The 69,653-nt window shown below is 55.7% G+C and overlaps 1 protein-coding gene across 8 annotated transcripts; it reads right to left on the reverse strand.

Annotated features, from left to right (window-relative positions):
• Positions 1 to 725: 725 nt before the first annotated feature.
• Positions 726 to 37,658, reverse strand: FOXP4 (forkhead box P4). 8 transcript variants are annotated; one of them, XM_058819247.1, is made up of 17 exons: positions 37,455 to 37,658; positions 29,319 to 29,408; positions 22,114 to 22,236; positions 20,339 to 20,404; positions 18,328 to 18,407; positions 14,601 to 14,758; positions 13,534 to 13,738; positions 13,183 to 13,287; positions 10,426 to 10,513; positions 8,174 to 8,257; positions 7,186 to 7,387; positions 7,018 to 7,094; positions 6,789 to 6,890; positions 2,432 to 2,553; positions 2,255 to 2,321; positions 1,750 to 1,916; positions 726 to 1,150 (listed from the first exon to the last, which is right to left on the reverse strand). In XM_058819247.1, exons 1-17 carry the CDS (start codon positions 37,656 to 37,658, stop codon positions 1,006 to 1,008), a joined length of 2,085 nt encoding a protein of 694 aa, XP_058675230.1. In that variant the 3' UTR covers positions 726 to 1,005. The 8 variants fall into 8 exon arrangements, with proteins under 8 accessions (XP_058675230.1, XP_058675233.1, XP_058675231.1 ...); XM_058819250.1 differs by lacking the exon at positions 18,328 to 18,407 and having other exon boundaries at positions 7,186 to 7,370; positions 8,145 to 8,257; positions 14,601 to 14,748; positions 20,339 to 20,419; XM_058819248.1 differs by lacking the exon at positions 18,328 to 18,407 and having other exon boundaries at positions 14,601 to 14,748; positions 20,339 to 20,425.
• Positions 37,659 to 69,653: the final 31,995 nt, after the last annotated feature.

The following is a 69,653-nucleotide window of genomic DNA, read 5'->3' on the forward strand; positions in this document are numbered from 1 at the left end:
GCTGGGGATGGTCAGCACTGATGGTCAGCACTGACAGGGTGGTCAGCAGTGATGGGAATGGTCAGCACTGCTGGGGATGGTCAGCACTGCTGGTCAGTGCTCCTGGGGATGGTCAGCACTGCTGGAGTGGTCAGCACTGATGGTCAGTGCTCCTGGGGATGGTCAGCAGTGATGGGGATGGTCAGCACTGCTGGTCAGTGCTCCTGGGGATGGTCAGCACTGCTGGTCAGCACTGATGGGGGTAGCCAGTACTGATGGGAATGGTCAGCAGTGATGGGAATGGTCAGCACTGCTGGTCAGCACTATTGGGGTGGTCAGCATTGCTGTGGCCAGCAGCCCCCCTCCAGCTGGGGCTCAGGGAGGGTGGCCAAGCCTGGAGGCTGCTCTGCTTGCCCCGCAGAGGTGACAAGGGGACACGGTCCCAGCACCGCACTGCTTGGTGTCCATCCCAGCTCCGTGCCAAACCCCACACCCTGCACAGGACTCAGCCCCGTTTCTGCTGTTTCTTCCCCCAAAGCTGGGTGGAGGCAGCACGTGGGCAGGGTCCACGATCCCTCCGTAGTGCAAAGCCCACTGGGGGACACAGAGGTGACAGCAGGGCCCTGCCATGGCTCCCCAGGGCTCAGGGGACAGAGGTGCCTTCCCTGCAGGAAGGAAGGAAGGAGGGACCACTTTGGACAGGAACAACCAACCCACCATCCTCGTCCACCAGTCACTAGCCAAGGGAGGAGGGCAGGAAAAGTCCAGCTCTTGGGGTTTTGCTTCCATGTCGTGGTGGGGCCAGTCCGTCCCCAGGCAGTGGCAGCGTGAGGGACACGCCAGCAGCAACAGGTCGGTGCCATTGTCATTGTCATCGTCCCAAGGAAAACCCTTTTGCTTTGTGGAAGTGCCTCGAAAGAACCAGGATAGCGCCAAGGTCACCTTGGGGAGGTGGGAGCGTGGCGTGGTCTCCGTCCAGGAGGGTGGGAAGGGTCTGCCCCGGGCTGGGGGAGGAGGAAGGAGTCCTTAGGACAAGTCCTCCACCGGCAGCTCCTCCTCCAGGTCCCTGTCGTCGGCGATCGTCACATTCTGGTTGGTGGTGGCCATCAGTGACACGGGTCTGCTGTCCTCCTCGGCCTCAGCTGGCTCCTCCTTCACGTGCACGGGGTGGCTGCGGGGAGGGGGAGCCTTCAGCCTCGGCGAGTGGGTGCCACCACCCAAAACTCCCCAAATTTTCTGGTCCAGAACCCCCTCACCCTTGGAGAGGGAGCCAAAATCCCATTTGCTCTGAGAGGTGCCCACAAGCAGCCCCTGGTGGTTTTGGGGAAGGGGAGCCTTCAGCCTCAGGGAGCTGATCTCATAACCCAAAACTCCCCAAGGTTTTCGTTCCAGAACCCCTTCACCTGGGGATGAGAGCCCACCAGCAGCTCCTGGTGACTGTGGGGAGCCTTCAGCCTCAGGGATTGTGTCCTACCACTCCAAACTCCCCAAAGTTTTTGGTCCAGAACCTCCCTCACCCTGTGAGCAGAAGCCAAAACCCCCTTTGCTCTGAGAGCTGCCCACAAGCAGCTCCTGGTGGCTTTGGGAAGAGGGAACCTTCAGCCTCAGGGACTTGATCTCATAACCCAAAACTCCCTGAATTATTTGGTCCAGAACACCCTTGCCTTGGGGACGGGAGCCCAAACCCCCTCACCCTGCTGCCGGGGGCTGCCTGTGCCCCACGTGCCAGCCTCCCTGGGCACCCCCGTGCCCGGGCAGGGCCAGGCTGACCTGTACTGCTGCGGGGACAGGCGGGGGCTGTTGCTGCCGTTGCTGTTGACCTGCTCCACGGTGCTGCTGACGTCGTCGTGGCCCACGTGCAGCATGGCACTGGCCGAGCTGGTGTTGATCATGGTGGGGCTGTTGAGCAGGGGGAAGCTGCTCTCTGCCAGTGCAGCCTGTGACAGGGAGCATGGAGGGATGTGGAATTTGGGTTGGAAGGGCCTTAAATCACATCTCATCCCACCCCCTGTTGTGGGCAGGGACACCTTCCACTGTCCCAGGTTGTTCCAGCCTGGCCTTGCAGACTCCCAGGGATGGAGTCGGTGCCAGGGCCTGCCCACCCTCACAGGGAATGATCTCTTCCATATATCAAACCTAAATTTCCCTCTTTCAACTTGAACCCAATCCCTTGCCCCTCATTTCCTGATGAGATGCAAAGCCCCAGTGGAGAACAGGACTGTGGAGGGCTGAGAGTGTCCCCATGTCCCTGTCAGGGCCAGGGCTGGGTCCTTACCTGGTAACTTGCATTAAGTGCTCCATAACCGAGTCCTGAAATCATATTTTTGACTAAGGTGGGACTCCTGCAGGAAACAGAGAGAAAACAGAGGGATGCAGGGCTGAGCATTCCCAGCCTGGGCACGGGGCTGGTGGCAGCTCTGGGGCTGTGTCCCACGGGGGAAGGAGCACCCACCCTGTCATCTTTGGTGGCCTTCTCTTTTGGTACTCGTGCTCGTCCACGGTCCACACGGCGCCCTTGACGTTCTCCACGCGCACGAAGCACTTGTGCAGGCTCAGGTTGTGGCGCACGGCGTTCTGCGGGCACACGGGCATGGCCTCGGTGCCACAGCCTTGCCAGCCTCCCCCCTGCCCAGCCCCACACCTCCTGGGGGTGTCCTGCCCCCCAAAACCCCGCTGGGTGCTCCCTGACCCCACTGGCACCGAGTGGTCACGACCTGGCTTGGAGGATGCTGAGGAAGGTGGGGACAGGGTGGGACAAGGGACAGCAGCTCCACTGCAGCTCTGGCGATGCTCAGCAAAGCCAGCTCCTCTTTCCTTTCCTTTTTCTTTCCCCCCCACCAAACCCCTCCCCTGTCGTTTTGGTCCTTTCCCTCCCTTTCTTCTTTACATTGACCATCTTTACATTTCTAAATGTAAAATAAAGAGACACACACGTAGGCAGACAGCGCAGCCCCGAGAGATACCAGCTCCCTTTTCCCCTTCCAACTCCCTGCCATTTGCTACTGCCCCTATTTCATTACCAATTTTAATTTGCCTCTAATTAAATCCTGTGTATTTTTCCGACTCACTTGCTAATCCATGAGGGAGGCAGGAGGCTGGAGTGGAATCTCTCCGAGCTATAATTACAAAGGGCCTAATCACGCCGGGGCTCTGCCTTTGAATAAATTTCCTTGCATTAAGGTTCTCAGATTCTCTGCCTTGCAAATGAGAATGACCCCAATTTCAGGAAGTTGGCCTCGGAGGGTTTTTTTTTTCTCTCCTTTTTTTTTTATTTCGAGTCCTGATTCGTGATGAGAGACTAATTCGTTACGCTAAAACATTAACAGCAATTTAAAAGGTCGAACGGGGGCTGTATAAACAAAGGAGCCTGGCCAGCACAACAAGGCAAAAGGAGACACAAGGACTGAGCACCCCCCGTGCCTTGGAGTGCCAGAGTGCCCAGAACTCAGCAATGGCACCAGCATCGCCCCTTTGGATTGGAATTTGAGGAGAAAACAAAGCTGGGATCGTCCCTTGTCATCCATTTGTCCGTCCATCCCTTCATGGATCCATCCACAGATCCATCCATCCATTGTCCACCAATCCATCATCCTCCATCCATCTATCCATCCATGGATCCATCCATCCATCCCTCCATCCGTGGTGCCAGGGTGACACGGTGACAAGCAGCAGGACAGGCTCCTCTGACCCTTTGGGGACACTTTGTGAGCATCTCCCAGGGTCCCTGGGGAGGGAGCTCCAGGCCCAGCCAGGGCTGCCTGATGGGATTTTGGGGGAACCCCTGGGTCACCCCTGATTCAGCTCCTCAGGGGACACTTGGCGTGGCTGAAGCCTGGCCCTGTGTCCCAGCCTTGTGTCACTGTCACCAGAGGGACATGCTCCATTTGAGCCATGCCCTGGCACAGGGCTTTGGCACCCCTCGGCCCCAAACTCTGCACTGCCATCGCCCACAGGGGCATCCCTGGAAATCCAAGAGGGACCTCAGGGCGCAGGACAAGCCCTCGTCCCCCGCTCTGTCCTCACCCCAGGACTGTCCTGTCACTGTCACTGTCCCTGTGAGCACACACAGGATGTCCCTCCCTGCCAGGCTGGGTCCTGCCCACACTCCCTCCTTCCTTTTGTCCAAACAAATCCCTGGATTTGCCAAACTCCAGCAAACTGCAGTCAGGAGTGTGGCAAAGCCAGAACCCCCCCTGCCCAGTGTCCCCTTTTTGCCCTGGTGACATCCCCTGCTCTCTGAGGCACGGTGAGGATGGGCCTGGGAAGGCTCTGGGGGGGGATAAAATAAAATAAAATATAAAATGAAATGAAATGAAATGAAATGAAATGAAATGAAATGAAATGAAATAAAATAAAATAAAATAATAAATTAAAGAAAATTAATACAATAAAATAAAGTAAAATAAAATATAAAATAAATTAAATAAATGAAATACAATAAAATAACTAAAATAAAATAAAAAATGAAATAAAGTAAAACAAAGTAAATAAAATATAAAATAAATAGAATAAAATATAAAATTAAAAAAATAAAATAAAATAAAATAAAATAAAATAAAATAAAATAAAATAAAATAATAAAATAAAATAAAATAAAATAAAATAAAATAAAATAAAATAAAATGTGATCCTGCATCCCTGGTGCCTGGCATGCCCCATCCCTGTGCTGCTCCCCGGTCACAGAGGAGGTCCCAGGCCAGCCCCTGGTTTGGGGACAGAGGGGACGTGTCCCCTGCCTCAGCCTGAGGTGGTTTTGTGTTTCCAGGCAGTGTTTGCTCAGAGCCAGCCCAGCTGCTCTGTTTGCTTCTCATCTCTCTCCTCTAATGATGTTTGCTCTGCACCCTCCACCCACTCCCTGGGCCCTGCTGGGGTCTCCCCGTGGCTTCCCCACCTTGGTTCCAGCACTCCTGTCCCATCCCAGGGGGGAGCTGCAGGAAAGGAGGGAAAAACCCCAGAAAAGTGGTTTTCAAGAAGAGGAAATATGTTATTTTTTCCTGTGTATTTCCCTCCAGAAGAAGCCTGGCCCTGGGCACTGCAAGTTGTGAAGGGAATTGTCCTTCCCCCACCTCAAGCTCTTTTTAATCCCTTTTTGGGGGTAGAACAGGAAAAAATAAAGAATAAAAAAAAAGTGAAGCAGAAAACTGAGGGATGCCCTTCTCCACCTCTGCCCTTGTTAACACGGGTTATGTGGAAAATGCAAAAAACCCCCAAAATATTTATTCCTTTCAGCAACAAAATGACAGGAAAAAGGCAATTTCACCTCATTGCAGAGGGGGAAACTGAGGCTCTGGGGACAGTGATGCCACAGAGGGCTCTGCCCCATTGCTGCCACCCTGTCCCCATTCCAGGGCTTTGCCCAAATGCCTGATTTCCACCCAAAAGCTTCCCATGGAAGCAAAGCCTGGCTCTGCAGCAGCGACACACGGGGGCCCTGAGCTCCTGGAGAATGGATTCCTCCTCCTCAAGCCTCTCCAAAAGCTCCATCTCACTTGCACCTTGCTGATTTTAATTATTTTTATTTAAACTAGCAGGTTTCCCTCTGCCACTTCACTCCTTGCTGCCCTGAGCAGGAGGGAGCTGAAGCTGCCTCTCAGTAAATATGGGCAGCAGGAAACAATAAATAAATAAATCTCTCCTCTTGGTTGAGGCAAGAAGTGAATCACAGAATCACAGAACTGCTCCTTCCACACCCCCCTGCTCCCCTCAGATGGCTTTTCTCAGCTTTAATTTCTACAAAAACCAAAGAGGGAGCAGCCCCAGCACTCGTGTGCTGCGCCAAAATTCACTCCAGCAGTGAATTCATCCCAAAATTCACTCCAATTTTGGGGAGAATTCACTCCCCAAACCAGCAGTGTCACCTGCCCCCAGGTTATCATTAACCTCATTTGCTATTTCCAGTCTCTACTCCTCTCCTGCCTCTGCCCTTGTTCTCCACAGAAAATCCCTGGATTTCACCACACAGCCTTTTGCTGTATCCCACTGCAGGGATGATGCATCCCCACAGCCCAGCGAGGCGTTTTGGGGGGCAAAAAAAGTGGGATTTGGTCCTAAAATAATTTCTTACAGCCTTTTAGAGCTGGGCAATGAAGTGGTCCTTTAGCACAGGAGCACTTCCTGCAGCAGCCAGGCCTGGGTGGGACGGGGTGAGGCACGGGGGGAATGGGGTGAGGCTTAGGGGAGAATGGGGTGAGCCCAGGGTGGGTTGGGATGAGCCTGGGGTGGGATGAGGTGAGCCCAGGGTGGGTTGAGGTGAGGTTTGGGTGGGTTGGGGTGAGCCAGGATAGGATGGAGTGAGCCTGAGCTGGGATGGGGTGAGCTCAGAATGGGTTGGGGTGAGCCTGGGGGAAATGGGGTGAGCCCAGGCTGGGGTGGGGAGAGCCTGGGGTGGGTTGAAATGAGCCCAGGGTGGGTTGAGGTGAGGTCTAGGTGAGCTGGGGTGAGCCCAAGGTGGGATTGGGTGAGCCAGGATAGGATGGAGTGAGCCTGAGCTGGGCTGGGGTGAGCCTGGGGGAAATGGGGTGAGCCCAGAGAGGGTTGGGGTGAGCCTGGGGTTAATGGGGTGAGCCTGGGGTTAATGGGGTGAGCCCAGGGTGGGCTAGGGTGAGCCCAGGGTGAGCTGGGGTGAGCCCAGGGTGGGATGGGGTGAGCCAGGATAGGATGGAGTGAGCCTGGGCTCAGCCCAGAGAGGGTTGGGGTGAGCCTGGGGGAAATGGGGTGAGCCTGGGGTTAATGGGGTGAGCGTGGGGTTAATGGGGTGAGCCCAAGCTGGGTCAGGGAGAGCCCAGGGTGCCAGGCAGAGCTGCTCTCACCTTCCAGGTAGCCGTGTTCCTCCGGAAGTAGGCGAACATCCGTGTGAACCAGTTATAGATTTCATTCAACGTTAGCTGCCTGTCGGGGGTCTCCAGGATGGCCTGGGCAGCCAGAGAGGGGACAAGGCTGTCACTTGTGGGGTTGGACACCCACCCCAAGGGGTTCAGCAGGTGGGGAGGGGGCTGAGGGAGGGTTTTGGGGTGCAGAGCTGGTCCCTGGGGCTCTCACCTGCCGGATGAGCGAGGCGTACGTGAAGGGCGGCCGGACGTCGGCGTTTTTGTAGAACTCGTGGTTCTGTGCAAGCTCTGCAAAGACACAACAAACAGAGGGGAGGGCTGCAGTGAAGGAACCCTCTGAGCCCCTCAGGAGGGCGCTGAGCCCCAGCCCAGAGCTCACCTGAAGAGATTGGGGTGCAGAACTTGTCCGAGTTCCTCCTGCGGATGGGCCCCACGTTGTGTAAAGTGGAAGAGCTGATGACGGAGGGGCCCTGCCGCAGGGGGGTGATGGGCGCCGTGGCCGAGGTGGGGGGATGAGGTAAACCGTCAGGAAACGTGTCAGAAGTGCTCTTGGAGAGGCTGGCGCTGGAGACCAGGTTCAGCTGCACGGACAGGCAGGGAGGGAAGGGGTTGGGAAGGCTGGGAGAGCATCGGGAACGGCGGCGGCGGTGCCAGAGGAGGTGGGGAGGGGATGGCAGGGGGGGCTTGGTGGGCTTGGAAAGGGTGGGATGCAGCCAGGGGGTGGGGATGGACCCAGGGGATGGGGATGGACCCATGGGATGGGAATGAACCCATGAGATTGGGGATTAACCCATGGGATGGGGATGCACCCATGGGATGGGGGTGAATTCATGGGATTGGAATTAACCCATGGGACTGGGATCAATCTGTGGGATTGGGGTGAATTCGTGGGATGGGGATGGACCCCATGAGATGGGGATGGATCCATGGGATGGGAATTGACTCATGGGATGGGGATGAGTCTGTGGGATGGGAACTAACCCATGGGATGGGGATGAATTTTTCGGATGGGGGTGAATTCATAGGATGGGAATTGACTCACAGGATAGGGGTGAATTTGTGGGATGGGGGTGCAAGAGTGGGATGGGATAAACCGGTGGAATGGGGGTGACTCCCTGGGATGGGAATTAACCCATGGGATGGGGATGAACCCATGGAATGAGGATGAACCCACGGAATGAGGATGAACCCATGGGATGGGGATGCACCCACTCCATGCCAGAGCTGGTGGAGCAGCTGCATCTCCCAGAGGGTGGCCAGGGCACATCCACCCCCCAGAGGCCACCCAAGAGAGTGTGCACAGGGCAAGGAGGGGACAGCAGCCATCGGGGAGGGGACAAAGAGGGCAGGAGGGGACTCACGCTTACAGGCTGGCTGAAAGGCTTTGGCTCTGAAGGTCTCATGTGGAGATGGGCCATCATTGCTTGGAGACGTTCGCTCTCCTTGGCCAGCTGGGGGAGGCAGGAAGCAGGACAGGGATGGTCACACAGTGCCAAAGTCACCATGGAGGAGCTGCCATGAGCCCCCAAACCTGATCTGGACATGCAGCAACCCCCAGGTGTCCCCCAGGTGCCACCTCCCGAGAGCCCCAGTGGGGCTGTGGGGGCTGCTGCAGCCACCATGGAGGGCACAGGGGCCACTCCAGCTCCGTGTGTGCACTGGGGGAAAGATCCACAGAGCCATTCCCAGAGCCCCCAAGCTGCCACCCACCAGCCAGGCCACCCACAGCAGCCCTGGGTGCTCTCGTCCCTGTGCTTGCTGTCACTGTCCTGTCCCCTCTGCCTCCCCAGCAGCTCCCTGTCCATCGGTCCATCCATCCCCCAGCCTTCCCACATCGCTGTAATTGCTCTCCCTGCCTGTTTACTCCCTGCACTGAGCAGAGGCTGAAATATTCACTGTGGCACCAGGAGAGATTTTGAGCCCGGCGCAGCCGATGGGATCTGACACCCCACTCCCCTCCCGTCACCTTCCCTTTCCACGGGGACCCCTCAAGCTCAGGGGGAGTCCCCACGCTCCAGCCAAGCCCCCTGGCAGAGCTGGGCGAGGAAGGGGTTAAAAGCAGGAGTTTGCAGCAAGTTTGGAGCAGCTCGGTGCTTTCTGTGCCTCGGCGCTCATTAGAGCTGACAGCTCTCCCCTCGTGATGCAGCGGCACAGCGGGAGCTCCGCGCTCCAAACTTTCTAATTGGTGGCTCCGTGGCAGGTTCCTCTCTGCACACACAGCTCTGCTCTCGCCCTTCAGCTTCTTTTTTTTTATATTATTATTATTTTTTTCCCTCCTCCCCTTTTCCTTTCCCTCCCCTCTTTAAGCCCCAGTAATTGCTTTCAAGCTTTGGCGAGGCATGGGGAGCGGGATGGATGGCAGGGATGGTCTGAGAGGACACAGCCTCCAGAGCCACCCAGGTCTGGCTGTGTCCCCCCATCCCACAGACCCTGTAAGGACCCTAATTCTGGGCAGGGGGGTCCCAAGGGTGCTGCAGATCTTGTCGTGATGTGACCCCTGTGGTGTCACACACACCACGCTGAGCCCCTGCCACCCCAAGCATTGTCCCACCATGGGGGTGACCCCCACGACCCATCCCACAACCCCTAATTCTGGGTGGGGGGGGTCCCAAGGGTGTTGCAGGTCTTGTCCTGATGTGTCCTAGGACAGTGTGTCCCCTGTGTTGTCACACACACCATGCTGAGCCTCTGCCACCTCAAGCATTGTCACACCATGGGGGTGACCCCCCTGCCCCATCCCATTTTCCAACCTCCCCCATTTTCTCCCCCCCTTTTCCTGGTCAGGTCCCTAATTCTGGATGGGGTGGTCCTAAGGGTGCTGCACTTGTCCTGCTGTGTCCTGTCACCAGTGTGACCCCTGTGTTGTCACCCACAGCCACCCCTGCCACCCCAAGCATTGTCCAACCATGGGGGTGCCCCCCCTGCCCCATCCCATTTTCCAACCTCCCCATTTCCTCCCCCTTTTTCCCCCCCTCCCTTCTCCATTAACAGAATTATTTCAGAGCACGCTGGGGGCTCAGAGAGGCTGGCAAAGGCACTATTTAAAGAATTGCCTGGCCAAAAATAGCAGCCCAATGTTGGGCTCCAAAGACCACAAAAAATAAGTGGCCTGGTTTTCATGCAGCCCCGTGGCTCCCAGGGAGGTGGCACAGCCCATGAGGGGACAAACCCTCCCATTTTCCACATGTGTGGCATCTCCCTTTACCCACAGGACACTTTGGGATGAGACAGGAATGAGTTTGAGGGCTTGATTTCCACCTGGATGCAGGGAAAGTGTTTGGGAAGGGAGTTTAAAACAAGTCCCCACTTGGGTGGTTACAGTCCTCAACCCTGTCACCCTCACCTGAGGGGAGCACAGGGTGACAAAGAGGTGGCACAGCCCACGTGGGGACAAACCCTCCCATTTTCCAGATCTGTGGCATCTCCTTTTACCCACAGGGACACTTTGGGATGAGAGGGAAACGAGTTTGAGGGCTTGATTTCCACCTGGATGCAGAATTCCTCTTTGGGAAGGGCGTTTAAAACAAGTTACAGTCCCCAGCCCTGTCACCCTCTCCTGAGGGGAGCACAGGGTGACAAGGAGGTGGCTTTTTGTCCCCGTTTCCATGGGGACACCCACCTGTATCTCCAGCTGCTGTACCACTTGCATCTGGACTCGACACTGGGCCGTACTCCGGTCATCAAGTGCATGTTCTGTGTTGAGGTGTCTGTGAGGAGAACACGGAGGTTTGCTTAGGCCTGGGCATGCCCAAAGCTCGGCCCCCTCTGCTGGGGCCACACATGGGAGCAGCCCTGACCTGCAAATCGCTCAGGGATGCTCCAAAGCGGGGTGAGCACCAGGGAAACGGAGGCACGGAGGTGACTGAGCAAAGCAGGCTGTGGCAGCACCCCAAACAAACCCGGGCTGGAGGATGCCCAGCCCCACCCCAGGCAGCCCCAGGGGGCTCAGGAGCAGCCTCTGGCACAGGGGAAGCCCCGTGGAGGTTCCTGGAGCAGGCAGGAGGTGCCAGCAGGACCTGAGGAGCAGGTTCCCATGGCAGGGTGCCTTCCACGCTCTGAGGAAAGCCCTGAGGGCACAAGGTGCCATTTCCAGGCTGCTCCCCTTCCTGCCTCGTGTTTATGAGGTGCTTTGTTGAAGGAAGCACCAGCACCTTTGGTCCTCGCTGCCCTCCCTCCTCCTCCTCAGGGAGAGGAAGGCTCCTGGTGACAGAGTGACAGAGCCAGGGACAGCCTGGCATCACCTCACCCCCAAACCCACCAAAGCAGCAGCCTGGGCACACAGCCAGCCCTGGGGATGTCACAAGGCCAGGTCCTGTCCTTGCCGGGGAGCCTCACTAGAGGAGCAGGCTGGTTTGGAGAGGGATTCTGGGGAAATGCCACCCTGGGAACACCCCAAAAGGTGATGCTGGGGTGTCCCAGGGGCCGTGTGCCAGATGTTCCCCAGGATTAAAGCTGAGACACCCCAGAGAAGGCGCCTCAGCCTCCCAGGCTGGCTCTGGAGCACAGAGGAGTCTCACCCTGCTGCCTGCGGGAGCCTCCCAGCCCCAGCGTGCACAGACACGTCAGGGAGCCAGGCCCTGCTGCCAAACCCATCCCTGAGCAAAGCCCCCAGAGCCCCAGCCCTGCCCCTCTGCCTGCCTGGCACTGCCAGGGCACGGCTGCCTTCTGCAGGGGAACAAAGCCAGGAGGGAATGGAGCCAATCCCCACTGACCCCAACCCCAACCCAGCACAGCTGCAAGGCCACGCTGCCCCTCCAGCCCAGCACAGCTGCCCATGGAGGGGATGCCCAGGGGATGCCCAGGGGATACCCAGGAGATGTCCAGGGGATGCCCAGGAGATGTCCAAACTCAAGGCAGGTTCCAGCTCCAGTTGGGCTTGGCTTTTGGGAGGTGCAAATTTTCTGTCTATCTGTCCCACACCTCAACACATACCCATGTTGGCAAGGAGGGGACAGAACCCCTTCCCCAGTGCTGCTGGGGGGCTGCCCTGGTGCCCATGGTGGCAAAGAGGGACAGAACCCCTTCCCTCGTGCCCATGTTGGCAAGGAGGGGACCCTGCCTGGCACAGCACAGCTCTGCCAGCCCCCTGACCCAGCTCTGGGCATTCCCTGCCAGCTCCAGCTCCACCTCCCAACCCAGAGCTTGCTCATCTGGCCCGTGCCACTGGAACATGCCCTGCCAGGCAGGAGGAGATGCCTTATCTGGGTTCACCCCATGACTCAGAGGAAGGAGGACACAGGAGGCTGAATCATCCTTCACTCATCCCCCGGCTGCCTTCACACCTTCTCATCCTCCTGGGCAAGGCCTCTGCTGGCTTGGCACAGTCCAAGGGATGTTCCCACCCAGAGCCAGCCCTCAGAGGGTGGCAGAGGACAGAGGGTGAGTGTGGAAAGCCCCAAATCTTGCCCGCTGCAGAGCGCGGTGCTCGGCGAGCAGACAGCCGGGGAGGCGGGGGAAGGAGTCCCGTCAGCTCCTTCTGATGTCTTTGCTAAAAATCCCGGCTACAAAGAGATCTAATTGCAAATGAACTAATTAAGTAAACCTCTGACGAAGCGTGAAAACAATTTGTTTGACCCTGACGCTAGCAGAGGGCTCTCAGACAGCAGAGTTAATCAGTCAGCGCCGGAGCCCACAAGCGGTGTCAGCGGTGCCATCTGCCATCTGCTGCCTCCCCCCCGTGTCCCCAGCAGGGCTGCCAGCCCCCCTCGCCTGCTGCCGGGCTCTGGCCTCCTCCACACCATTCACTCATCCCATGGCTTGGCTTGGAAGTGCTCATAAAGCTCATCCCATTGCACCTTTGCCCCGTGCAGGGTCACCTTCCACTCCCAGCCAGCCCAGACTTGGATATTTCCAAGGATGGGACAACACCAGCAGCAATTCCTGCTGGGTTTTCTCCTTCTCCATGAGGTCACTCAGCTCAGGGTACACACTTTGGGATGCCTGGATCAATTCCCAAGATCTTCCCCTCCCATGGAATGGAGGAATGCAGGGACAGAATCATCCTCTTTGGGATGCCTGTTTCTCCTGTTTTCTCCTCCTCCATGTGGTCACCTAGCTCAGGGTGCACATTTTAGGATGCCTGGTCTCCTGTTTTCTCCTCCTCCACGAGGTCACCCAGCTCAGGGCACACACTTTGGGACGCCTGGATCAATTCCCAAGATCTTCCCCTCCATCAATTCTGTCCCTGATGGAATGCAGGGACAGAATCATCCTCTTTGGGATGCTTGGTCTCCTGTTTTCTCCTCCTCCAGGAGGTCACCCAGCTCAGGGTACACACTTTGGGACGCCTGGATCAATTCCCAAGATCTTCCCCTCCACCAGGTGCATTTTATCCCAGCTGGGACAGAAAAACCTGCCCGAATGAGGTGACACTTACTTGACAAACTGCCCCAAGTCCTCACAGAGGGTTTCGCAGCCAGGCCACTTGCACTCTCCGTGGCCGTAGAGCGGGTGGGAGCCGGGGGTCTCTTCGTGGGAAGAGCTGCACAAGAAGGAAAGGGGCCTTCAGGTGGGGCAGCTGGGATGCTCCAGCATTCCCAGGGCACCCATGGGACATCCCACAGTGACAGCTCCCTGTCCTCTGTGGGTGCAGCAAAACAGTGCCAGGCCTCTTTTATGGGGTGGGCAGAACGCCCCATCCCTCCCAGCCCTGTGGGTGATGGATCCCAGCCCCTTCCACCTGCCCAGGAATAAAACCACAAAGTGCCAGGGCCCGACCCGGCTCTACCTGTCCCTTCTGGGCGTGTGCATGGTGCTCTGTCCATTGGGCAGAGGGTGGTGGGAAATGGGAGGCGAGACCTTGGCGGCCGAAAACGAGGTAGAGTTGGAGGTGTTGGTGGTGAGGTCAAGACCTTCCTGCTTAATGCTGTCCTCCACGGGCTGGGTGGCCGTGACCTCCTTCCAGAGCTGCTGGAGGTCTGAGGGACAAACAGCTGAGGCACAGGAGAGCAATGTCAGCAGGGACATGAGACAGCACCCAGGGCTTCTTTCCTGCTCCCTGACTCCCCAAATCTCACCCAGCACTGGGAGAGCATCACCTGGAGCTGGGCACAGCAAGCAGAGGCTGCAGGGCCCCACTGGGAAACACAGATCAAGGCACCTGCAGCACTCACAGAGCTGCTCTCAGAAGGGAGAAGAGCCTGATTTCCCAAATCCTGGCACCCCTCTGCAAGAGGAAGAGGTGCCCCAAATCCTGACACTCTCCTGTCAGAGGAAGAGAGGTGTCCCAAATCCTGTCCCAAAACCCGACACTCCTCTACCAGAGGAAGGGAGGTACCCCAAATCCTGACAATCCTCTGCCAGAGGAAAAGGTGTCCCAAATCCTGGTACCCCCTTGCCAGGGTACCCCAAATCCTGACACTTCCCTGCCAGAGGAAGAGGTACCCCAAATCCTGGCACCCTTCTGCCAGAGGAAGAGATACCCCAAATCCTGACACTCCTCTGCTAGAGGAAGAGGTGCCCCAAATCCTGACACTCCTCAAGAGAGCTACCCCAAATCCCAGCACCCTTCTGCCAGAGGAAGAGATACCCAAATCCTGTCGCAAATCCTGACACTTCCCTGCCAGAGGAAAAGGCACCCCAAATCTTGACATTCCTCTGCTAGAGAAGAGGTGCCCCAACCCTGCACCCCTCTGGAACCCACACCCCAACCCCACACATCTCCAACTACTGACACCACCACCCCCCAAACTTTGGGGGCACCACAAAACCCAACACCAGCGCCCCTCCCCAGCCCCCCTCACCCAGATCTGGGCAAGCTCCACGCCAGGGACCCCCCCAGGCTGTGATCCTTACCTTGGGGCAGGCTCTGCAGGGGCACCGTGCCCTGCCCCGGCGGGAGGCTCACCAGGCCCTGGCGCTGCAGGTTTAACAGGTGCTGCTGCTGGAGCTGCTGCATCTGCAGGAGCTGCTGCTGGAAGGCCAGCTGCTTGTTCCCCAACGGCTGCTGAGACAAAAGGAGGGACAAATCCGAGCTTTATTTGCGGCCTGGCAGGGCAGGAGGGGGTTGGAGGTGGCGGTGAGGGGCGCTGGCAGCGAGGGGTGGCAGCGCTGGGGACGCCGAGCCCGGCCGTGCCTCCATCCTGCTGCGGGGCCTGCTCGGCTCAGAGGCTTTGATCTATCGGAAGAGGAGGGGAAGGAAAGGGAAAAGGGGAAGGGAAAAATAAAGCGCTGGAAGGAAAGGGAGAGAGAGGAGCTGGGGGTTTGCTCGGAGGAACGCAAAAAGCTCGGCTGGGGGGTCCCCAAGGGGGAGGCTCAGCTGTGGGGTTGGTGTAAAAAAAGGGGGGGATCACAGCAGGCAACAGGCACAGAACCCTCCTGTAAGGCAGAAATTTAGCCCTGTTTGTCAAAAATTACTGTTATGAGCTCTTTCTCAGTGAGGGGCTGCAACTGGTGCAGGGAAGGGGGTGCCCAGTGGCAGTACTGCTGTCCCCACCCCAGCCACAGCCACCCCCTAAGGAGGTGACCCTCCATCACCCCCCAGAGCTGGCCAGGCTCTGACCAGCAGCGCTGGCCCTAAACTAGTTAGGCAGGATGGGTCCCGGGGGAGGCGCTGAGAAATCCATGAGAATTAAGTGAAGGGGAGAGAATTCAATTAGGGCTGGGGACAGGCAGCTGCTAATCCGAGCTGGCCGGGAGAGGGGAGCTGCCCCGGGGCTGCCCGGCCTCATTAGTGGGGCAGGCGGCTCCGTGACCCCGTGAACCCCCCAAACCCCCCTGCTTGGGCAGACGGTGCCGGCGGGGAGCCAGGCTGGGGCACGTCCCCCCCTCGCTGCACTCTGCACCCCCCAAAGCAGCATTTCCATGTTCGTGCTCTGACTGAGCAGCACAGAGAGCTCTGCAGGCAGGATTGGCCTTGTTTTGTGAGCACCAGGGGATTCAGGCCCCCCAGGCACTGGGAATTCCAGGGAACTGGTGATCCCTGAGGCTGCATCAGCAGGGAGCAACAGCCAGACTCTCTGTGGCAATCCCTGACTGAGTTTGGGGCCATCCCAGTCCCTGAGTGAGTTTGGGGCTATCCCAGTCCCTGAATTTGGGGCCATCCCAGTCCCTGAGTGAGTTTGGGGTCACACCCAGGGTCTCACTGCATGCAGGTGGATCCCTGTGGATGTTGTTGGTGCTCAGCCTTGGATTTGTGAATCCAAGGCTGAGCCAAACCCCTCTCTGCAACATCAGGCACCACCACCAGTCCTGTCTAGGGCACAGGCTGAGTTTAATTCCAGTTTCTCAGCCTCAGGGAGATGTGTGGGCTCTCCCTGTCCTCTCCACCTCTTGGCCACGGTAGAATTGCCTCCCCAGAGTCACACCTGGATCCTCCCTGGCTCTGTCTCAGCCCTGCACCTCTGAGGCTTAAAGATCAAGGCACAAATCAAAGCAATTCCTGCTCAGCGAAGAGAAATCCCCGACTGCTGAGCCACGAGGGCTGCAGGCCATGGGATCAGCAGGATGGAGGGAGAAGGGCAGGGCCAGGCTGCAGCCTGAGAGCTTTAACAGCTTCTCTGTCCCCCCAGGGTGTCCCCTCCTGGCGAGGGGGAGCTCTGCCACAGTGTGGGATGGACACACTGTGCTTGTCTTGCTTAGGAACAGCAGCTGGGATGGAAAGGGATGGGATGGGACGGGACAGGATTCTCCTCCTCTTCCCGGCTCCACCACCGCCCTCCCCGAGGGCCCCGGGGCAAGCCCGAGCTCTGCTCCAGCACAGCCTCATCCACGTCACTTCCAGGCTGAGCTGCTGCGAGGGGATGAGGTCAGGAGGATCCCTGGGCACGCTGCCTGCATCCCACAGCCCAGCCAGGCTTCTCTGACCTGGCCTGGCTGGATTCAGACCCCTGAGCCCCCTGAGCCACTCCTGGCTCTGGCAGGGATGCTGTTGAGCCTGGTGATGTGAAGGTTGAACCTTCATGTGCCTCAAATCCACATCCCTCCAGCTTCCACAGACCAGGAACAGGAGGAGCAGCCCCAGGAACACAAATCCAAGCCAAAGCAAGGGCTGATCCAAGGGGAAGCCAATCTGCCACCCCTAGGGAACACCACAGACCCCTAAAGCCCTGAGTGATGGGTGAAGGGATGCAGAGCCATCCACCAGCACATGGACTCCAAGCCAAGCTTTCCCTGGAGAAACCAGGCTGGGGAGAGCCTGGGTGACAGCGCCAGCACTCCCAAAAGCTCACACTCTGCTGATCCTCATAACTCTCATTTCCCATTGGAAAAAAACACTCCTAGAGGAGCTGGGGCCTAATCCTGGGCTTGGCTCCTCCAGCTCATTCCCAGCCCTTTCCCAGCCCATTTCCAACACATTCCTGGGTGGGGCTGGGGGTCTGCAGCATCCCTGAGGTTTGGTTCCCCCATCTCATTCCCAGCTCATTCCCAGCCCATTCCCGGCTTAGGGCTGGGGGTCTGCAGCATCATTGAGGTTTGGCTCCCCCAGCTCATTCCCAGCCCATTTCCAACACATTCCTGGGTGGGGCTGGGGGGTCTGCAGCATCCCTGAGGTTTGGTTCCCCCATCTCATTCCCAGCTCATCCCCAGCACATTCCCAGTCCATTCAAATCCAAGTCTTGGCTCTCCCAGCCCATTCCTGGTGTGGGGCTGGGGGTCTGCAGCATCACTGAGGCCTGGCTCTCCCAGCTCATTCCCAGTTCATTCCCAGCACATTCCCAGCACATTCCCAGCCCATTCCCACCTTAGGGCTGGGGGTCTGCAGCATCCCTGAGGCTTGGCTCCCCCAGCTCATTCCCAGCCCATTCAAATCCAAGGCCTGGCTCTCCCAGCTCATTCCAGCCCATTCCCAGCCCATTCCCGGCGTGGGGTGGGGGTCTGCAGCATCCCCGTGCATTAGCCGCAGCTGAGCGGGTGCAGCCAGCGGGGCAGGAGGCGCCGTCACTTTGATTTATGAGCACATCAGGAGGAGTTTGCGCCGTGACACGCGGGACTGACAGCAGCACTTCATTAAGCTGACACCGGGGTTAGGAGGCAGCAGCTCCCCCTCCCCGCCCTGCCTGCCTCAGCACAGGGACAACCCCTGCCCTCGGCAGCTCTGGGGACACACTGGGACCTTCCCAGGGGATTTTGGGGGTCTCTGCACCCCGTGGCTCCTCCAAGCATCCTGGCAGGAGTAGGATGGGAGACATGAGCACAGCTCCTTGTTTATCCCACACTCCAGGATGCTGCTGGAGCATGGGGGGTGGCCCTCACACCCCAGCACAGGAAAATGCTGTAGGAAGGGCTGGGATGTGCCAGAGCTCAGCCCCATCCTGGTGGGATGCATGGATTCACGGATCAGCTGCTCTGGCCCTTCCTCATGGCCCCAGTGTGGCACAGCACCCATGGACACGGAGCATCCTTAGGGACAGGATGCTGCTGACAGGCTCTTCCCACACATTTCCATCCTCTTGTCTGTCCTTTTCTTCTCTGGGGCACTCCCCAGGGAATATCAGAGCTGCTCCCCCTGGACATGCTGCCCCTGTTCCCAGGAACATCAGAGTTGTTCCTCCTGGAAATTCTGCCCCTGCCCCCGGGGATATCAGAGCTGCTCCTCCCGAGATGCTGCCCCTGCTCCTGGGGAGAACAGAGCTGCTCTCCCTGGAGATTCTGCCCCTGCTCCTGGGGATATCAGAGCTGCTCCCCCTGGACATGCTGCCCCTGCTCCCTGGGACATCAGAGCTGTTCCTCCTGGAAATTCTGCCCCTGCTCCTGGGGATATCAGAGCTGCTCTCCCTGGAGATGCTGCCCCTGCTCCCAGCTCCTTCCTGGTGTCCTTCCCACCTGCAGATCCCACTCTGAGCTGCTGACTAATGGAGAGGAGCCCTTGGAATCAGGCAGAGGGGAAGCAGAAGGTGTTTGGTTTACAAATCCTGCAGCAGGACCGGAATTAAATCCAGCCATGGGTTTCCAGGAAAGATCCAAGGGTGGCTCTGTGGAGGCATCCCAGGCACTCCAGCCCTTCTCTGAGTGTCAGGGAAGCCACAGCATCACCATTTCCAGCAGGCAAACATCAAACTTTAGGAACACCACCCACACAAATTTTTGGGGTGAAACCAAAGCTTATCCAAGGATTTTGAGGAAGGGAAACACTGACATCCCCTTGCTGAGATCCCCTCAGTGCTTTTCCCAGCAGGAGAGCTGGACACACACCCCTCCAGCAGCATCCAACACCCCTTCCCCCCCCTGCTACACCCTTTCTTGTTGGATAAATTTCCCATCTCCTCTGTACCATTTAATTAAAAGTTAACATGAGCTTTTTAAAGCAGAGCCCGCTAAGCAAGCGCTTTGTTAGAGCTTAATTATATCCCTGCTCGGTGCTGCAAGAGAACATCACCAGGGCCAGCAGGAAAGTCCTTGAGGAAGCTCACATTTACACCTCCCCCATTTCCCCGAGCACCAGCAGCTCCTGGAGATGGTTCTGATAACCCTGACCTGGAAATTCACCCACAGCCCACGGTGAGAGCCTGGAGCAGGTGACCCTGAGCCACTGCAGCCACCCTGGTCCCTTGATGGCAGCGTGGCTTTGCCAGTTGTGCCACCCCAACACACAGCCTGGGCTTAAAATCCTCCCTCCTTGCCAAAAAATTGAGTTTCAAGCGCTGGGTGTGCACCAGGGTGCTGGATTTTGGGAGGAGTGATGGCCATAAAGAGCCCCAGAGTTGCAGGGACGTGGAGGGAGTGGCTCAGGAACAGGTCCCTTGTCACTTGGAGCCCATGGAAGGACACTCAGGGGAGGGGCAGCAACGCCAGACGTGAATTCTGCAAAATTGCACAGCAAAAAACCCCATGAGAAGCATTTTGGCAAGAGAGAGGGGCAAAACCACCCAAGGGAAAGGAAGTGAGCAGAGCTGTCTGCTGGCCCAGCCTCTGTGTGACCCCAAAACACAGCCACAACCCCTTGGGGAGCATCACTGTGCCCTTGGGGCAAAACCTGCTGTGTAAAGGGGGTTCTGCAAGATTGCTGCAACCACAGGGGAACAAAATGAGTCTCCAGCAGGCACTGCCAGTGTGATTCTGGGGGGCTGAGTGCCCTGCCCATCTCAGAGTCTCCTGCTGGAAAAGCCCTTTCCTGGGATCCCTGCTGTTTGCCACATTCCCTGGGCTTTGGAGAGCCACCCTTTTCCTTCCTGGTGGGACTAGCCCAGCTCTGTTGCCACCTGCCCAGCCCTGCCCACTCACCAGGGCACCGCTGTGCCAGGACTGGGCTGCCCAAGCTGAGCCTGGCAGGGCAGGGCAGGGCTGGGCTGAGCTGGGCCTTCTCTGATCCCACCACGGGGGGATTTGGGGAGCCCTCGCTCTGTGCTGGGGGGATGGCACCTGTCCCTGTCACCAGGGAGGGTCCAGCGCCCTTCCAGTGCTGCCCCACACTCCCCACATCCACACCAGATCACAGACAGGAGGAAGAGGAGGAGGAAAAAGAGGAAGAACAACAACTCCCAGTGACTGGACTGGGAGACATCAGAGCAGCATGTCCCATGTCCCACTGCCATGGGCTCCCTGGGGGCTGTCCCACATCTTGTTGTGTGCTGGTGCCCTCCAGGTGAGCTCACCTCTTTGGGTTGCTGCTTTCCGGCTTGCTGCTGGGTCAGCAGCTGCAGGTGAAGCTGCTCCTGCTGCTTCTTGTAGTATTCCTGCAGCTGGGGAGAGAGCAACGGGATCAGCAGGGGAACCACCCTGTGCCCACCTCATCATCCTGTGCCCACCTCACCACCCTGTGCCCACATCACCACCCCTGTGCCACCTCACCACCCCTGTGCCCACATCACCACCCCGTGCCCACCTCACCACCCCAGTGCCAAGACTTTGCCACAGCCACTCCAGCTCCTGGCACTGTCACCAGGGCTCCCTGTGTCACCCAGTGCAGGGCAGGAGGGAAAGCAGCAGAGGAACTCTGGGCATACATTGCCAAGGGGTCTGGATGCCCATGGCCCCTGAACCCCCTCCCAATGCCCACCCTCATGTTTATTTTAATGCCAACCTCAACAGAAAAGCAGGCTGGGGTGCTCTGGCACATCACAGAGCACTTCAGGGTGGGGAAACCTCAGTTTTGGTGTGATGGGACCCCAAAACCCCCCTGACAAGTGCTGTGAGAGTCCCAGCTGGGGAGGACCAGGAGCATCCACCACCCCTGGCTTGTGAGAGCTGGGGGCAGCCAAAACAGCCCCTCAAATCAAAGCAGAGCTGTTTAAACCCCCCTGGGTCCCCAGGGAGCCTCCAGAGAGGGTCCCAGTGCCCACAGGCAGCGCTGGGACCTGCCAGCATCGCCACCAGCTCCCACCCTGGCCCCTGAATAAACTGTGGGTGACGGATTTGCTGCGTGCAGGGAGGGGGAGGAAGGCACGGGGAGGTCAGTGAGACCCCCCCAGCCCTTTCAGGGGCTCAGGAATGTCCCTGGGGATGCTGGGATGCCTTTATCAGCCCCAGGGCTGGCAGCAGCCAGCGGCTGTTTGTGTCTGAGAACAGGTTTGGAGGGGCTGGGTGTTTACCCCCGAGCCAGCCCGAGCCAGGGAGCTGCAGAGTGGCCGGGCTGGGAGCAGGAACATTGGGTCAGGGGTGAGAGGTGTGATGTTTGGTTTGCTGCCGGTGGAGAATGTGAGCTATTCCGGCCTGGGTTGTTTAATTTGCAGTCAAACGTGTTTCTTTATCCGGCTCCAAAGAGGCTTGTGGAAGGACCCACCCAGGGTAGTGTTTACCCTTTGTTCTTTCCCCGGGGCCAACCTTGAATCCTTATCGGGCTGTTTGGAGTAAACAGGTACTGGAGGCAGGAGGAAGGGTGTGGAGGATGCTTGTGGGGTTTCTCCCTCTCTCCCTCCTTCCCGCTGCTGGGAGCTGTTTACCCAAGCAGACAGATTTTGTTTCAGAGTGGAAATCTGCCTTTTTTTTTTTTCTTTTTTTTTTTTTTTTCCTTCTCCTCCTTTTTCTTCCCTCCCCATCTGACTAAAATCTCTGGAAAGGCCGAGCAGGGCCATGAGAAACAAAGCTCAGCTCTGGAGCTGGACACGGGGCACCTGCCCAAAGCCCAGCAGTGGCCACGGGGGCTCTGCTTGGGGCACACTGAATCAAGGGCATCCACCCTGACCCCAGCTTCTCCCCGGAGCTGGGCAGCCCCAAATCAGCCTTGAGCAGGGATTTTGCAGGTTTTGAGACCCTGGCTCAGGGTGGCAGCGCTGTCAGCACCTGCAGCTCTTTCCATCCCTGGACGTGCTGGGAATCCCAAAGGAAAGATGTGGAAAGCAGAAGGAGGAAAGGACCCATTTTTGTGCCTCCAACCAACCCCAGCATTCCCAGAGCCCGGTGGCAATTGCCTGGCTGGATTCAGTGTTACCTGTTGCAGCATTATTGCCTGCTGCTGCTGCAGGAGGGCCTGGAGCTGGGGTGGGGACAGGATCTGCTGCATCTGCTGCGGCGTGATCATCTGTGGGGACATCATGGCCACGGACACGGGGACCTGTGACAGCAAGGACACGTCACCACTCCCAACCCCGACCTCCCCAAACACCAGCAGTGCCTCTCCCAGAGAATCCTCCATGTCCCCCATGTCTCTGTCACCTCTGCATGTCCCATGGTGCTGCTGGCACCAAATGAAGCTTCCTGAACCACGAGAGCTCTGAACAAGCTGAGAGCTCTTTTTCAATTGCAATTTAGCTGGAGGATCAAACCACAGCTCCCTCCCCTGCTGGGAGCATGGGAAGGGTGGAGGGAAATGCCAGGGAAGTGGGAAGATACTGATCACCCAAATAACTCAGCAGTGCAGAGCACTGAGGAAGAGGTTACGGGGTTCTCCAGGCACATCAAAGCTTTACCTCCAGCTGACACCAGTAACTCCTGTAATTCCTGTGCCAAGAGGAGGGAGGGCCGAGGGAACCTGCCAGCCCCTGCCTTTGGTTATCAAAACACGGCTCCACACCCCTGGCAAAGCTGCTGGGAAGGTGTCAGTGATGGATCCCAGCCCTGCTGGGTCCTGCCCAGGTGGAGCAATGCCCGGATGGAGCCATCAGGAGCTGCCTTGTCCTGGCCTCCCACCAATCCCACCAGCCCAAAGCCCTTCCCGAGGCTCTGGGCAGGGTTAGGGCTTCATTGTAATTGAATGACCCCCCGGATGCCTCATATTCCTGGGAAAGCAAATAAGAATTGCTGGTCAGGAGCCACCAGCAGCCACGAGCTCTTCCAGGGGATCCCAGGAAGAAGCAGCAGCTCCTTGGCATGTGGGATGGGGCAGAGCACGAGCCAGGATCCAGCTGCATGCCAAGGAGCCAGTTCTGACCCAAACTAAACAGCTCCTCAGGATCTCAGGACCTCAAAGAGCAGAGAAACCCAGCAAAATCCCATGGAGAGCCTGGTTCCTGCCAGCCCTCCCAGTGATGCCAGCCTGGAGCCCTTGCAGCCACTCCAGCAGGGATGGCACCACAGTGTGGCCCCGTGCAGTCCCTCCCATCTGTGATGGGTGTCCAGGTGACCTTCAAGGGAGATTGCAAAGCCTTATCTATTTACTCAGGCATTCTGCTGCAGGGAGGCGTCGGGCATGGGGCGAGCTCTGTTTGTCACCAGCGTTTCCCCCTCCAGCCGAGCTATCGATTAAACTCTTCTGACTTCCCGCCCAAGGGCTGGAACTCAGCACCCTGCAAGGCTCCAGCACCCACCAGAGAGCCCTGAGCACCAGCACCCAGTGCAGAGCTGCTGTTTGGGCACCCAGGTGCTCGCAGCCAGCTGTGCCAAGCCCTGAGTGAACATCTGGGCAGGAGGAAAGCTGGCAAGCAGTGTGCGCCCAGTAGCATTGCTAATTTCCCTCTGCCAATTCATCAACTCCAGCACCCACCAGAGAGCCCCAAGCACCAGCACCCAGTGCAGAGCTGCTGTTTGGGCACCCAGGTGCTCACAGCCAGCTGTGCCAAGCCCCGGGTGAACATCTGGGAAGCTGGCAAGGAGAGCGAGGTGCGCGCCCAGGAGCGCCGCTAATTTCCCTCTGCCAATTCATCAGCCAGCAACGTGCTCGGAATGAGAGCCCCTAATTAATTGCTCCTCCACATCCCCCCCAAGCCCGGGCGAGCTCCCCGCCCCCTCCCGCGGCCCCTCGAACACGTTTGCTGGCATTTTCAAATCGGAGGCATCCTAATTACCGGAGAGTTATAACACCTTCCATTTCTCGCCCAGCGGACTGACACCCTGTCAAGAGCAAAGAGAATTGCCAGAGGTTTTGACAACACTAATTGCCCCTATAATCTAAAAACACAAAGGAGAGGCGATTAGTCGAGAGGGCCCCAGCTCTCGATCCGACATGAGGTTTTCACAATGTTACAAGAAAACAAAAGTGACGCTTTTTAGAGTTTGATGGCTGCTAACAAAAGCAGAATTATATTTTCATACAACCTTTGTCTGCATTAAATGGCTTTTTTTTTTCCTTCCCCCCGCTCGGATGCGGAGCTGACACGGAGAAATGGTGGCGGATCCGTGTGGGGGTGAGGTGGGGATGGGGTGAACTTGAGAGGGGCATCTGAGCTCTGCTGCTTCCTTGGCTGCTGTGAAGAATTTCCCCACAGTGTGGAAAACGTTCCTCTCCCAGTTAAGGTTTCCAGGGAAAGCAGCAACTTTTAGTGAAAGAGGAAATTCCCACTTACAGGCGGTTTTGCTCCCATTCATCCCACGCCTCAGTGCTGGGAATGTTCCAGCACTGCCTTGACCCTAGTGTGGGCCAGCAAACCCCAGTGCTGGGGGGTTTCTGTCGTCCCAAGCTCTGGTGACACTGCCAGCTGCCTCTGGTGGGGACAGGGAAAGCTGCTGCTCTGGCAAAACGAGATGGGAATGGAAATGGGGATGGAAATGTCCATCCCAACCTGGCCAAAAGCCCCATAGGGATGGGACACCCCCTCACCTGCACCCATGGCCCTCAGTGACAAGATTCCCTGCAGCAGGATATGAGGCCAGCCTGGCATCCCTGGATATAACAGTGAGATCTGGGCAGCAACTGCCTCAAAAACTGGAATATACGAGAGCTGAAGGGCGCCAGGCAGAGCAGCACAGGGGCTGTGAGGGGTGAGTGTCACCCAGCTGCCACCAGCCCAGGACACCAAAGCAGCACAGGGGCTGTGAGGAGTGAGTGTCACCCAGCTGAGGGGTGAGTGCCACCCAGCTGCCCCCACCCCCAGGCACAGGAGCAGCCAGGAAATGTCCCTGCAGCCAGCACATCCCTGGGGAAGCAGGTCCCGGCAGCAGCAGCAGCAGTGGCTGGGGACCAGCCCGACGCGTCACGAGCTGGCATCTGCCAGACACCGAGTCAGGAAGGGTTTGACTCACGCCTTGGCCGGCTGCCACCCCGCAGAAAGTGCTTACTAACAGCTCTGGCTGCTCCCAGAAACAGCCGGCGCTGCTCGGGCCGGCCAGCAGCATCTCCAGGGGCTGCTTTTCCAGGCGGGCCCGGCTGGAATCCCCGTGCCAGAGGCAGTGGGTGGAAAAGCAGGCAGGTATTCCAGGGAATATTCCCTCCCTGAGCCAAAGCCAGCTGAGGGAAGCAGGACTTGGCCGTGTGGAACGAGGCAGGATGGGGAGCGAGGCTGTTGAGAAATTTTTCCTGGATTTTTTTGGGTTGTTTTTACGGGAAGCGGGTTGAACTCCCAGGCACAAGGCAGAGCGGGGGAAGCCACAGCCCGGCAGCCTTGGCTTGCAGTGCCACGGTGCCGTCATCAGAGGGACAGTGCCCTCCTGACCCTGGGGACAGCTGGCTTGGCACGGCCTGGGGACATCCTCCATCAGCATCCAAACATCCCTGCTCTGCTGTCACCCGGGCTGGGAGGTCACTGCAGGAGCCACCGTGTCCCCAAGGGCCACGTGTCACTGCCACTATGGGAAGGGGCAGCTCCTGCTCCACGCCTCAACCACACAGCCCAGACCTCATCCCCCCATCCCTGCTGGCTCTGGGATCACGGGGATGAGCACCCCTCTCTCTCTCTCCTGGTTTTCCACGGAGCTCAGGGATGCACATCCCTGCTCTGATCCAATCCTGGGGTTTAACTCCCAGTTAGAAACAGCAGGGAACATGTTTGTGCTGTTTTTTCTAATTTTAACCACTCTTTTCAAATCCAAACCAAACAGAAACAAATTGAGGAGACTGGGAACAGAAGGGAGGGAACAACCACCAAAAGCAGCTTCAAGTCGTGCTGTTGTAAGGGCAGGTGATGAGCAAATCCCACCTCAGAGCACCCAATTCTCACAGGGCCAGAGCAACCCCAACCTTCCTGGCACATCCTGCACTCCCTTCCTGCACTCAGCATCCCTGGATGAGCTCCAAGATCCAGCTGGCTCAGACAGTCTGGGAGTGCTCCCAGTGCCAGGCAGTGATGCCACTGACACCGAGGTGACCCCAGCCATGGCTTATAAACCCTGAGGGGTGGCACAGGGCCACCCAAACGCTGCTGTGCCACCTCTAGACCTCGCCAGGCTGGCATGAGACAATGCACTGAAATCTGCCCAGGGTCAGAGGAGAAATAAAGCTCAGCCCCACGTGCCAGGCTGGGTTTTGAGGCCGTGGGTGGTTTTAGGAGCAATTTTAGGAACACTCTGAACCAAGTGAGTGCCCTGGGTGGGGTGGCAGCAGGGTGAGCAGGTGGGGGGACACCAGCGTGGAGGACACCAGGCCCTGATGTTCAGCTTCCTGTGAAGAAAAGGAGGAATCAATGCCCGGCATGTTCAGCCCAATGTGTATCCTCGTTAGAGCATCCTCATTAGCACATCCTCGTTAGCGCAGCCTTCCTGCTGGGGAAGCCCCAATCACACCTGGCTGGGCTCCAGTCCCCGCTTGGGGACAGTGGCAGCACTGAGGTGACAGCACTGAGCCCCCTCCTCAGCCAGCCCTGTCCCCCAGCACCACCTGGGCAGGATCCCTATATCCCCTCCATGAGCACGGGGGGCTGGCACAGCTCTGTCACCAAGATTCTGCAGGGATTAAAGTGACTTTGCTCTTCTGTGAACCCAAAACACCAATCCCAGGGTGGGATGGTGGCAGTGGCACCGGGCTGGCAGAGCTGGGGGCTTTGGGATGGAGCAGGGACAGACAGGGATGCTCCAAGCTCAAATGGAAAAACCTCGGTGTGAGCCCAGACAGACGGACAGGCTGCTGCTGCTGCTGGATTTCTTTTTCCCGGAGAGGGAACGCAGAAGGGCTGGTATTGATCTGTCTTCATTACCCATTTCACTCAAGTTTCAAATCAACAAAATACACTTTTCCGCTCTGCTGCCCTCCCCGCTGCAGCAGACAAAAGAAAAGCAATTTCCCGCAGTTTGCTCCAAACTCCTCTTTCCTCCCTTCCCCGGGTGCCCTCCAGCCCCTCTCCCTTCCCAGCCACTTGATCCCAGCAGAGGCAGCTCTGAGAGCACCCAAAGAGGGCACCCCATCATTCCCAGGTGCCTCCAAGCCAGCACTGGGGTGCTGCTTTTCCAGCACCTTCTGGGTTTTCCTGGATCCCAGGGGGATCTGCTGCTCCCACCATCCCAGGATGACAATGCCCTGCAACACCAAAAGCCCCCAAAAGCAACATTTTGTCAGTGCCCACCAAGTTTTCAAGAGTTTTAAAGTTGTAAAGAAATAAATTTGTTTCTAAATGTTTTAGAACACCCAGAGATGGGGTTTTGGGTTTTTTTCCCCTTTCCTGCAGCTGTAAGTGGAGTGACAACATGAGACTGTCCACACACACCTCATGGCATGTGGGAAGAGGGTCCCTACTCCAAAACAAACCCCAATCCAAGATGCTGCTGAGTCCAGCAGCTCCCTGCTTGTTTTTAAGCTCAGGCTGTCGGGAATGTCATTAATCCTGCTGGCTTGGTGCCCCAAAACTGTCCCATCCCCATCAGTGGGGTGACAAGGAGAGTGCATAGTGTGGGCAAGCACGGGGGTCTCCCTGCCAGCACTGGGACCCTCCTGCTCATTCCTCCAGGACTGGGGGTCAGGAACCATCTGGCACAGAGCTGAGGCGAGACAAAATTCCCCATGCATGTGGAAATCCCTTCCCAAAGTTGTGGGGCTGCACATCCACAGGCAGCAACCCTAAGGACACCCCAATTCTCAAACATCCCCACCCTGCTTCGCTTCCTGCTGCCTCCAAGCCAAGGAGGGCTGTGCTGGGACCCAGCCTTCCTCCTCCTCCTCTTGCAGCCGTCCTGGCCAGTCTCATCCACACCACGGTGCCTTAGATAAACTTCCTTTCAAAGGAGTCTGCTTAATCCCCTATCTCCCCTCGGTCAGATCCCGCTCCAGCTGCCGGCGGGGCTGCGGGGGGAGGCACTGCCGGGCGCTGCTGAGTTATGAGCTATTTCTGACTCATGTCTACAACTTTCACAAGTCCTTTTTGCAACACGGAGAGAGAGAGAGAAAAAAGGGAGGAGGGGAGGGAGGGAGAAGAAGGAGATCCAGTTCACTCCGGCGAAAGCCGCTGGCCAGATGGGCAGCAGGGAGGGGAGGCTGGGGAGCAGCGCGGGATGTTCGGCTGCATCCAGCCGGGGAGAGCAAGGAGGGATAAGGAGCAGCAGGAGGAGGAGGAGTGCAGGGACACACACCCACGGAGGGGAGCGAGGCGCCGGTTACCGGAATCTGACTTCACCCTCGCCGCCTTTGTCCTCTGCAGACATTTTCCATGCAGTGACTGCATTTCCTTCCTGCCGGCACCGCTGGAAAAAGCCGCCTGTTTGTGCCGTAGGAGCCCTGACTAATTCCCACTGCTCCCACCCAGCTGCTGTTTCCCAGCCCGGGGGGTTCTGGGCTCTCCTGACCCCTTGGCAGCTCTGGGATTTGCTGCTGGATGGCTCAGCCATGCCCTGGCACAGAGGATCCAGGGATTGCCCATCCCAGCCTGGCTCCTGCTGCCACCCGGCTCAGCCTGGCACAGGCAGGACCTCCAGCTCCGAGAGCGCTTGTGCTAATTACTTTCCTTTGTTAATTAAACCCACGTGGCTCTAATAAGGTAACCTGCTGTTCTCCGATAAATTTAATTAGCCTGAAGGGAGAGCCCCTCCGCACAGCTATTTAAATTGTCACTTCCCATCGCTTGGGCTTTGCTTCTCCCTGCCTCTCCCTCTCTCCAGATTTCACCCCTCTCCTGCCCATTTTCTGCCCTTTTCCTCTGGCAGAGAAGGGGAGCAAAGGGAGGTGCCCCATCCCTACAGGAGCAGGATGTGCCAACCCAAAGCCCATTTTCCTGCCAGTGCCACAAATCCCCATCCCAGCTGGGCCTCTGTCCCATCCTGGAGGACCTGCCCTGGCTCCAGCCAAAGGATTGTTCCCTTTTCCAGCCCTGTGCCACCTCACAGCACCCAGCATCAATCCTGGGATGCTCCAGCCCTGGGAAACTCTGTCTCCAAAACACTGTCCCAAAAAGTGGTGACACACAGTGACCTCCCCTCCCCAACCATTCCCACACACAGATAAACCTCCCAAGAAACTTCTGGAGGTTCCCAGAGGATTTAACTCCTGGAGTGCTCCAGCCATGAGGTGACAAGGGTTTGTGCTGTCCCCAGGAGGGGGTGACAGGGGACATTGGGGCTCACCTGCACCGCTGGCTGCTTGCCCTCGTTGCTGCTGGGGGAGCTGAGCCCCGTGGCCTGCTGCAGCAGGAACTGCCGAGCCACCTGCAGAGCCTGCAAGAGAGACACAGGGGTGGGCATGAGCAAGGCTCCCTCCTCCTCCTCCTCCAGCTCTGGCTCCTTCTCCATGGATTTCCCTCACGGGATGGGTTTGATACACAGAGAGGGCAGCACTCCCCAGTGCTCCCTCCTGCCACACCAGTATATCCCATTAGAGACCAGCACCTTCCCAGTTCCCATGGGGACAAACAATCCTGTCCTCTCCCAAAAATCCCCACCAGCTCCAGCATTCCCATCTCACAAGGGTCATCCTCAAACCCCAGCTCTGGCACAGCCACTCAGAGATCTGTCCCCTGGTTGATTGATTTATTTCACAGCCACCAGCACCACAGCTGTCCCTTGTGCCCAAAGCCACCGTGGGTATTTAATTTTATTAACTGGATTGTGGCAGAAAGTTCCAGCCAGGTTTAGGTGAAGCCAAGTGTAGGACTCCAGCCTGAATCAATCCAGGAATTCGTCTGAGTGCATTTGATGGTGATCCAAGAGGTGCTCAGCAACCCACACAAGTGACCACCATGAAACCTGATTGTTTTTAGGGGGGTTTGCCTAGAAAAAGTGAAGAGTTCTTCAAGTTTTTACAGGGAATCCCACAAAAAAAAAAATCCCCCTGGGAATCCCACAAAAATAGGCAGAAAACAACAGAAATTGATAAAATGCACTTGTGAAAAACACAGGTACAAGAGAGTCATGCCCAGCACTATAGGCAGCTGGAGAAAATGGGAAATTAAGGAAAATCCTGTGAAGAGATGAGGAGAGGAGCAAGCGTGAGCTGAGAAAAAGAGCTTGGGAGCCAGGAAAAGAAGTAAAGCTCTGAGAAAACAAGCCAGTGCTCCCAGACCTGTTTGCTCCTTATTTCTGCTTTACAAGGATTCTTTTCCTCCCTTCTGGGTTTTTTTTTGGGGCACGTTTTTGAAAAATCTCCACCCTCCTTCCCTCCCCAAATCCACTCACAGCTCAGCACACACCTCACCTGTTGATCCAAACCAAGGAGCACCCACAAAACCCTAACCCAGAGCCCCTCCTCAAATGGAACACCCATGAAAAGTAATTCCCTGCATTTTAGGTCGCATTTCAGGTCCTCCCTGTGCTCCTGTGCGCAAGGGAACTCTTGGGATGAGCACAGGATGCCCCAGCTGTGCCACATCTTTGGGTGGAAAATTCACCTGACCCACTCTGTGCAGCTGGACAGGCACTACAAGGGCACGTGGAAAATGAGAGGGAATTTCCAGTTGGAGGCTGAGAGCAGAGGGTTTAACACACCCAGCCTTACTTTATAAAAAAATTGTAATTTCATAGCAGGAGGCTCAAACCAAACACCCCAGACACAACACTGGGCACCCTTGGCTGTGTTTGTCACCGTCCCACGAACCAGAGAGCCCCAAGAAAATCAAAACCTGAGGGATTTTATAAGTAAATGGATCCTAATTTCCTATTCCTGTGGTGAATTTACCAGAGTTGTGTCCCAGGATTGTGCACCCAGAGCTGACCTATGGCCACTGAGCAATAACTCCCAAACTTCCTTTATCCAAACAACTCAAAACTCAGATCCTGGAGGACAAACACCACAATTCACCGCTGGGAATCACTGATGGAAAAATCCCATGGTCCTGATCCCGAAGCTGCCTCAGCCCCAATGTTTTCTTTTTTCTCCAGGGCATTTTATTTTCCCTGTTATTACCAGGGATAGATGTGCATCGGTAATGCGAGCACAAAAACCCTGTGACAGTTATGACAGCTCAAGGTCTGATATTTTAATTACTTTTAGAAATGAAAACAGTAATTCCAGTTAAAAGCCAAGGTGGAGGAATCCACTTGATGGCAGCTTAGGCCCGAGGCTCCCACCAGGATGGGTGCTGGAGCTGCATCCCACATCCCCACAGCAAATCCCTGAGCTTTAGCTGCTTTTCCAAGTGTCTTTTAGCAGAGTTTTCCATGAATTTGGATTCTCCATGTGCAATTCCTGCCATTTTTGCAAGCACCACCTCACAGAGGACACCCAGTGAGGGCAGGGCCCTGCCCCGGCCTAGCAAAAATCAGCGCAGCAAGGACGAAAAATAAAGGGAGAAAAGCCTCAGGAAAAGAACTCCAGCACACAAAAAGTGCTGCACAAAACTTCTCCAGCACACAAAAAGTGCTGCACAGGATTTCTCCTGAAATTTCTCTTCCCAAAGTTCAAATTTCTCTTCCCAAGGCCTGGCTGGCCCGGGGTGGCGGCTCGGCCCCACCGCGCCGCCTCTCAGGGGGGAATTTAATTCACTCCCCGCTGGCTCCCTCACTTTGGTGTGCTCTGAAGCACGAAATTACAAAGATTTACAGGGAAAAAAAACCCGACATGGCCTCACAATTGCACACAGGGGCCTCTCTGGCAAGGGCCCGGAGCTGCCCCCTCCCTCCATTGCCTCTGTCCCCTCTCCATCCTGAGCTGGGCTCAGCTGCAGACAGGGATGGAACCTGCTGCAATATCCCTCAAACAGAGATGGAACCTGCTGCAGGTCCTTTAAACAGGGATGGAACCTGCTGCAATATCCCTCAAACAGAGATGGAACCTGCTGCAGGTCCTTTAAACAGGGATGGAACCTGCTGCAGGTCCTTTAAACAGGGATGGAACCTGCTGCAAGGTCCCTCAGACTGGGATGGAACATGAAACCTGCTGCAAGGTCCCTCAGACAGGGATAAAACCTGCTGCAGGTCCCTCAGACAGGGATGGAAACCTGGACAGAGCATGTGGAGGACCCAGGATGGAATTTCAGGAGGCAGAGCCACCTGTCAGCTGCATTTGTTGCCCAAACAAGGCAGGAGGAGCAGCCCATGGTGGGGGGATGAAGATTTCCATCAGTCAGAGCCTCTCCTTGGGGCTGAGGAGGTGGGAAGCAGAAGGAAGACTTTCCCTGTGGGAGTAGATGGGATTTTACCTCTGTGAACCAGAGGGAAAATGATTTATAAATAAAAATCAACACATATCCAGGGTGTTATCCTGGTGTTATCCATCAGCACATCAGCCAGAATTGGGAATGAATTCCTTGTGTCAAACTCCCTCTGATCACCAAATGATCCCAGAAAAAATTTGTAAATGCTTCTAGAAAAAGTTTGCAGATGATCCCAGAAAAAGTTTGTCTCAGACACAGATAGGGCTGGTTTGGCTCTGCCCTCCCCAAACGCAGCACACTCCAGGATGAGGAAGAGGATGGGGACCTGGACATTGCTGGGGGAGGCCCAGAACTTCCTTGGGGTGTGGAACACACCTGGGATTGCGGGGAGAGGTGGGAGATGCTGGAGGGTGTGTGCTGGCATGGGGAAGGGGTCCATGAACAGCCAAAATTTCCATCCCAGCCATGCTGGGACCAATCCCACCCTGCCAGGACCTGCTCCCACAGCACTGGAGATTTTCCTGCTCCCAGGATCCCCCCAGGGATGCTCATCCCTCCCCTCAGACCCCAAATCCCCAAATTCTCTGAACCATCCCAAAATCCAGACATCCTCCAGCAGGGGAGCAGCCTCATTGTCCAACTCCCACCCAGCCTACCTGAGGATTATCCTGATTTTTCCCTCTCCACCCCGGATGTGCTGGATGTTTCTCCAGACCCCCAGCAAGGGCAGATTTTGGCTGATTTTTGCCTTTTCCATGGTAAACAACACAAACTCCCCTTTGTGCCATGGGGAAATACCAGAAAACAAAACAAAAAACAAACAAACAAAAACAAACAACCCCCCCCCAAAAACAAACAAAAAAACCACCAAAAACAAAACAAAACAAAAAACCAAAAAAAACCAAAAACAAAACAAAAAACCCCAGGAAACCCAAACCTGGCTCCAGCCCTGGAATAGCCCAGGGAGAGCTGCCTCACACCATACCTTGGATTAATGTGGGATTAATCCTCATCCTTGCCTTTTCCTCCTCAAAACCTGCCCCAGCAGAGCCTCTCTGAGGCCTAATTGGGAATAAATGGGTCAAGAGCTCAAAAAAAAAGTTTGGACAGCATGGAGACATCCATGGTCATTAGAAAAGGAGGAGCCACAGCCTCCCCCCAAAAAATCGACACAAAATAATCCCAGGACAAAGGAGAATCTTGCTTGGGGGATTTGGAAGTGCCTCAATTACCAGATATTTCACTTCATGAGGATGGAGTTTTTAATTCCAGCTGGGAAGAGCTGCCCAAAATCATCTGAGGGATTTTCCACCTGGATCACAGCTTTCTATGGTGTTTTACCTTCCAAAAAGAATAAAAACACCTGAAAATTTCCATTAAAGCAAGAACTTTGCATGGAATGAAGGAGGAAGGGGATTTTTATCTTCCCTTTTCCCTCTGATCCTTTTGGAGGGTGGAGAAAGGTTGGGAAGGGATGAAAAAAATGGTAAAAAAAAAAAAAAAGGAAGATTTTTTACACTAACCTCATAAAAATGACATCGTCACATTCCAGAATTAGAGCCATTAAAACAACACACAGGGATATTTTTAGCTGGATATTAACAGTAAATGATGCCATATTGAGGAGCACTTCCACCAGCCCAGCCCTGGCCTCGCTTAACCAGAACCAAATGGCTCCAAAGAGATCCAAATGAACAAAAAATGACACAATTCCTCACAGGAAAATGAAAAAAAAAAAAATTCCCTTTTTACACCCAGCTCTGTGTCTGTGGCCCAGCCCCAGCTGTTCTGCCCTGTTCCAATGCTCCTGGATTTTATTCCTCTGCTCCTGACTGCTCAGTCCTCACAGGAAAGGGGTTAAACCCAGCCCCAGTAATTAACAGGACAAGGAACAGCCTCCTGACAATCCCATTCCGTGGAAAAAAAGGGGAAAAAAGGGAGGAAAATGAGGGAAAAGGGGGGAAAGGGGAAAAAGGCAGAAAAATTGGAGAAAAAGGAGGGGAAAAAGGGGAGAAAAAGGGGGAAAATGGGAAAAAAATAGGGGAAAAGGAGGAAAAAAGGAGGGAGAAGGAGGAAAAAAAAAAGGGGGAAAAAGGAAAAACTGCTCCTGCATTTGTCCTCAGTGAAATATTAAATATGAATCAGGGAAGTGAAGAGAGAGATGAGTTTCACTTAAGTGCTCCGGCCTCGTTTTTATCTTAAATACCCTAATAATAGAGGATTACACAATATATTTGAGATGTGATCACATGTTTTATGGAATGGTATCTCTCCCAGGGCAGCAAAGTGCCTCTCCTCCCCCTCCACACCCTTCCCCAACTCCCAAAAAAGTCCCGTTTGCTCCTTCTCCAAAACAAGTCTTATTTTTGTTTATTCCTCCCCGTTTCTTTGACGCCTGTCTGCAGCAAGCTGCAATTTTTTGGGTATTTTTTGCACCATAAAACAACACCAGAGCAGCTGGATTTTCCAGCTGGCTCCTTTTCCATGGATTTAGAGCTGCAAGGAGCTCCTGTGGGGTGCCAGACTCAGGGATTGTCCCCTTGCTTGTCCCAGGACATCCCTGCTCCATGAGGTTTGCACGGATTTGGGTTCTCCATGCGGAAATCTGCTGTGTCTGCAAGGACCTTCTTCCATCCTTTCCCTCCATTCCCTGCACCCCAAACCTGCAGAGACCCCATCTCTCTGCACCCCGTGGATTCAAAGAATTCCAAAAGCTGGAATTCTTTGCAGCAATTCAGCAAAAAAACACCCAGGAAAACCCCAAATGGTGGCTGAGCAGTGGTTTATTCCCACTCCTAAAATTCCAGAGGATCCTCCACCACAGGGATGTGCCACCCCCATCACCCCATGCCCCCTTTCCTTTCCCCTTTCCTTTTTCCTTTCCCCTTTCCAGTTTCCTTTCCCCTTTCCTTTCCTTTTTCCTTCTCCCTTTTTCCTTCTCCTTTCCCAGGAAAAAGGGAAGGGAAGGAAAAAGGGAAAGGAAGGAAAGCTGGCAGATCCCTTTGGGAGGTCCCTCCCCGTTCCCACAGCAACAGCGGGGACAGGGGAGGGGTCCCGGGCCGGGGGCTGCCCCCGGTGCCCCCGGGCGACCTCTCCCCTCCGCCAGCCCCCGCACAAAGCTGCCGGGAGCTATTGAGGCTTTTCAGCCCCACCCGAGCATTGAAATGCAGGGATTTAACCCCCCCGGGCTGGGGAGAGGAGGGAGAGGAGGAGGAGCAGGAGGGAGGAAGGGGAGGAAGGAGAGGGGATGCCCTTTCCACCCTGCTCTCCCCTTCCAGGCTCTCTGGGAAGTGGCATGGATTGGGAGGGATGAGGATGGACGGATGGACGGATGGATGGATGGATGGATGTTGAGACCTGGGTGACCCCGTCTCAGCAATCCTTGCTCCAGGGACACCCCACAACAAGGTCTCTGAGCACCCCACAAACACCCCCATGGCCTCAACATCTCACCCACCTCGAGGCAGCACCCTTGGAGAGCAGCTTTAACCCAAAAATTCCCTGCCAAGACCTGTCTGGCCTCACGCTTGTAAAAACAGCGAGGTGACAGGCACTGGAAAAGGTCAAAAATGGAATCTGGGCACAGAAATCCCCACAGACACAGAGCTTTGGGGTCACCAGGATCAAACTCCCACCCCTGCAGGCTTCCCAAGGTTTCTTGGAGGGATTTCATAAAGCTCAAAGAGAATCAGGATGGAGAGCTGCCATTCCAGGATGAGGGAGAGAGCACACGGAGCAGCCCAGCCATCCAAAAACCCGGGCAGAACGCTGGGTGCTCCCGGGGATGGAGCAAAGCCTCCATCAAGCACCTAATTGTCCAAAACTCCGCTGTGGGGACATTTATTCCTGACCCCAGCTGGTGCTCAGCCTGCTCCCTGAAGCAGGAAGATGGATAATCCTCGGGATGGGTTCTCCCCCTTCCTTCCCCAGGTGCTGTCGCTGGAGGTGTCACTTGGTATTTTTGGGAAAAATAAAAAAATCCAAGTGACACCAAACCCTCTGCTTTAACAATCCCACATGCCAGCCAGCTTCCCACCAGGAGAAACAACAGAGGGGTGAAATGAAACATCAGCATGAACCAGGAGAATCCACAAGGACGAAAATCCTGATTTTCTGGAGGAGATCCCCCATTTCAGAGCCACGATTTGCATCTTTTTGGCTGAGGGGACACACGGATCTCCCGTTATCTGCTGGAATTCCAGGAGGGAGAGCAGGGAGCTCCTCAGAGGGGCACTGGCAGCAGCATTACACGCATGATTACCCTTTGGATGCGGGGAACAGGGGCTTAGCGGCGTGCGGAACGCCTGTTATCCAGGTAATGGATTTACAGCACTCCCTACTAAAGTATCAGACACAGCAATTTTTTACAGCTTTCACGCTGGAATTTATGGCTCAGGGAGGCGATCTCCGTACGAGGAGAGGGATCATTGCCTTATTTAGTAGCTGAGCAGGGAAATTGATGTTTTTTCGCCAAAGTTTGTTTGGAAAGGTAAGCTGCAGGCACGTCCTCAGGGCTGAGAGGGGACACGTGTGTGGCAGGGGCTACCCCAGGGGCACATCCAGAGCTGCTGCACACACATGTCACTGTCACACGTGTCCTGTGGGTGAGGCTCAATCTCCAGGAGTGCTGGGAATGGGAAAGCAGCTCCTGGAAAACCAAAATCCTCTCAGGCAGGACCTGTTCCTTGTGTTACAGCCAAAGTTTTTGGTGTCTCAGCCCCACGGATTGATGGCGGGCAGAGCAGGCAGGAAAAAACCAGCAGGTTTGGATGGATGGGCTCTGCTTCCCAAGGCATGTCGGACAGGGACAAAACCCTTGATTTTTGGGGCACTCAACCACGAATGGCCAAACCTAGTGCAGCCCAACCCCGAGTACAAATCACGGCAAAACCCAGTGCTGTCCCCAAACCGCATCCTTGCAGGGCCCCGCTGCCTGTGCAAGCCAGCTTTGAAGGAACAGGTTTGGATGGGTGGGCTCTGCTTCCCAAGGCATGTGGGACAAGGACAAACCCCTTGATTTTTGGGGCACCTCAACCATGAATGGCCAAACCTGGCGGAACCCAACCCCAAGCACAAATCACGGCAAAACCCAATGTCGTCCCCAAACCGCATCCTTGCGGAACCCCGCTGCCCGTGCAAGCGGGGCTTGAAGGAACAGGTTAGCCTGCATTACCTGCTGCTGCTGGAAGTGCAGGAGCTCCACGGGGCTCATCTCTCCGTTGGCCTCGGCTCCGGCGGCTCCGTCGCGGCCGCTGCCCCCGGGGCCGCCCCCGCTGCCGCCACCGCCGCCGGCATCGGGCTGATTGCTCAGGCTGCTCACCCCGTTCTGCGCCGAGGGCGTGGAGCGGATCGTCTCCGAGGCAGATTCAACCATCATGACTCGCTAGCAGGACCTGGAGAGGGGAGAGAAGAGCCTGAGAACGGGGGCTGAGGTCCCGGTGGGATGGGTGTCAAACCGTGTTGGGTTTTAGTTGTGTTCGGTTCGCACCCCAAAAAATAAATGTGGAGCTGCTGCAAACACGGTGCACGTCCCTAGAAAAAGCAAGTGCGACCCAGTCCTTAGGAAAACCCACAATTCCAGCTTTCCCTGAGCCTGGTACAGGGCACTGAGCTCCAGGAATTCGTTTGTTTTCCCCAAATTTCATGGTGAGAGCACACCTGAAGCCCCAGCCAGACACAGAGATCCAGGAATCCATTTGTTTTTCCCCAAATTGCAAAGTACTTCATGGTGAGAGCACACCCGAAGCCCCAGCGAGACACAGAGAGCCTGCACCTTATATTCCACCCTGAAAATCCTAACAAAGTCAAAACATTCCCTTCCAAATGCTTCATCTCCCAGCAAACCACCACTTCCCAGCTGGAAGAACCACCGGGCAGGAGGTGCCAGGCTGAGGAAACCCAGAGGAACGGCAGAGCTGGGATGTGGGAACGAGAGCCCAGCAAAACCAAGACTGGAAAATCCTTCCCTTCTCCCAGTTTTTGCTCTGTGGGCTCGGATGAGTGGCAGGTTGGTGATTGTGAAGCTGAAGGCGCCTTTTTCTAGGAGAAACTCCTGGTTTTGGGCTGGTACTGGAGAAAACAGGACCAGCACACCCAGAACTGCTCTCTGCCACATCCAGCCCTGACACACAAAACTGGCAGCACAGAATCCACCCAGGAGTGAGGGTCTCTCCCTCCTTCCCAACACTTGTTTTCCTCCATGGAAAAGCAGTTTTGTTTCCACACCCCTCCATCCCACCAGCACGGGCTCAGCGCTCACCCACCGCCGCTTGCGGAGTTTGGAACAAGACAGGAACAAAACCAGAGGGATGGGATGAAAAAACACCACCCCCCTTTCTCTTTCCACCCTCTTTTCTTCCCTATTTCCCCCTCCACACCCCAAAAGGCAGCGAGACAAACCAGGAACAACATAATTGCTGAAATGTGGCGTGTAATAATCGCTATTCAGGGGCTGATCATTCATATTAAACAGGGAGCAGCGAGCTGCTCATTTGCATGTTGGAGATTATCTGCATTTCAAAAGTCATTTCCGCAGGGGATATGAGTGACATCCATTCCCAAGGGGAGCTCCTGGCTCCCTCCCACTGTCCCAGGGCTCTGGGGGTGACACACTGGTGGCTGTGGGACAGCTCAAGGTTAAGGGGATTAGTGGGATTTGGGTTTGGTTGGAGCAGCTTCACAACGATGGGAAGCTGCTCCAACCTTAGCAGCAAAAATCTGGAATAAACCCCTCACTTTTTCCTTGAAACTACACTATTTCCTTCCCCACTTTGAATTTCAAGGATTTCAAGTTCAGAAATAGGAAATTATTGCTGTTCTTATTCCCGTTTTCCCTCTGAAATCCAAGAGGGCCCACGGGGAACGCTTCGTGTCCAACCCTCGAACGGCATCACCAGGGTCAGAAACTCATCAGGATTCCAGCAGGGATTTGACTTTTACATGGAGAACAGGAATATCCAGAGTTACAACAGGAAGTATTAAAAAAGGGGAAAAAAAAAATTTAAAAAAAAAGACAGTTTTGGAAAGGATATAAAACTTTCCTGGCTTCGGGCATAAACTGGAGTTTAACTGTTGGGAATTAGGAGGAAATCTCTGCTGGTGGAGGAGCTGTGGGCTCGCTCTGGTGGTTCCAGCCCCTGCCAGAGGTGGGATGCTGGAGCAGATTCCTGCAGCCAGGGTGATTCCCGGAGCTGGGGACACCGGGCCAGCTGAGCTCCCTCTCCAAGTCCTGTAAAACTCCACTTCCCGTTCCCAAACCCCTCTGGGATGCTGCAGTGTCTGGGATCCCAACAACGCTGCTAGGGAAGTCATAAAAGAAAGTCATCACCATAATAATGGAAATATTTCCATTCCTATAAAAAGTTTCGCAAAACCTTAAAGAAAAAGAAAAACTGAAAACGAAGCCGGTGTCTGCGAGGTTATAAACTGGATTTAAATTAGCAACAAGCACTTTTCCAGCCAGGACGGATCTGGGATGAGTGGGAAGAGCAGAGCTGGGCTGAGCGATGCCAGAGCACACGTGCAGCCCTGCACAGAGCCGGGGGGGATCCGCAGCATCCCCGCTCCTGCTGCTCATCCCTCGCAGTTCAAACACCAGCAGAGTTGCAGGGATTCTCCTCCTCGGCGTGCAGAGGGGCTGGGCAGGATCAGACCTTCCCCCAGGCACAGCGGCAGGGACGGAGCCCAGACAGCCAGCGGGAAGATCCAACAACACCCACATCCAGAGGGAAAGGGTGGGTTTGCTTAAAAGGGGAGGGAGGAGCCCCCTCCAACGGCAACAGCAACAGAAGCTGCACAAATGGATCGTTAATTACCATTAATTACCATTTCAGACTCGCTGAACCACCGCTCCGCGTTTTTTGTTCCCCCCTTTTATCCAACCACGCACCTTCCGCAGGACAAAGGGAAGGAAACGGAGAATTACAAACGGAGCAACGAATCCCCCTGCCTTCGGCAGGACCATATGGCAACGAGGGTGTATTAATTACCGCGGCTTTTAATTAACAATTGCTTCATCTGAGCAGTAACATTTCCTTGACATCCCCCGACTCGCCGCTAACCTGCGCGGAGCACGCTCCATCCCAGCCATCAATCCCGCTTTATTGACATCCATCCCTCCCGCAAACAGGCACGATCCCAGGGTTTTCCAATTAACACCTCCGCACTCTCTAATTAGCGCAATTAACGGGCTGATGGATGCCCGGAGCTTCCCTGGGAGGGAGGGGCTGGGGATGCGGCTCCCACTGCTTGTGCCACAATTCCCATGGGAACACCATGAGTGTGCCATGCCAGGAGCTGGCACTGCCACCGAGCCCTCCAGAAGGGAAGGATGAACATGGAGGTGACCAAAACCACGGGCTCGAAGCGATGGATGTGGGATTTTAGGAGCAGCAAGAGCAGGTGAAGCAGTGATTTTCTCCCCCAAAAAACTCACAAGGAATTTTGGCCCATCCAGACCCGTTCCAAGCGATGCCACTGCTCCGCCTGATTCCAAGGACAGGAAAATTCAGTGGCACTTCCCAGCCTCCAGGACCTGCTGGAACAGCCACAGCCACACCACGAGCTCCTCAGAAACCACTGCCCCAACACCAATTTCAGCAGCTTTCCCTATTTTTCATTATCCTCGACAGCTCCGTAATTTTGGGCTGCCCTCCGTGGGCCATGCACTGACCCAGTGTCACCTCCACCCTGCTGTCCCTGTCCTTGAGCCCCCATCCCCAACCACTGTGGGTTACCCTGCCCTGAGTATCCCCAGCCACAAACTCCAAGAGCTCCTAAACCATTACCCACGAGGGAGGGATGAGGATTTAATACCACTGGGAAAACTTTCTACGAGCTGGGACAGCACAGGTGACACACAAACTGACACTGAGAGGTTCCAGAGGCTGTTTCCACCCTTCCCACCACATCCCAGTCCCAAAGCAGTATTTCAGAGTTATCCCAGTCCCAAAGCAGTATTCCAGAGCCCTCCTCCCTTCTCCAGCCTAGCCAGGACACAGAGGGGAGCAGGCCTTGGGTACCAGCGGATCCCAAAGGAGCACAGACCCAGTAAGCCCTCAGAAATCTGCAGGATGCTCCTCTGCACAGCTGGAAGGAGAAGAGGACTCAGGCAAGCTGGATCCCAGGCCCTGGATCGGCTCCCAGCTACAGAAAGTTGAGCACCCTGCCCGTCCTGCTCCGGCACCGCCAGGCTTTAGGAAGCGGCTGCTAATCCTAAAAGGCTTCGCTGGAAGAGAAGCAGCAGCCCAGCATTGCTCCAAGAGTGGCTTTTTACCCTTTAATTAACACATAAACACATGGAAATGTGGAAAGGGGATTAAAATAAAAGTCTGGGGGAGCTGAGACGAATCCGGAGCATTACTGTAAATTAGAAGATATTTAAGGAACCAGGGACCGGCTAAGCCCAGGCACTGCTTTAATGGGATCTCACCTCTGGGCACTTTCATCTCCCACTTTCATCTCGCTCCCAGCAACTTCTTTGGGAAGAGCCAACCTCTGGTGCTTCACCTTCACCCCCTGGCTCTCCTCACCTGCCTCAGTGCCAGCCCAGCCCAGCCACACTCGCGGGCACCAGGGACAGGCAGGCAGTGAGGAGCCTTTGCTGAGAGCCACAGTGAGGTTCTCCTGCCCCCAAAAACGGGGGATCCTTGGATCAGAGAGCTGGAAAGCACCTGGAATTGTGAGGACTCCAATGTGGGAAAGCCTGGGATGGTTCCTGTACTCCTGGCAAGCCCCGCCTGCCTCTCCAGAACCTGTCACCTCCGGAGCGTCCTTTGCTCTCCAGAGCTGCCCCAAGTGCAGCCAACCCCACAGGAGATCCCACACATTCCCAGAGACACCAACACCTGCCTGGCACCTCTCCCACTCCCTTCCAAGCTTCCAGGAACACAAAACCCTCTCCCAGAGTGGGTGTGGGACTGGCTGGAGGTGGCCAGGCCGGTGTTGGCACCGTGGGGCTGCTGCTCCATCCTGGAGCACGTGCCCGGCTGCCCCATCCTGCTCCATCCCTGCTTCCCTCGCTGTGCTCTTGAAAAGATTAAAAAAAAAAAGGAACCCCACTCCATCTCATTAAGAAAGTAAACACAAGAGCCGTCTAAGTGTCTAATTAAGCTTCTAATTAGTCCCTGCTTGTTACTAATGCAAATTAGATTACGCCGCTTAACTACAGCATGTCCACAACACCCTTGTTAATTGCGGCCTTTTGAAATTAAATTACTCCCTAATTAGCATATCAAAGCCATTGATTCGGAGCCAGGAAAGATGAGGGCAGGAGGAAGCCTAACGCCAAGTTTTGTTAATCAGGGACGTCTAATTAAATAGTGACGTGGAGCACGGGGCTCCCACCTCGCTGCTCCGAGCCACCACACGTGGTGGTGGGGACCCGGGGACAGCCCCTCGGTGGGTGCTGGTGGTCTCTGGATCACTGCTGGGGTGATGGAGCAGCCTGTGGGCCACGATGAAGGTCCACCACCTACGTCACATCAGGTGGGGATGCAGGTCTGGTATCCATGTCCCAGGGGGTCAGGATGAAGGTTTGGTACCCATGTCCCATTAGATTGGGATGCAGGTCTGGTATCCATGTCCCAGTGGGTCAGGACGAAGCTTTGGTACCCATGTCCCATTAGACTGGGATGCAGGTCTGGTCCCAGTGGGCCAGGATGCAGATCCATCACCTGTGTCCCATCAGGTGGGGATGCAGGTTTGGTACCTGTGTCCCACTGAGCCAGGATGAAGGTTTGGTCCCGTCTGACTGGGATGCAGGTCTGGTACCCATGCCCCAGTGAGTCAGGATGCAGATCCAGCACTTGTGTCCCATCACAGTGGGATGCAGGTCTGGTATCCACATTCCAGTGGGTCAGGATGAAGGTTTGGCACCCAAACCCCATCAAGTTGGGATGTGGATCCAGAACTTGTGTCCCAATGGGTCAGGATGCAGGTCTGGTACCAGTGCCCCATCAGGTGGGGATGCAGGTCTGGTATCCATGTCCCAGTGTGTCAGGATGAAGGTCTGGTACCAAAGCCCCATTAGGTTGGGATGTAGGTCCAATGCCTGTGTCCCATCAGGTCAGGATGCAGATCCAGAACCTGCTTCCCACCAGGCAGGGATGCAGTTTTGGTATCTGTGCCCCATCAGGTGTGGCTGAAGGTCCAACACCTGTGTCCCATCAGGATGGAATGCAGAACCAGTTTCTGTGTCCCAGTGGGACAGGATAAAGGTTTGGTACCTGTGTCCCTTCAGTTTGGGATGCAGGACCAGCACCTGTGTCCCATGATGCCAGGATACAGGCCTGGCACCTCTGTCCCATCAGTCTGGGATGCAGGCCCAGTGCCCAAATCCTGCAGGATTCCCACTCAACTTCCCAAAATCCAGGACGTCCCCATGAAGCCACATCAGCCACCACAGTGCCAGGTCCAGCCCTGCATCCCCTCATTTCTCATCCCCCTAAAAACTTGCTTTCCTTCAACCCAACACGATCCAAATGGGAATTTAAAGATCCCAAAACTCCCTTCTGTGCACAGGGATCAGGGCCACCCTCTCCCCAGCCCCAAAATCCTTGGTGACCCCACAGAGGAGCAGGAGAGGCCCTCAGTGGGGACAGGTGGGGCTGGGAGAGCCTCTCACCTGTCACATCCCAAACCCACAAGAAGTCAGGGGACAGTGCACAGGGCGAGGTGACACCGGGGTCCTGACACCAAATCCCCCCTTAGGGCACCGGGCTGGGGGGACACATCCCCTCACCATCCCCGAGGAGCCCTTGGATGGGACACCACCACCAAATCCCACATCATTCCCTCAAAGAAACCCCAAATCACCAAAACCACCTCTCTGCTCTCATCTGGGTGATCCCCCAACACCTCCAACCCCAAATTCCCACCTGGACATCAATAACAGAGCCACCAGGGAGGAGACTGCACCCAAAGGCAGAACCACTCCAAGGAGAGTGAAAGTGAAGCCTAATTTTGAAGTTATTTCAATAACTTCCTGAATGACCCAGTTCTTCCCATTTTATAACTTTTCCTAGATTTTTTTTTTGGTGGTTTTTTTTTCTTTTTTTTTTTTTTTTTTGTTTAAAGAGGTGGGAAGGGAAAAAAAATAAAGGGACGAAGATTGGAAAAGTTTAATAGAGGGAGAAAAAGTCTATTAAAAAAAAAAAAATAAGGCAGGCAGCCCGTCTCAGGGGAAGAGCTGAAATATTAAAGAAAGGAAAATCGCTTCTCCTGCTGCCGAGCCAGGGCAGGAGAATGGAGCAGCTGGAAGAGAAGGAACGGGGCACTTTTAATTGAAAAAAAGGAGATTCAAATGAAATATCCAATATCCCCCGTTAAAGAAAGGAAGAAAGACGGACCTTGGCTGCCGAGAAATTGCTGAAAGCCCAAACTTTTCTTTCTCAGAAGTTATAGGAAAGAGGGATGCGAGAAAGGAAGGGAAAAAAGGGTCTTTCATCCGAGAGGAACTCGGGCGGAATGGAGGATGAGGGCGGAGAGAGAGAGAGAGAGCGAGAGCAAGTTTTATTCATTTATTTTATTTTATGAGATGAGTAAAAATAATATATTTAAAATAAAATAAAAAAAAAAAAGAGAGAAAAGGCCGAGTTTTATAATGTCCCAGTGTTTGGAAGCAGCGGAAGGGAGCGGAGAGGGGGGAAAGCAACTAAGAACAGAAGGGCCGGCTCCAACCACCCGCCGCACGAGCCTCTCTCCCAACGAGATTCAATTAATTGATAACAAGAGGCATCAAATTAATTTTTCAAGGATGTTAGATTTTGATGAAGGAAAAAATCTCTCTGATTTTAATCGGGGCGGCGTTTAAAAGGCATAAATGAATATCCCTTTCTAATCATCTGAGGCGCCGAGGAAGCACCAAGCGGTTAACGTGGAAATTCAAATCGTTTAATTGGGGAGGGTGGGGGAAGAGGGGAGGTGGCCGTGGTGGGGGAAGGGGGCCCGGGGTTTTCTTTTTAAAGAGCTTTATGAAGAAATTATTTTTAAAAAAAATTATATTTCTTTCAAGCTCTCCCCCACTCCCCGTCCTTCTCCCAGCCCCGGAACGCAGCCGCACTTGGAAAAACCCATCTCAGAGCTTTTTTGCTTTTCAATAGAGACTGTTTCCCAGCACAATCTAATTAACAAAAATGATAATGAAGACGGCGGGGAAAAAATTTCAGAGGGAACAAAATTTAAAAAAAAAAAAAATCCCTCCAAACTCCCAGGGAAAAAAAATCCCAAACCCACAAGATAAAGTGAGATTCCCACCACGCTCAACTCCCATCCATCACGCTGTGTTTCCACATGGGATGAGGGTTTTAGGATTTGGGATGAGGTTTTCAGCACAATCCCCCCAAAATCCCATTTAAATAATTGCCAGCAGCTCCCATTGCTGGTGTGGGATAGAGCTGTAACCAACACGGCATCACCCACACCAGTTTCCCAAAGGTTTTTCCAGCATCTCCCCGTAAATCCCAGCTCGGTTCAAGCCTCACCCACATGCCCAGTGCCCAGCTCACACTTTTTTTGTAAAATTCACACACTGAGGACACATCCCCCTGGTGCAAATCCCACCTGGAATTCCTGCTGCAGACACCAGAGCCCTCATCCCGCCCGGAGCACACTGAAAGCTCTGGCCAAAATCTCCTCTGTTCCCAGCCAGGATGGTCCCACACCTGCCTCCCAGAGCCTGGGACACCTGAGGAAGAGGAGGCATCTTCCTCTTGGATGGAGGCTCAAGGACAGTGCCCTGTGGCAGTGAGGAAGAGCAGGGACACAGGGAAATGTCCCGGCTCGATCCCTGCGAAGGCGAAAGCTCCCAGAAAAGGGGAGCGATGGGGGAAGCTCTTAAATCAAAATAAACCCCAAATTCCAGGGGCTCCCCACTCCCCATCCCATCAGGAGAGGTTGAAAACGGCAAGGATGGAGCCAGGGAGGAAGAAATGCCCTGGAGCAGGTGAGGGACACTCTGGATGCCAGGGCTCGGGCTCGGCCTCTCACGTCCTACCCCGAGTGAAATTTTCCAGCTGAGTTCGTGGGGAGTCAGACTGGAAGTTGCTAGACATCTCTCCTGGCCTTCAAATAATCCAGAGGGGAGGGAAAAACAGGCATGGTACCTATGGAGCAGGAGGGAGGAACTCGGATGCCACAAGTTTTCCCAGACTCCGTCGTGTCTGTGCAAAAATTCATCCGGAAACGCTCTGGTTAATGCACTCCCCGATGCTTTCCACGGCAAATCCCATTCCTATGCAGGAAGAGGCCTGGTTTCCATCCAGAAATTATGCTGCTCATGAGGAGGGAGCAGAAAAAAAGCAATGGGGGCAAGAACTGTCCTTGGGCAATTTCAAACTCCTGGTCTGAAGTCCATTTTTCTTCGCATCCCAGTCAGAGGCAGCGTGACCCGAGGCTGGATCCGTCTCTCAGCCCTGCCAGAGCCTGGTTCCACACTTCCAAACAGCTTCCCTGATTTTATTCCTGCACAGCCTGGCTTCTCCATGGCCAGCCTCAGCATCTCCTGGTTTCTCTGGGCACCTGCCACCCCCACGGAGCAAACCCAGCCCCGCAGACGAACGCGGCTCTGGAATAACCCCGCAGATTTCTCCGCTAAAATGTGGGTAGCAGCGTGCTCAGCAGGGCTGTGCTGGGATCTGGGAACGCTGCTGGGTGCCCACGGAGGGGAGTGGGTACTGCATTTCATATTTGAGGCCTTGGGAAGAGAGCAGGAGAAGCAGGAGCATCCCTTGGCTGCGGGAAGCGCTTTTCACCAGGACTCTGTGCTGAAATCAGGAGGTCACTGTGGTGCCCTTCTTGGTGTCATCTGGATGAGCCACGTCCAGCCACCACATCCTCTTCCCAGGAATGTCCTCTTTCCAGGAAAGTCCTCTTTTTAGGGTGTCCTCTTTTCAGGAATATCCCCCTCTGTGGCTCTTCCATGGGGAATCCGGGAGGCGCGGCCTGTCCCAGCGTGGATGGATCCCACAGGGATGGCAGCAAAGCTCTGCCACGGCTCCAGCGTCCCTCTGGATGCCAGCCTGGCACACAGGGAAGGGCTCTGGTCCCATAGCATCGCTCCAGGGTCACACTCAGCACTCCCAGGTCGTGCTGATCCATCCAGGCTCCCGAGCATCCCCAGAGCTCAGCGACAGCGGCGTCTTCAAACCCAGCACATCCTGCTGGACTGGGACAGAGCTGGGCAAGGGGGAATCCACGTCCTCAATCCCTGCTTGTCCTCCTGGCAATGCTGAGGTCCTGAAGCCAAACTTTAGGGTGTCCTGGCCCCCAGGTGGCTGCTGCTGCTCCAGCTCGGTGGCCAAGGAAAGCCCAGCACCTTCCCAGTGCCGTGGGACACAGAGCACCGTGCAAATCCCAGAGATTATTCCCAGGAATTGGGCTCCCTCCACCCCTCCTAAAAATAACCCTCATCCTTTAAAAATATTAAATTATGATTCACCAACTGCTGTCACCCTCCTGCAGTCCTGTGAGCACCCTGGGGTGCTGGGGCAAGGAGAGGTTGGAGGTCCTCAGTGCCCACCTGGCTCCCAACGCGTCCCCTGCCTGAGCAGGACTCACCACCAGACAACTGGAAGCTGCTGTTTTAGGGGAGATCCCAAAAACATCCCGGAGCTGAGGGCTCTGGCATGGGGGCACAGGTGAGGGTGCCCACCTTGGGCTGGGTGCCCACCCTCTGGGTGTCACCTTTGTCCCCGGGCAGGCACAGCACAGCCCCCGAGGCCCCGCTGGCACCGCTCCTCCACAATCCGCTCACATCCTCTGCCCACATCTCCCGTGGGCACACAGAACTGTCCCCAAGCTGTCCCTGGGTGGGCACAGAGCACTGACATCACCCACTGCAGGACATGGTGTCACAAGGGCTGTCACAGGCAGGGTACCAAGCCAGGGGATGTCTCCTGTTGTCCCCAAACCAAAAATCATCACATTGTGGTGAGGGAAGGCGACAACACCGGGATACAGAATCAGACAAACTGTGGGGGAATCAGACAACAGCTGGGGACACCAAATCCCTCAGGGCATGAGCCACATCCCTGTGTCCCCCATGTGCTCTCCTGCCCATTGCCAGGAGTTTTCAACCCCTCTATTATTATTTAAACCTCCAGATAAACCCAGCAATTTGTGCTCATTCCCCGAACGCTTGGGAAGGACCCAGGCCGCAGAGGAAGGAGCTGTTTGTCCCCTCTGAGAGGACAGGGCTGTGTCCCTCCATCCTTTTCCCAGAGGGACGGGCACAGCCCTGTCTGCATCCCAAATTTACAGCTGGAATTTTACAGAGGATGCAGTGCTCCCAATGCATCCCCTGCTCCAGCACAGTGGGGACACGAGGGAGCAGCAAGCACCGACCCTCCCAGGGCCAGCAGCAGCCCCCAAACCACCCCCTCACCTGCCAAACCCCCTCCCACTGCGTTCCCACTCTTCCTCAGGGAGGATTTTAAACCCCCAGCCCCACAGAGCAGGGGGATCACGCCAGCATTCCTGATTCCAAGTGGTGCCGGTGTCGGAGCTGCTGGAAAACCTGTGGGATGAGGGATGAGGAGCGGTTTGGTCAATGGGTGCAGGGATGAGGAGGGGTTTGGTCCATGGGCTGCTCCCACAGCTCCAAAGTCTGACCCAGATTTGAAACCGTGGCTCCACTTCCCAGGGAAAAGGGAATTTGTTCAGAGGGAGCCCACCAGAATCAAGGGAAAGATTTCAAGGGATTTGGGAACGGCCCTGCCCTGTATTCTTTTATGAATTAAACCTGGGTTAAAAGGAGAAGTGGGAATAGCCCACACAGGGCTGTGGCTGCATCCAGAGGGTCCTGAGCATCCCTCAGGATGCAGAGCCCAGCCTTGAGATCTATCCCATGGGAATGGCTGAGCTGGGCCCTGCAGCCCCCTGCACCTCTGGGTCTAACTTTGGGAAAGTGAAATCCCGGTTCTGCCCAAATCCCACTGCTGTCACTTTGGGAGAAGGGGATGGAGTGAAGGTTGTGCTGTGTTTGGGAGCAGAGCTCAGCCAGAATTCCCTTCCCAGGGTTTCTCTGACGCACTCACGCTCCCACCTCTCCCAGGATGGATTTTTGGACATTTCCCTTCACTTGTTTCTCTTGAGAGCAAATTGAGGGAGTCTCTCTTCCCCAACATGCACAAAAAGCCAAAATTACAGAGATCTGCCCCAATTCTTCCTCTCCTTCACCTCCATGGGACAACAAGCCTCTGCTGCCAAACCCAGACCTCCTACAAACCCTGAGTGCCTTGGGGACAGAGGGACAAGAATGGGTCCTGCCAGAGAGGCAGAACTGAGGGTGAGAACCCCACGCTGTGAGTTCCAAGAGGCTGAGACAAGCTGGGAGCAAAGGGAAGAACAGGAGCATCACCCTCCTCCTCATTCCCCAGCTTTACCCATCCAGCAGGTCACAAGAGCCCCTTTTGTGCTCCAAATTAAGAATTCTTGTTGATTTTGAGGGTTTGATTTATTAATGGGGAACATCTGTGGCAGCCTGACACCCCAAACCCTGCAGGGGCTCAGCACAGGGCAGGGCAGCAGGGGATGGGGATGGGGGACCCTGCCCTGCCCACAAACCCAAACCCATCCCAGCAGGACAAAAATCCACCCAGGAAGCTGCAGGGAAAGCAGGTTGGGGTGTAAAGGAGAAATGTAAATTTTCAGGAAATAATCCCAGAGAAAGGCAAAGCTGGAGACTTTATAATCCCACCTGAATCCACCTCGCTAAAAACCCAGGGCTTTGCAGCTCTGCCCGGCCCAGCATTTTGTTCATTTCCGAAATTAACATTTCCTGCCTCAAAACTTACAGGACGCTTCTCCCCACGCCTTTATTTGCTGCTCCTCTGTTTTTAACAGGCCTGGCGATGCCGCGTTTCTCTTCCCCATCCAAGCTACCCCACGCTCAGGGAATTTCCCTCCCACTGCTGGGACAAGGGACACAGAGGGGACACAGGGGAGCTTTTCTCCCTGTCCAGAATTGTCTCCGCCCAATATTCCTGCCCAGATCAGCCCAAAGCTGCGGATCATCAATAAGGAATTTCAGTTCTGCCAGGTTATTTCCTCCACAAACTGTGGCTCCTCCAACCCCGCTGTGCCCACCCTGAGCCCCAAAAGCTTTTCCTGAGCCTGCAGTGGGGCACTGTGCCCCATCCTGGGATGTCCCCTGCCCTTCCCTGCCATCCCTGCCAGGCATTCCCTTCTCCAGGAGCTGAGGAAGCCCCAGGTCCCTGCAGGCTGTGGGGTCCCCCCTGCTCCAGGAGCACCCTCCCAGCAGCTCCAGGATGGTGTGGGCAAGCTGGGGTGCCCCGTGCTGGAACCCCCATCCCAAGGGATGTGCCATGAGCCCCGTGCCATCTCCAGGAGCTCTCCCTGGGCCGTGGAGCACCTGCAGAAGGGCAAAACCCCACTCCCAAGCATGGCAGACACTCGGGAGAGGCAGGAATGTGCACCCAAGGGGCCTCCAGATGGAAGGAACTGCTGGGAACTCGGGATCACAGCTCATCCCTGGCTCCACAGCACAACCCTGGCCTTGTATTCTGTATTTAACCTCCAATCTTGAGCCCTTTTCCACTGTTCCCTCTTTCCCAAGGCATCTTTTCCCAATCCATGGTGGTCCCATCCACATGCAGCTCTCAGACTCACAACAAACAGCAGAGAGAAAATCACTCACCTAAAATCTACAGGTTGAGGAATAAAGCAGGGCTCGGAGAAAGCGAGGGAAGGGTTTGGGATCAGAGCTGACAGATCCCGGGGGAAGCTGGCAGTGGGATGCTCAGCCAGGAACCTGGAATGGCACCGATTTTGTGCCTTTATCAGCCCTGGAGCAGTGAAATCCCCGTGGATAAGCCCAGCTCTGGCCAAGGGCTGCTCCAAGGAGTTGATCCTGAGCCCCTGCTCCGGGTGAGCAGCTCCTCCTGGCCATGGCTCCATGTGGGAACAACAGGAGCAGCATCTCCCCGAGCTGCCCAACACACCCTGACAGCACCCCGAGCACAAACCCATCCCACTGGGCCTTCCTCCTCTTCCCTTTCCTCCTCCTCCTCCTGCTCCAGCCGGGGCCGTCCCGGTGCTCCCCAGCCCCATCTGCCCATTGCAGCTCCGGAGGAGTTTTCCCAATGAGGCAGAAAAATCCACTTCCAAATCACCTCCAAACCACCCCCGCCCCGTGGGATTTTTTCCCTCCTCTACCCCCTTAAATTATTTTGTGCACTTTCCCACAGTTTTTAAAGGAATCTTCCATCAAACCATTTTATTACCCCGACTTCTCCCTCCGACAAACCCAGCGCGGAGCCCTGAGCGGAGCAAGGTGAGATTTCCTCCACATCCACCCTCTGCTCCTTCATCCTCCCCGGTGAAAAACCCCTGGTTTTGCTGCCAGCCTGGCTCCACAATGCAGGAGGAGGCACAGCTTCCCCAGGAACACGCTGCCAACAGCTGCTGCCAACCTGCCAGGGCGCGGAGCCGCCGGCAAGTGTCACCGGGGCTGGCAACGCCACAACGCTCCACCCCAGAGAGACCTGGGCACAACAGGCTGCAAACACAGCCTGGCTTCTCCTTAAAAACCAAATAAACCCCGGGAGAAAGGATCCAGACTCACGCCGGGCTCCTTTCCCTGCGCATCCCGGTGCCAACCCCGTGCCCGTGGCGCAGGAATCCCTCAATGACTTCCCTGCAGCTCCAGCACGATCCCCACAAAATAAATCATGGCTTTGGATCTCTCCTTGCCTCCTCTGATTCTCCTGCCTCTCCCCTCTCCCTTTTCCCTGATGCCATTCCACTTCCAAGCACGTTTTTGTCACGGGCGGCCGGATCACCACAACACATTTCGTGCTGAGCCGTGCCAAGAGCCGTTTAAATTAGGAAAAGTTTGTAAAAAACAAAAACAAACCCTCGAGCGGTGTCTTGGCTGGATTTCATCTCCCAAACACTTGGAGAGGGGGGGGAGGAAAGAGGAAAAAAAAAAAAAAAAAAAAGAAGAAAAAAGAGTAGGAAGTTTTTCAAGCTGTGCCCGGCCCCATCTTGATCTACAAGTTCTGTTTGACTTGAAAAGGTGCAGCACAAGGAGGTTTTGTAAGAAATAAAATGGGTGAAATGGGTGCAAGTCCTTGCCCTGAGCTGGCCCAGGAGCCAGTGCTGCTGGTCACAGCCCCACGGCCACTCAGGGGGCTCTGGGGACACCCCAAGTGTCACCAGCTCCGTGCAGGGCCATGTCCCAGCCCCTGGGCTCATTTCAGAGCCAGCTGCTCCCCCTGAGTTTCAATCAGGTGCATCCACAAGTGGCTCACCGAGGATTTTTACACCTTCCGAGGCAAACACACGGAAATTCCAGGCTCGGAGTAGTTTTATTTTCTCTCTTTTTCCTTCCCTCTCGTGCTACCAGAGCTCATCCCTGTGTGGGGAGATGCCCACGGAGCAGCAGGACTGAGCTCCCCACCCTGCAGAATCTCCATGTCTGAGCTGCAGGAGCTGCAAAGCAGAGAGGAATGGACAGAAACACAGAGGAAGGGACAGAAGCAGAGGAAGGGACAGAACCAGAGAGGAAGGGACAGAACCAGAGAGGAAGGGACAGAAACACAGAGGAAGGGACAGAAACACAGAGGAAGGGACAGAAACACAGAGGAAGGGACAGGAAATTTCAAGTTCCCACTTGCAGAAGTGGCAGGTGACACCGAGGCAGCAGCGGGGTGATTTCGGGAGCAGAGCAAAACCCAGGGTGGCACTGGAGGAGGAGGTGGGATCCCTCCCTACACCCAGAAATGGGGAACAACCCCTGGAGACCCCAAACCCACCTTGCCAGCCCCATCCCAGCGCTCTGCTGGGCTTCAAACCCACGGGGATGAAGGGGAAATAAACCCATCACAGCCCTTCCCGAAATAAGAGAATTTCCCCAAATCCTTCATGCTCCCAAAGCCCACAGTGAGGGGGAAGGCAAGGAGCCATAAATGTGCATGAGTTACAAACCCAGGGACCTCCAGGCTTCTCCTCCCGCCTTTCCCCGGTGGGAAGAATGAGCCTGCTCCCGTTGCCCCCCACCTTGCTGCCACAAAGGCAATCCCAGCCCCACAACTCTCCCCCTCCGGCCCCGCTCCCCGCCGGACCGACAAGAAAGGAGAAAAAAGGATGGAAGGGGGGGGTGAAAAAAAAAAATATCAAAGGAGAGAAAACGCTGAAAGGCAAAGCCCCCCGGCCCCTCCCCAGCCCCACAGCGAGACACAAACATCAGCAGACTCAAAGCATCCCCCGAGCCAGCGGCGGAAAAGAAAAGCTGCTGGGCTCTCCGGGCAGCAACTTCACAACTGAGTGCACTCGCATTCCTGCCGGGTTATTAGGAGAGAAAGGCCGAGGGCCCGAGGAGATATTTTAGTGTCACTTGGTTTTATACATCGCACTGATTTTTTTTGTTGTTGTTGTTGTTGTTTTTTTCCAAATGCTCCCTGCTCGTCCCTTTCCAAATGGGATGCAAAACCTGCAGCTGCTTGGTTTCCAGGCAGGACAGCGGGGCTGGATACGGATTTTAGAGATATTCTGGATATTATCTGTTTCTCCAGCCCCTTCCCCACCTCCCCCAGCAGCAACTTTAATCCGTTTTATTCCACCTCGCTCCGTTTGCTCAGCCTTTCCCCCCTCACCTCCTCCTTCCCTGACCCCGCTGGGCGACACATCCCGGGGTGCAGGGGATGGAGGGGGGCATTTTCCACACTGATCCCGTTCTCCTGCACTTTTCCCCCATCAAATCCAACTTTGGTGCCACTTTGGATTTTATATTTTACCTGCCCGCGATGCTCGATCCGGCCGGGAACGGATGCACCCCATCCCCACAGTGAGAATCCCGTTAAAAAGGGGCTTTGGGATGGGGGGAGATCCACAAAAACAAACCACTCCTAGCAAATAATAAATTAAAATTATACATGAAAACAAACGGGGAGCAGCTCAAAGCAGCAGTTCTCAGCGTTATTTCTGGGAGATGCTGGGAGCAGAGGGCTCCGGGATCTTCTCCACTGCCCCCAATCCCACACCACAAAGGGCAGGAGAAGCCGGAGCCTCCCAGGGCTCCACAGCCCTGACAAAGCTCCCTGGTTTGGCATGGGGAATTCTGCCCCTTCTCCCCCACATTTTCCCCTTTTCCAGTTTGATTTAAGCAATCTGAAAGAGAAAAAAATTAAATAAAAAGGGGGAGAGCAGAGTAATTTTTCCAAACCTGATTATTTCCTCCACCCACCCGCTCCTGGAGCTTGTTCGATTTATTTCTGATGGACTTTAAGGCGGGGTGGCAATTAAAAAAAAAAATTAAAATCCTTAATTTAGAGTTAAGATTCTGGAAAACCCTGAGACTTTGCTGTGTTTTAATCGAGGACATGGGGAGGCATGAAAGGGAACACATCCCTGCCGACACTCGGGACCAGGTCACGCCGCCTGCCTGAGACACATGTTGGGTTGATTTAACATCAAATCTCTGCTCTCCACAGAACGTATTCCCCGTGTAAATTTTTAACGCACCAGCAGAAATTTGTAAAAGTAAATCCTCCTTCTGGTTTGGGTTAAAAACAACCCAACCTTTTAATACAGAAACTAATAACAATTTTATTGTCTGCCCCACAGCTTTACGACGCTCGCGGAGAAGTGAGGTCTCAATCTGATGGAAGTTGGGGTGGAGGGTGGGAAAAGGAAAATCTTGGGGTATCAAGTGATGGGGAGGGAAGAGCTGCCTGAAGCTGAGGAGAGATCCCAGGCAGGAATTCGGACATGAATTCCTCCAGGACTACATTAAGAGCAGCAGGAAAGAAAAAAATAATAATCTCAGTGCAAGTTTTCCGAGCGGGCACTTCCCAACCACGACTCCCAGCAAAGTGGGGTTGGTGAATTATTCCCACTTTCTCCTCTGCACATTTTTCATTTGTATTAAAAAGTGCACAGGAGGGAGAGAGGGGGAAACACACGGCCCTTGGCATGTTAGCGTTTTAAACGGGGAAAGAGAAACCAGCATCGCTCCCGAACGGAAAAAGAAAACCCAATTACGCTCCACTTGTTCTCTCCCATCCACACCTCCGAACGCGCCTGCCAACTCAAACCAGATTTCCTACACCCAAAGAAACATCCAGAGCCACCCTCGGCACTTCCCGAAGTGCCCTTTCCTCCCGGAGAGGGGGAGAGGGCAGAGCAGACAGAGGCGCGTTTGTTTACCCCACGGAGGAGCGGGGGAGAATAGAAAATCCCTGAACTTTGCCAGCGCCGGGAGAGCATCGCAACGACGGCGGACACCGCGCTGGGAAGGGGATGTTGCCGGAGGCTGATCCAGGGCTCCTGGTGAGCCAGCACACGCTGCCTGCCCGGGAATTTCGGAACTCCCAGAAGACGATGCTCCGTAATAAAAACTCTTCCCGAGCACGTTATCGCTGCCGCTATCACCGGCAGCGTCCCCGCTGAGCCCCCGCGGCACCGGGCATCGTGTCCTGGTTAAAGAGACCCCCCCCAAAATCCTTGGAAAAGCCTCCCCAGCCTCTCTCCCCGTCCAAACAAAGGCGCACGGAACCCCCGCAAACTTTACAACAAGCGGGTGAAAGGCAGGCGCGGGTGAGCCGCGGGGCAGGCGGCTGCCGTCAGCCCCTCCGGAATCCAAACCTGCGGGGCTTTCTCGGGAATATTCTCCAGCTCCATCCGAAGCCGTGCCTCGTCCTCCTCTCCCTCACCTTGCGGTCTGGGTTAGGGTTTGGACGCTGGATTTTTTCCCAGGGCGCTGCGGGAGCGACGGCCGGGCAGGCTGCAGGTTGTCGGGGACGGCGGCGGCTGCTGCTTCTCGCAGGAATTGCAAAACTTGGGGCAGACTTACGGATTTCTCTCCGAGGAGGGAATCACACCACCCCCGGGCCCAAGCGGCGGCGGGTCGAGGCTGAGTTAAAAAGTGATGGAGGAGGGGGGGAAAAAAAAAGGGGGGAAAAACTCACCGGAGCCCCTCCAGCAGCCGGAATTCAACGAAAACTGCCGGAGAGAAAGGAAGAGATGGGGAGGAAATGGGAAGCACCAACAAAGGGAGCGCTGGGGCGGCTGCAGGGCAGGGGCGGCCGGGCCCCCCCCGCTACCCCGGTGCGCTGCCCCCTCGGGGGGTGCGGGACCCCCGAAGCGGAGGCGGGTCCGGATCCGGCACCGGCAGCGCGGCTGTGCCGGCGGCAGCGCAACTTTCCCGGGGCCCGACCCCTCCTTACCGAGGGGGCTGCGACCCCCCCCCCTTCCCCTCCCGGTTACCGGCCGCCCAAAACGCCTCGGGGGCGGCGGCGACCCCCGCGCCCGCCCGGAGCGGGGCAGCCCCGCACGCACCGAGACCCCCGCTCGCACCGGGACCCCCGCGCCGCTCGGGGAGCACCGGGACCCCCCCGGGGAACGCTCAGCGCCCGCCGAGCCCCGGCTCCCCCAGCGCCGGCCCCGCTCCCTTTGTCCGGGCGCCGTAACAAAACTTCCGAGCGCGGCGCGGCCGAGCGCGGGGCACGGCCCGCCCGGGGGGCAGCGAGGGGACACCGGGGAGGGGGGACACCACAGCCCGAGCCCCCCGCACCTGCCGGGGGGTCGCACCCCGGGGGGACACCCACAGACGGGATAGGATGGGATGGGACGGGACCCCGCGCCGCTCGCACCCACCTGGTCGCGCCGCTCGCCGGGCTCCGGGGCGGGCATGAGCCGCGCCGCTGCTGCTGCTTCCCCCGCCAGCCCAGCGCTGCCCTCCCCGCACCGGCACCTTCCCCAAACTTGGACGGGGCGGGCGCGGCGGGGCCGGGGCTCAGGGGCGGCGCGGCATGGCCGGGCCGGGGGGCTCCGTGCCGCGGAGCTCCGAGCGGGGCTGGGCGCGGGCAGCCGGGGCCGGCCGGGCCGTGGCCGCGCTCTCAGGTCCGGCTCGGCGCGGCGGCGGCGCGGGCGCGGCGGCGGCGCGGGGCGGGCGCCGGCCGCCCTACCATAGTTCCTCTAAAGCAGGTGCAGCCGCTTTCCCCGCCCGAGCATCCCCCCCCCGCGCCCCCCGCTCGCTCGCCCGGAGTTGTTTTGGTTTTTTTGGGTTTTTGGGGGGGGTCTCCCCTCGCTGGTTGGTGCACACCCTCCTCCCTTCCCCCCCCCCAGCCCGGCGTTCTTTGGGGCCCCCCCGCGTTTTGCTCATTAATGCCTGCGCTAATTGGTTTCTGCCGCGGTCGGTCCCCGGCGCGCAGCGAAGCTGTGGGGTTGGGGAAAAGGAGGGGAGCGGCGGGGAAACTGAGGCACGGGGGGACTGGGAACACGCACAGGGGCGCTCCGGGTGGGGAAAGAGCGCTCGGAACACCGAGTTCAACGCGCGGGGCAGAGGCAGGACAGGGGCGCTGAGCCCCATTTTTAGGTGGGAACAGTGAGAGGCTGAGCTGGTGACCCCAACGCCTCCAAATCCGGCCTGTGACACCCCCGTGACACCCCAACATCCCATCCCACAGCAGGGACAGAATCCCCAGCGCCCCTGGGGGAACAGAGCTGTGGCAGGGTGCAGCACCCAAACCAGCACCCCGTTGTTGCACCCAATCATCTGCAGAGAGGCCCCAAAACTCCGAGACCCAACCCAGCAGCCAGGTGCTGCTCCCAAACCCTCTCCCAGCGCTGGGGACACGGGTCAGGGTGACACAGCCACAGCAGGGCAGGGATCAGCGTCCCAGCCTTGCCACTGCCTCAGTTTGGGGCTGAATTCCCACCTGCCTCAGGCACCAGCACACTGGGGATGGATGATCCCACTCCCACAGGCAGAGGTTTTCCAAAGCCACTTACATCCTGATGGCACCAAAGAGCGGCCACTCTGTTCTCTTTTTTAACATTCAAAAGTGGCTCTTTTGAAATTTCCATTTTAAGAGGTGAAATTGGAATGAAAAGTATTTCAACCCACCTGGATTTTTCTTCCCCCTATAATTTAATTTTTTACAGGAAGACTGTTTATGGTTGGTTTGTTTTTGTTTTGTTTTGTTTTTTTAATAATCTATTATTGAATGAAAAGTTAGGGAATTTCTGTGAGATGGGAAAGCTGGTTTTCTACAACAACATTCTGATGGCCCTAGGAAATATCCCTGGATCTGCCTCCCATCCCATTCCTTCCCCATCCCATCCCGCTCCAGCTCCATCCAGCCTGGCCTTGAGCACTCCCAGGGATGGAGCAGCCACTTCCTTCACTCCAGGCCTTGTCCAAATCCCTTTCCAGCTCTCCTGGAGCACCTTCAGGCCTGAGGAACCTTCCCTTGTCCAGGCTGAGCATTCCCAGCTCTCCCAGCATGGCAGGGCAGATGCAGCCCTTGGACCAAGCCTTGGTGGTTCAATCCCCTCCGTGCTCAGGACTCAGAGTTGTGGGACACCCCACCCCATTTTAGGGGGTCCCCAGATGGGAATGCAGCATCTTCAACCCCCCAGTCCAGCCCAGATCCCTCCTGGCACTCTCCAAACCCTGGGAGTGCTGGAAGCTCTGAGATCTTTGTGATTTCTGCCCCCACCCATCAGTGCACGACAAACACAATGCCCACTTTTATTCCACCCCAAAGTGGCACTTTTCTGGGTGAAAAACCAGCTCTGAGTGATAAGCCTGGTCCAAGCTGTGCCTGCCCTCTTTTCCCTTTGAAGACATCAAACACCATCAGAGGGGGAAGGAGCCGCACGTGGGCAGCCTTCCACTGAGGGCAGCTTGTGAATCCAGCCTGGCCCCAAATCCTCTTTGTGCCAGCCTGGAAATGAGGCAGAGCAGGGATGAGGGGTCTGGGAGAGGAGACACAGCTGGATCAGGGTCAGACAGGGCTGGTTCAGCTCCTTCCCTGCTGGGGTTTGGTCTCTGAGGGATCACCTGGCTGCTGGGAAAGCAGTGAGGACGTCAGGGATGAGGAGATTCCCAGGAAGGAGAGCAGCAGTGCTGAGCTCCCAAAAGAGAGGGAAAAAAAGGAAGGGAAAAAAACCTTCCTTTGGTTCTTCACCTCGGGCTTGGATCAGCTCCAGAGGGTCCAGCAGAGGCAGGAGGATTTGGAGCTGTGGGATGAAACATTTTGTGTGGATGTAAAGTCAGAGCAGGGTGAGGGATCAGCCCCAGACCCAGAGCCCTTCAGCTCTTCCAGGAAAACTCCACCTTCCTCCTCTTCCCAGCTCATCCTCACTCTCAGCATCTGCAATCCTCTCCCAAACTCCCAGCTGGGGGAAGTTCTTCCTTATAAAGTTGGGCTTTCTCTCCCCCAGGGACTGTCTGATCTCATAACCAGGATTTTGAAAACCTTTAAAACCTGAACATTTTCGGCCAAAGGAAGATGATCCCGTGTTTGCCCGGAATGGGAACAATCCCAGTTTGCTGGGAGGCTGACAGAAAGCTGAAATCTTCCATGGAAAAGGTGAATTTGGGTTTGTCCTGAATCCCACCTAAGGAAAAGCAGCTCTGAGTCACCTCACCTGAAGCATCCTCATCCCTCCAGGAAAGTTCTCCCCAAGATGAACCCAAAGCCTGTTTGCTCCTGGGCTGGCATTTCTGGCAAACAGGTAGTGGAGAACATCTCCTTTGGTTTCTCTTTTTTATTCTGTGGGAAGAGCAACTTCAGAAACAAAATGTGAGCTTTCTCAATGTGCTCGCTTGAAAAATCAGTGTTTGGTGATGGGAGCAAGTCGCCCTGAACTCCTCTGCTTCCTTCCCCGTCCTGGATTCTCTCTCTCCTGTTTCCAAGGCAAAATAAAGATAAAAAGCACCTGGAAATATGAGGAAAAAGAGAATTAGGGATGGAAAAATGGAGAGAATGAGGGAAGAAAGCAGTGTTTTGGGGAGGGGGTTATGCATTGACACAGCTAAACTCCAAATCCCCATCCCTTCCACGGAGGAAATTCCAACTGGTAAGCAGCAAAATCTGACTTTCCACCCAAATTACAGCATCCATTTTCACCCCAGCACCCCGTGATACCCAGAAATGCCCCCACCCCTGCTCCTCTCCTTCCTGAGCACCCCAGGGTCCACCCCAGGGTCCACCCCAGGGTCCATCCCAGGGTCCATCCCAGCCCCTCCAGGGCACCGAGCAGAGCAGGGAGCAGGACCAGCGCATCCCTGGGAACCCCACGGCTCTGGGGGCTGCACCCCCAGCCAGCCCAGCGCTGGGGAGGCTGGGGGGGTCCCACAGAGCCCCCCGAGGGTCAGTGCAGGCAGGGGAGGCTCCAGGAGCCGAGCACACGGAGCAATCCGGCTCTGCAGCTCTTGGACCCCGCCGGGCTCTTGCGTAAGGGCAGGGGATGATGCAGGAGTTCCTGTAAGTGATGAGAGGCTCCTGGCTGCCCGGGAAAGCCGCAGGCTGCTGCCTGTCCCGCGGCTGGCACTGCTCCCCTGCTCCAGCCAGCGGGATCACGGCACCCCTGGGCAGAACCCCCCCAAGCAAGGGGATCCCCACAGCGCCAGAGCTGCGCAGAGCAAGGAGATCATCGGCAATTTGGGCTCAGCTCAGAGCTCAGGGTGGGGTTTGAGGGAGCTTTCGCCACCTCACACCCCTGGCTGGTGGCTGTGCCGTGCCTCAGTTTCCCCCATTGAGGGCTGGACTCAGCCAGGTTTTATGGAGCTGGAGGGGATGGGTAAGGGAGGGAAAGCCCCAGAGCCTGGGAGTGCTGCCCCCACACAGGGGCACGAGGATGTCTGGGCAGTTTGGGGGTGCCCGGACAGTCCCCAACACCCCTCTGTGCCTGCAGAGCCCCATCCCAGGGCAGCAAGGAGCTGCAAGCAGCAATCACCCAGCCTGGATGGAATTCCCTGAGCCCTGCCAAGCCCAGCTGTGCCACCAGCACCTGGGCACACAGGGCAGGAGGCTCCCTGTCCCCGCCAGCACGTGCCGTGCTTTGCCTGCAGGATTTCCTCACTTCTTCTCTTTTTTTATCATTTCCCAGCTTTTCCAAGAATGTTACTCATCCGGATGAGAGCTTCCAGCATTCAGCTCCCTGGTTTGGGTGAGCTGTTCCCTCCTGGAGCCGCACTGAGATCCTGGGTTTGCCTGAGTTGTTCCCTGTATTTTCCTGTGCTGTTCCCTCCTAGAGCAGGATTCCTCTCCTTGGTTTGCCTGAGCTGTTCCCTCCTAGAGCAGCACTCAGCTCCTGTATTTTCCTGTGTTTTTCCCTCCTGGAGCAGCACTCAGCTCCCTGGTTTGCCTGAGTTGTTCCCTGTATTTTCCTGAGTTGTTCCTTTGTGGAGCAGCACTCATCTCCTGTATTTTCCTGACTTATTCCCTCCTGGAGCAGCACCCATCTCCCTGGTTTACCTGAGTTGTTCCTTTATGGATCAGCACTCATTTCCCTGTCTTCCCCGTGTTTTCCCCTCCTGCTCCTTCAGGAGATGCTCACCCACACGTGGTGCTGCTGTCACGGTGCCGGTGGGGAATTACTCACGGTGTAAAGTTGGAGGAAGGAGGGAGGGAGGCCACATTCGCTGCTTTGTCTGCAGTTGGTCATTTCTCACCCTCTGATAGAATTTTTTTCCCCCCTCCTCTCTTTCTTCTCCTGCCAATGTTCTCCGTCCGGGCTCCCTGAGCTCCCTCCTGCTCGCTCCTATGTTGGGTTGGAGAATCTGCAGCTCTGTGGGGTGAAAAATGTCCTTTGCTGTCCCATGGTCCCCTCACACCTGGCTGGGAGTCCCTCCCCTTGGGAACGCCCTTTTCCCATTCTGCCACTTCCACATTTGCCCATTTCTGCTCATTCTCGGCCCAACTTCCCCCCCATCTGTGTCACAATGTCCCCACATGGCACCAACCAAGTCCACCCTGCATCCCCCCTCAGACCTGGTGTGTGACACCTCAGGTGGGTTAGAGGAGGGGCAGAAACACCCAGAAAATCCCAAATCTTCACACCCAGAAACCCCCAAATCTTCACTCCCAGAAAACCCCAAATCTTCACTCCCAGAAAACCCCAAATCCTCACTTCACCCTTGCTCATTTCTGCTCATTCTTGGCCCAACTTTCCCCCACCTCTGTCACAATGTCCCCACACGTCACCCATAAAGCCTACCCCACATCCCCCCTCAGACCTGGTGTGTGATGCCTCAAATGGGCCAGAGGAGGAGCAAAACCACCCAGAAAACCCCAAATTCTCTCTCCAGAGGGAAGGGTGGCTGTGGGAATTCCTGTCCTGCTGTTCCTTGGGAAGACTCAACAGAAAAGCATTCGGGACACTCACTCCTTCCCCTTCTCCACGCACACCCCAGCAGATCAATGAATATTTTAACAAAGAAATATTTCATTAAAAGAGTTGATTGCTTAATGAACTGTCCCTGTGAGCCATCAAAATGCAATGGGCTTTTTTTTTTTTTCCCCTGCCTTTAACGAAGGCAAAGATTCATATCACGAAGAAGTGGCTTATCAAATTACCGTAATAGCCTGAGTAGAGCCAGCCTGGCCAGGGTGAGGGGAGCCCAGGGGGACGAATGGGACTCACCAAGCAAGGTGGGACCAGGGTGTCCCTAAAAACAGTGCTTGGGATAGTGGGAAGAAGGTTTTCATCCCTTTGGGCTGCCAGGGTTTGAAGGGAAAGAGAATTCTCCATCCCTTTTTATTGCCAAGCCAAGAACGTTGTGGTAAAGGGACACAAAAAGGGTTTCTGTCATGTGAGACCAGGGTTTCCCTAAAACCAGTGCTTGGGATAGTGGGAAGAAGGTTTTCTTCCCTTTGGGCTGCCAGGGTTTGAAGGGAAAGAGAATTCTCCATCCCTTTTTATTGCCAACTCAAGAACGTTGTGGTAAAGGGATATAAAAAGGGTTTCTGCCGTGTGAGGCCATGGATTGCACCAGGGCTCCTTCCTCCTCTGCCTGGCTCTTGGAATCACAAACCAGGGCATGGTTTGGCTTGGAAGGGACCTCAAAGTTGCTCCAGTTCCAAACCCTTTGGGCGACTAGAACAGAAAAGCACCCAAAACTGCAATCAGCGTCTCTTATCAGCCCTGGGTGCTGTGGTGCGCTCTGAGGAGCCACCACTGCTGTTCCCCAGAGCTGCCAGGCAGGACAGGGGCTCGTCCTGCTCCCTGTGCCTTTGGAAGCTCAGTGAAAATGTCCCTGCTCACCCCGGGTTCCCTGCAGGCTCCTCCTGCTCAGGGGCTGGGCACGGCTGGAGGGATCTGGCCATTAACAGGCGGGAAATGAACAATAACCTGACAAGAAACGACCAATTTTCCATCAATTAGAGCGAAGCCTCTTTTTGTCTTTCGGTAAAATTAAGTTTTGCTGACTGGCGATTACTTTGGTCTGATGACAATTCATTAACATTTACACGGGGAGGATGCTAATGGCCGGGAGAGGAGAGGGAAGGAGCTGCTGCACTTTGGGCAGGAATGAGGGCTTGGAGAAGCTCTGGAGGTCAGGACAGGCCAGGGAAGGAGGGCAGCAGGAAGCCCTCCCGCCCCTCTCTGCAGGAACACAACAAGGGCTTTGTTTGGGGCTGGAATTCTGCTCCTTGTGCTGCTTTTCCCCCTCTGGGGCTCTGGGTTTGAGGGCACTGCAGCGTCCCTGGGGCCAGCACCAGCCCAGGGCCCCTCTGAGCCACTCCTGGCAGCATGGGGACAATGTGGGCAGTGCTGGGCAATAACAAAGCCAGGCAGGGAAGTGACCACCAGCACCTCCAACCACCCAAACCAGGCACAATCAGCCCCAATTTCTGCTAGAGAGTGAAATGGGAATAGGTGCTGAGTGTGAATATTTGTGTTTGTAGGGATATGCGTGTGTGCAAGGCACGGGAGCCGTCAAAAATCAAATTATTCCCTGGATCAGAGCTGCTGCACCAGGCCTCTCCTTATCTGAGAATCCATCCCCAAATCAAAGGGCAGGAGTTTCTCAGGAGTTTCTCAGCCCAAATTTCTGCTGGAGAGTGAAGGGGGAATAGGTGCTGAGTGTGAATATTTGTGTTTGTAGGGATATGTGTGTGTGCAAGGCACGGGAGCCTTCAAAAATCAAATTATTCCCTGGATCAGAGCTGCTACATCAGGCCTGTCCTTATCCAAGAATCCATCCCCAAATCAAAGGGCAGAATTTTTTTAGGTTTCTGCTCCCCTTGCATGTTGGTTGGACACCTCCACACCTGAGCAGGTTTGGGGGAAAAACCCAAACCCTCCTTCCCACAGGAGCCACCTCAACCCTCCTTTCCCCTTAAATAAAAACTTCTGGGATGTTCCCAACCCCAAAACTTCCCCTTTTATTGATTTATTTGCACAGTGATTCCCAGTCTGGCAGGGAAGGAGCTGCCTCGGATCCCTTCCCCTGGAATGGGGCAGGGATTGCTCATCCCAGGGCGATTGGGAAAGCTCAGGGAGCATTTCCTGTAAGAGGCCTTGGATTCTGGCATGGGGAATGTGTTGAATCAGAGGCACAGCACAGCCCTCCAAGCTCCTGGGACATTTCCCCAAATCCCCATCCTGCATTTAGTAAGGGGAAAAAAAATGGTGAAAATGGTCAGGTTCTCACCAGGTTTTTCTGGTTTTCCCCCCATGTTCAGGAAGGGTGAAATTTGGATTTTTTTTTTTACTAGGATGGGTGAAGTTTGGATTTTTCACCAGGATGGGTAACACAGGGATTCAGGAAGGGTGAAATTTGGATTTTTTACCAGAATGGGTAACGGTCCTGGGACATTTCCCCAAATCCCCATCCTGCATTTAGTAAGGGGAAAAAATGGTGAAAATGGTCAGGTTCTCACCAGGTTTTTCTGTTTCTTCCCCCGATTTCAGGAAGGGTGAAATTTGGATTTTTTTACCAGGATGGGTAACACAGGGATTCAGGAAAGGTGAATTTGGATTTCTTACCAGGATGGATAACACAGGGACTCAGGAAGAGTGAAATTTGGATTTTTTTAGCACGATGAGTAACACTCCTGGGACATTTCCCCAAATCTCCATCCTGGATTTAGTAGAGGGAAAAAATGGTCAGGTTCTCACCAGGTTTTTCTGGTTTTCCCCCCATGTTCAGGAAGGGTGAAATTTGGATTTTTTAATTTTTTTTTTACTAGGATGGGTGAAGTTTGGATTTTTTACCAGGATGGGTAACACAGGGATTCAGGAAGAGTGAAATTTGGATATTTTACACAGGGATGTTGGCTCCCTGAGCTGTTCTGTCACTCCATTTATAACTTTATTTGGGAGGGGATTTCCACAAAACCCCATAAAAAACTGGGGTTTCCCATCAAAAAGCTTTTCAAGTTCTTTCATGACCTTTGTTCAACAACGACCTAATTTCACTCCAACTCTGGCACAGCCTGTTCCTGAGCTGGGAGGAGAAGTGCCACTCAAAATTGGGTCAGTTTTCATTAAAAACCCTCCCGTTCACTGATAGTTTTTCGCATGTCAGAAGGACTGGGATGAGCTCCAGACGCCGGCTGCCCTTCTTCACTGGAGAAATGGGTTCATCTTCCTGGGAAATCGCTGCTCAAGGACTTTTGGGCTCTTTTTCTCCTCCCAAAAGTTGGGATGGATGCGGGGTTTTGGCGGTGCCCCTTCCCGAGGCTCCTGGCTGGGTGTTGGGTGTGAGAATGGAGCTGGGATGGGGCTGATTGAGGCTGGGCCACGCTGGTTGTGCCCGTGTCACCTGTGTCACCTGCTCTGGGGGTGCAGCTCTGAGCTGGCCAGGGAACCCCAGCTCCATCCAGGAGGATGAAAAGATGGGAGTGATGGGGAGGGTGGGAGATGCCATGGCCTGACCTAATTCAGAGCCTAATCCAAAGCCTGTCCTAATCAGGGGGAATCGGAACCTTCAGTCTGATCCCCCCGGGAGGGAAGGGAAGGGAAGGGAAGGGAAGGGAAGGGAAGGGAAGGGAAGGGAAGGGAAGGGAAGGGAAGGGAAGGGAAGGGAAGGGAAGGGAAGGGAAGGAAGGATTGGGGATGGAGCACGGATGGGAAGAGATCGTGGCCTCAGCTCTGCTCCCACAGTGCTGAGAGCTGCCAAAATTCCCTCTTTGGAGCACGGATCCACTCGGACACTGAGAATGAACCCCCTGAGAGCCGCGGGACGGTTGAAAACCGGCGGCAAAACCGGCAGGAACCGGGCGAGGCGGGGAGGGAGGCGAAGGCAAGAACCGGCGCCCCGAGCTTCTCAAATGTGCAAATTATGCAGCCATTTCACGGGACACTTAGGAGTCAATTTGCAACGCGGCTCAGGGGGGAAATTGGGCACATAATTCCCCTGAACAATAACCGGAGCGGCCGCTTAATTTAACTCCGCGCCTGGACCTCGTTAACGCGTGCCGAGGGGAGGATGCTGCGGGCGCCGCGGCCACGTGCGCGCGTCCCTCCTCTTCCTCCTCATCCTCCCGCGTCCCTCCTCATCCTCCCGCATCCCTTCTCATCCTCCTCATCCTCCCGCATCCCTCCTCATCCTCCCGCATCCCTTCTCATCCTCCCGCATCCCTTCTCATCCTCCCGCATCCCTTCTCATCCTCCTGCATCCCTCCTCATCCTCCTCATCCTCCCGCGTCCCTCCTCACCTCACCCTCCTCATCCTCCCGCATCCCTTCTCATCCTCCTGCATCCCTCCTCGTCCTCCTCATCCTCCCGCATCCCTCCTCATCCTCCCGCGTCCCTTCTCATCCTCCTCATCCTCCCGCATCCCTCCTCATCCTCCTCATCCTCCCGCGTCCCTCCTCATCCTTCTCATCCTCGTCATCCTCTCGCATCCCTCCTGCATCCCTCTTCATCCTCCTGCATCCCTCTTCATCCTCCTGAATCCCTCCTCATCCTCCTGCGTCCCTCCTCATTCTCCTGCATCCTCCCGCATCCCTCCTCATCCTCCCGCATGCCCCGGGCTCGGCAGGTCCCAGCCCGGCTCGCACACGCTCCGGCAGCCCCGGCACAGTGGCAGCAGGCTGTTCTCATTACGGCCCAATGAGGCTGTTTACTCACCCAGCTGGAGACAGTTAGAGAGTGATAAATAATGAAAGAGAAAACATGATTTTCCCCTCTGTGGTTTCTATTTGTGTAACCATATGTCACAGCTCAATACGGCCGCGGTTTTTTTTTTTCTTTTCTGCTTTATTCAGGAAAGAGTTGATTTTTTTCCACAGTGCTGCGATTTTTCCCCTCCCGACTTCTCTTTTTTCTTTTCTTTTATTTTTTTTTCCTCTTTTCTCCGCAGCAACAGAAGCATTTCTGTTTGTTTTCTTGTGAAACTCGCTCGGACTCCGACTCCTTAAAGTCTGGCTTGTCCCAGGACCCGCGGAGGTTTGATAGGATTGAGCTCAGCTCCTTTTCAAATACCTGTCACGGGGCTGCGGGGAGAAGAACCAGCTGAGAGCAGCGAGCTGAGCATCCCCCTGGCTGGAGGATAAAACCCTCTGGAGCTCTCCCTGGCACGGGAAGGGAGGGTTGGATGAGGGGTAATGGGTTGTTTTTTTACCTTTGATTGGTTTCTGCAGGTAACAGAGCACCGCTGCTGCTTGCAGGTGGGGAAACTGAGGCACGGTGCTCTCTCCATTGGGCTCATCCAGACACTCTGGAACCTGCGTCATCCATTTCAGAGCGGGGTTTTAAATGGGGAGAGAAGGGTTGGATGAGGGGTAATAGTTCGGTTTTGTACCTTTGAGTGTTTTCTGAAGGTTGCAGGTGGGGAAACTGAGGCACGGTGCTCTCCAGAGGGCTCATCCCGGCACCTGCGTGATCCACCCCAGAGCGGGGTTTTAAATGGGCAGAGAAGGGTCTGAGCAGATCTCCGAGCGCGGCTCCTTCCCCAGGAGCGGCCCTGGCAGCGCCCGGCGCCGGATGGAGCCGGCGGAGCTCGGGGAGCGCATCCCGCCCGTGCCCTGGGGAGGGCAGGTCCCTGCACGGCCCCTCTCCCTCGCCGCAGGTCCCGCACGCCTTCCTGCAGCAATTATCGCCCGCTTGGCACCCCCGTGCCGCCGTCTCTTCTCCTGCCATGCCCCCGCCGCTCCTGGCACGCTCCGGGCATGAGTTTCCCCTGGCAGGTGGGTTTTTGTTCGCCCCGGCAAGTTCGCCGGCTTCACAACATCCTCTTCCCGCACGATGCATCCTTCTGGGAGGGCCATTATCGCGCTGACCTCACCCGTGTCTGCGGCATGAGGTCACCAACGCTCGGGGAGCCGCGCCAGCCCCGTCCGAGCTCGGGTGTGCCCTGAGCTCGGCTCATCCCCATCCGGCACCGGGCTGGCTCCAGAGCTCCCAGGAAACTCGCAATTAATGGTGGCAAAATGCCCAGAGTGGTGCCAAGCCCCAGCATCCCGACCCTGCTGTGGGTTCAATCCATGGAGCTCGCCCCTGTGTGGAAATCAGCTCCCAACAATCCCATCCTGTCCTTGAGAGAGTTGGAAATCAGCTCCCAACAATCCCACCCTGTCCTTTGGAGAGTTGGAAATCAGCTCCCAACCATCCCATCCCATCCTTGAGAGAGTTGGAAATCAGCTCCCAACAATCCCACTCCATTCTTGAGAGCGTTGGAAATCAGCTCCCAACAATCCCATCCTGTCCTCAAGAGTGCTGGAAATCAGCTCCCACCCATCCCACCCTTTCCTTGAGAGCGTTGGAAATCAGCTCCCAACCATTGCACCTTGTCCTTGAGAGCGTTTTCCAAACTCTCCCGGAGCTCTGGCAGCCTCAGGACCATTCCCTGGGGAGCCTGGGCAGTGCCAGCATCCTCTGGAGGAAGAACCTTTCCCTGATCTCCATCCTAAACCCTCTAAAACAGCTCCAGCCTTCCGTGGGTGCTGTCCCTGGTCACCTTTGTCCTGAAATGGCACCGAGTGTCCCTCACACAGAGCTCCTGCAGTGACCCAGCTTTGGTGGCTCCAGGCCCCATCACACAGCCATGTCTGATCCCTACAGCATCCCAAAGCCTTGGCTGCGTTGGAATCACCTCAATTAAACTCGGCAAACACACCTCCTCCCGGGGCTGATCCCTTTTCCAAAGGTAGGGAAACTGTTTCTGGGAGGTTTTGTGTGCTGCAATCTCAGCCTGCACGAGCAGAGCCATTGCCACCCCTCCCTGGTGCCCACATCTGCCCTGTGATACCTGCAGGGACAGCTCTGGGGGCACAACAGCCTTTCTGCAGCCTCCAGGTCTCACTGAGGTCCCACTAATGAGGCTGTCGTCCAAAATGTGCCCAAATTCACTGAAATGCTGGAAAAAACAGCTGTTCTCCACCCTGCAGCCACCCCATCCCAGCAAAACCGCTCCAAGCTCGGAGTCTGAGCCGTGTGCTGAGTGCTGAACACTTCAACGTTGATGGATTTGTCCTTTTTAAAAGCAATTAACTGAGGGAAATCAGGATCTTCTTGCTTCAGGTCACAAGGAGCTCTCACTGCAGGGCTTGAGCTGCAGACTGGGGAGGAGATGGACCCTGTTGGTTCCCTGACCCCATTCCTGGCACTTCCACAGCCCAAACCCTCTCCTCCGCTCCTGCTCCTGCTCCTCCCTCCCTGCCAGCACCAC

The sequence above is a fragment of the Ammospiza caudacuta genome, chromosome 24, assembly GCF_027887145.1.
Source record: "Ammospiza caudacuta isolate bAmmCau1 chromosome 24, bAmmCau1.pri, whole genome shotgun sequence".
In the NCBI taxonomy this organism is placed as follows: domain Eukaryota; kingdom Metazoa; phylum Chordata; class Aves; order Passeriformes; family Passerellidae; genus Ammospiza; species Ammospiza caudacuta.

Bases quoted from the DNA above. Each gene is read 5' to 3' on its own strand.
- FOXP4 (XM_058819247.1), bottom strand. From the start codon at position 37,658: ATGATGGTTGAATCTGCCTCGGAGACGATCCGCTCCACGCCCTCGGCG. The intron at 10,514-13,182 runs GTAAGTGTCACC...TTCTCCTCACAG, and splicing joins GACTTGGGGCAGTTTGTCAA to ACACCTCAACACAGAACATG. The intron at 1,151-1,749 runs GTCAGCCTGGCC...CCCTCCCCGCAG, and splicing joins CTGTCCCCGCAGCAGTACAG to CCACCCCGTGCACGTGAAGG.